Below are 61,641 nucleotides of genomic sequence, written 5' to 3'. Positions count from 1 at the left end.
CTGAGTATGTCATTGTTCTTTTCGAGTTCAAAAAGTACACAAGAGTACATAAGGAAAAAACCTGTGTGTATTTTGGTGTTTAACTCTTCGTGCACTAATTATGATAAGAGGCTGAGCCAAAATACTTCACAGGCTGCACTTGTGCCAGGCATGTGCTCAAGTACAGCCTTGTGCACATGTCTGCAATTAGCATGAGCATATTGCTCCCCAAAACATATGACAACACTGAGCCTCAGTCAGCATCTGGAATAATCATAATTCATGTTTTTAAAAGCAAATACCGGTATTGCATTTTGGGTCATAGTGACTCATGCTGATGATTTTCTGTAATACAAACTGCTATATACAGTATTATTTCTAGTGAAGACATGGGTTAAAATCGTCTTCTAAACATTGGTTCAGTGTCTCTCCATGTAGTAATCTTGCTAAATCTGTACAAACCAACCAATTCTGAATTTAATTTGATAGGTGTACCACTTTAGAAATGTGTTAACTTTATACTCCATGGACATTGGTACATTCTACTGGATAATCCTTCTGATTTATCTTTGGAAGATTCTTGAAAGTCAGTGCCTGTATCCAATGATGATCCATCTTTGCTTGCTGCTGTCCTACAGTTTCCTCATTGGACCTTTTTACATACAGTAAGTTGAGGTGAACCTAAACAGCCCTCCTTCAATAAAACACCGGGCGCCTGCATTTGTCCCGCTACAGCTGCTGTCGTCCCTCCATGAACAGTCCGCTCCTTAATTGTTTCTGGGAGTGCTGCTGTGTTTTTTAATCAAATTGTCTCATGCTAAGTGTGAAGCGAGCTCACTCACCTATGCAGCGCGCTGACAGCGGACGGCATCACAAGAGCTGGAGTGGGGTCTTCTTCACAGGTGCATTCTGGGTACCTCGCTGTAATGAGAATATTGCCAGGAGGCTTCACTGGGCAGAGTTCAGCATTTCAGTGCTCCCAGGCGCTGCTCTAGGCAGGTTTTACAATAAATAGTTGTATGATAGTGTGTATTGGATTTGTTGGCCTTAAAACAGGAACATCCTATTACAGATTCGGTTTGAAGTAGATGTAATCATTAAACTGTAACATTTCAACTCTGAAGACTGTATTTATTCTTCTATTCCTATACTCTCATCTTGTCTGTTTCTTGAAGTTGCTCAATAATAGCCCGTTGCCTTTGCCACCTCTACCAATCTCTCAAGCCTCTACAAATTGTATACACTCCCACCCCTGCACCGTTTTGTCAGGTTGCTGCAAACTTCCTCCACATCCTTCTCCACTTCTGCAGCAGACATCAGCCTCTTTCTCCTGTAATAGTCCTTACTATCACTATGGTCCAAAAATAAATACAACTCTTCCACACTTCTTATGGCTGACTTTGTACTGATTACAATGACACATCTGACTGTACAGAATGCTACAAAAAAAAGTCTGCACAGCTTGAACATGGTTTGTATGATCTGGGACCAAATAAAGCCGAGGATAAAGGAAGCAAAGAACAAACAAACAATGTACCTTTGTGAACCAGTCTGAAACTGATGCATTGACAGCCGTTCCAAGCCCTTCAGTCTTGTTTTTTTTGCGAGAATGGCTGGTGAATGTATCTGGTAAAAGTATATAGGCATTGCAGGGAAAATGTAAAACCCTCGACATCGCCAGCCTTGATTGTGGCGCCGTACAAAAGGCGGAGAGATGACAGAAGTAAAGTGGAGCCATTTCACAGTGACTTGTTCAGAGCAGTCGCGGCTGACCTTGAGTCTGGAGTGCTCCATTCTACTTTATTACAGCGGCTTACAGAAGTCGGGGCAGGTTTATGATTCATGACTTTGATTTGATAGTTCTTTGCAGCCCATTTGACAGGTCTGAGTACTGTAATGAAAGAACACAATGGAGGAGTGGCTACTGTCATTCGTAATAATGGCTCCATTGTTCTTGCTTCTTATGGGGTCAAGTTAGATGAAACACGAACTGGTATAATCTGTAAACGTAAAAGTAGAACATGTTTTACATTATTAATTAGCTATTTACTACCAAACATGCATGCCAACTTTCAGTCTCCTATATTCTACCTATCCATGCCCTTTTATGGACCTGCTGTACTTTCTCTTACAGCAAAAGTTGGATCTATTAAGCTATCCCTGGCCTGGGTGTATTCAAGAGAAGGTCAGTGGATGTGGAGCCATCACACAAGCTAAAATGTCACTGGATTTAATACCAACCTTTCCACCTTAAACAAAAATGTAGATTGAAAAAGTAGGACAATCTGGCTTGCACACGTAGACCACAAAGAAGACAGTGCTTCTTGTAACAAATGGGCAATACATCACTGTCAGCCGAGCCACCATTTTGAAATCACCTCTCTCTTCTCATATGCATGGATATTCTGGTTATGCATGTGAGATTTTGGAAAAGAAATGGTCTGGTTGTTGTGTTTTCATTCTTGCTACATTTAAGAATTGCTTTCGCTATATGTAAATCTCACCGTGTTATAATGTCCCGGTCAATAGTTTGTAAGACAATGAGGTGCACCTGAGTCTGAAGCTACATGTCCTCTCTTTCAACAAGAGAGGACAACACAGGCTCGTGCTACAGTATGTGAAAGCAGCGCGCTGGTTTCTGAAGGGCTGGCGGGCATGTGCGAGACTGATTCGAGTGCATTGCCAGTGCAGAGTGAAGTATCTAGCTCATTAGCCTAAGTGCATGTGATTTTGTTTAGACCAGCATTTCACACGGCATCATTTGCGCCACTCCTTATATCTTTGAATTTATAAGCGGGGGGCTAGATCTATCATATTGGGTTAGAAAATTGGATCATTAATCAGCGCTATCCAGCCCACTGCTTAATAGACTCCTACCACTGATGTCATAATGCAATACACCAAACTTCTCTCATGTTCCCCAATTAGAGGTGATGGCAATGGGAGCATCTTGTGATTGTGGGGGTTTAGCATACGACTTAAAATCAGCCAAAACACCGGCTTCACTGTGGCACATGTTGGTATAGCTCTGATATCTGATATGCAACTTTATTATCATATTTATATAATATTGTTGTTGTGATATTATTGGCGGATTTTAGATATTGGTTGTTTGAACATGCTCAAAGCTGATTATACTGAGACCAGCTTTACTCAATATCCATTCATATCCGATCATTTGAAAAACTTAGCAGAGTGTAAAGTGCACGCGGCTTTACTCATATGAGCGATGAATGGGCTTGTGCGGTGTTTTTCTCTTAGCTTATTGTATTTGCCATCACTATGAAGGGTTTGTGCATATTGTACATGAGTCTCCATTCAACTGAGCTGCTCGAACGGTTGAATGGCTAATATTTCTTTTGATATCCATGATAACGCAGAGACCAGAGTCGTTCATGGCTGGTCACAATGCTCCACTAATGCATCTTATTCATTTCGCCAGTGATCCAAAGAGCGTCACTTTCTTTTTATATGAAAAAACATAGCTTAATTTTATTTAGTTTATGTTTGGGCCCTTCTTCACAACATATGCTGGTGCAAAGTAGAATCTGAACATTTGATATGACAAAACCAACTAATGAGTGTGTATTAAAGGCATTGTACCGGATATTTTTTTTCTTAGGGGAGGGATGACATTTGTTTTGTCCTCAAAGGAACAGGCCACCGTTTTTAAAAACTGAGATATGCTCTTACCTTAGCTTAGATGAGTTGATGTGTAGCTGTCTGGTCTTTACGCGTGTGCTCAGTCACGCAGATAGAGCACAGATGGCGTTGGCATATATCCGCGCAGAAAATTGGCATGTTTAATTTTGTGTAACTATAATTGGATCCTGTAAAGGCTCATGTAACCGTATTTAAATAGGGAAAATGTGGAAGAGCTTGGTTGCTTCTAACTTTACCTCCGTTTGGAGCCATAGATGAGAAGAGGAGAGGCTACTAACACCGTCTGTGCATCGTTTACGTGACTGAGGGCACACGTAAAGACCAGACAGCTACATATCAACTCGTCTAAGCTAAGGTCAGAACAAATCTCAGTATTTAAAAACGGTGGCCTTTTCCTTTATTAAAAACATTGCAAAAGCAGAAATTTATGGAAAAAAAAAGAAAATGTCTAAATAAAATGAATTTTTGTCTATCGTGAACAAGATGACTAGTTGTTGTGAGCATTGCCATGACAGTATAAAGCTCTACTTTGCTTCCTGGTTGTTGTGAAATTGTGAAAACTCATCACTGGGAAGAATTGCGACGTTAGAAATGTGCTTTTAAAAAGTTTGGAATGAATGAGTATTGACCTAACTAAGTTTAAAGTGCAGTCACTTTCTTTCATTACGTATTTGTAAACATAATAGAAATACATCTTTTAGCTTTAATACAGCTTGTATTGTAGTCATCAAATTGCTATGACCTTTAGCCAGATGCAACAAAAAATGGAATTGAAAATCTGAACCATAAAGAAACCCACTTCGGACTTTTGACTTTTTAACCTACAGGGACTTTGCAATGACTTTCTCTTCTGGTTAAGTAGCCAACTCTTCTACAATACAATCTTCTGCTTTGAATTGCAATATAAAATAGATTCCAAAGACCACTGAAAATAGGAGGCAGTAAATTCCCCCGGCCATCGTCTCACCAAGAACATAGAGCGTGATGAACAGTGCGTACCAAAGCGCATGACCTTCGGCTGTGTCACGTGACGTGTATCACAGAGAAATTTACACTGCACTCTCCTCATTCTCAAATGCCATCCACGCCGCCGAGCTGTAATGGTTCACATATCAGCAGCCTGTCAAAGACTATAGCCACCACCACAAAACATGCACTATTTCTCTGCTGAGACTGTTGGCTTGTACAGAATAAGTCAAGCAGACACCAACCACCCCCAAGGTAGAAGAAGAAAAAAACATCCGTGCAACTGCGTGGCTCCACAGGACGCAGTGTCCATGGTATAACACTGAAGAGGTGGTAATATGGGTTTGTCAGCAGGGAAACAATATTGTTATGCAGCGCTAAATGAAGAGGAAATGTGCAAATTGATTTTATTTGTCACATCTGTTTGATCCTCGATAAACCACATTAGATTCATGAGAACACTTCTCTCAGGTGCGCCCAGAGTTTCTGAACAAAATTCAAAATCCATGACGTCATTGCACTAGTGGTGTGCCTCTGCCATGAGTGCATAAGATGAGAGTAAATGTCTCTTTTGTCAGGGCTCACCAGTCGCAGCCATGGATGCCCCTTCTATCATGAAACCAAAAGCTTACCCACTGGGCAGTATGCGCCACTTGCAGATGCCAAACCAGGAACCTTTTGCTCTGAAGGCCAACACTTTCCAACAAAGACAAGGAAAACCATCAAGAGTAAACTGATTTCAGCATGTCAGATCTCTGCATGAAGAAATTGACTGTGTTAAAACGGTGGTATTCACAACAATTAAAGATTTCAATAATCATAAATAGAATATAATTCCATGTCATCCAACAGGCTTTGGAGGTCTTTTGCTTTCTCTTCCATTTGCCCGGATGATTGGGTCTTCTCAGACAACGTGATTATTTTATCATTATTTTTTGGAGGCACTCTGAGCAAGACTGGAAAGACATATTCTTGAGGAAAATGTGCACGGTTCAAGAAAATTCCTCTCACCTCTTCGACGTTTCTGTCTGAAAACAACACATTGTCCCATTCATTCCCCCGACTCCCCAGTGTGAGCAGCACACATCACATTTGTAACCCTCATGAATTATTTCATAATCTTCATGGTTCCCTTCCCAAATCTCTCTCATTATACAGCCGTGAATGATCAGCAGCTTACACTCTGACGTGCTGCCACGCCACTTTACTTGATGTAAAGTCAACCACCCAGCGCTATCCCACCTCGCGGTCTTTGATGGAGAGCTATAAAATATTAATTCCTCAACAGCTGTCTGGATCTCTGTGTTTTCTGATGTGGGTCGTCATTCTTCTAATAATCTTCCCCAGTTTGGTCTCATTTGTGAGTCCCAGTTGAGATGCCTGTAATCTCCTTCATTATTAATCTCGCCAGCTCAAATGTCATGGTGCTAGACTCAGAGCACACCAGGCATCATTTAATTCTTGTTTACTCGTCCTCTCCTATCTGCTCAGAGAAGACCCTCGCTCCACATTCCCCCTGAAGAATCGTCCTTTCATTTTGTCAGGAGAAAAGGAGAATTTGCATTACGATCTGCACAGGGAGCCGCGCACTCGCAAGCTTATCACTAACCGAATGGATCCCAGCAGCTACTGGGCCTGAGTGTGGAGCGATGCTTTGTGTTTTCTGAAGCAAATACATCAAAACCTTCCAAACCCATTAAATTGAATTACAACTACTGGACACAGGTTGGATGAGAGCACATGCACCAGCCTCCAATTCTCTCTTTAAAATCCATGCTCGGAGTGGTCAATAATCATAATGTGCTGCTTGGCAATATGTTCAAATTGTCATCTAGAGATTAGAACATTAGAAGTCCATTTACATGTACACGGGCTTATGCTGATTCTACCCTCCTTTCCCTGTGTCCTTGTTCCTACTCCCTTGTCTCTGCAGCTCCCCTCACTGGTGCTGCTTTCATGTGCCATCACAGGGCTGTGTATCTGGCCTGGGACCTCAGTTGGAGAGAATACAGATGGAGACAGTCTGTTTGTCTGCCGTCTTTGTCATTCATCTGGGAACAGTAACATGCAGATAACAAAAAAAAACGGGCGCAAAGGGTAGTGTTTAAACTCCATGAATATGAATTCAGAGATGTGGATGTTTAAATCTGATTTGTGTTGGAATTGCATGACTCCACGCAAGCAAATGTTCTTCTGTGTCAGTCAAATCTTGGCAGTAGCAAAGAGGGCGTATTGTTTAGATGACAATGATCGAATGCTTGTTGTGCCGTTTTTTACTCAGTGCACCATAAGGTTGTTTTAGTGCAATAATAAGTCATCTAACATGTTCCTTTGGCATAATTCAGGGCTGGGGTTGGTATTGGGCTTCAGAAAGATTAAATCCGTTTGACCTGTGCTTGAGAGAGAGAGCATACTGGAGGCAAAAAAAAAACCCAAAAAAAAAAAAATTCTTATGAACATTATCAAACTAATCACGAGTACTGTATTTTCCGGACTAAGCTGCTCCGGAGTATAAGTAAAAAATGCATAATGAAGAAGAAAAGAAAAACATGTATAAGTCGCTCTTGAGTGTAAATCGCACCAGCCAAAAAATGCATATTGAAGAATATAAGAAAAACATATATAAGTCGCTCCGGAGTATACATTTCACCAGCCTTGGCAACTATCTGGGCCTGGAGCCGGAGCAGGTAACTGCACCGTTGACAAGCCTCTCCCGGCAGCACGTTTTACAAGCGAACTCCTCAAGCGAGTTCCTCTCGCTGTGGCCATCTAGCTCACAATTGGCCTTTTTTGGTTTTCTTCATTGCAGTAAGTCGAGGGCACCCTCTGGTGGCTGTCAGTGTGAGAATGACAAACATTGTGGGGTTATATATTTTGATATCAATAGGCACCTGGGTATAAGTCGCACCCCCAGCCAAACTATGAAAAAAAGTGTGATTTATAGTCCGGAAAATACCGTGTGCACGTATATATTTCTAAACAGAACATTGCAAACTTCAAAACAAATAATAACTGACATTTGGCTTCTGTTGCCATGCTGGTACTATGCTGTGACATCACCTGCATACCCCACTACTATAATAAGTGGATCAACCTAAGAATAAGTAAAACACACCAAGTAAACCTAACCTGTTTTTGACCTCCACTCCCATATTTGTCAAAAAAAAGTACTCAATCCAATCACTGCTGCAGCTACAACTTCCCAATCCAGAGCTGTATTTCTACTTCCATCTTCATTTGGAAGTACCATAGGTCTAGGGGCGGGTGTAGAGCCCAGATTTGGGATTAAGTCGTCAGAGTGTGTGTGGAGGTCTCGGCTCCATATCGGAATTGCGGAGGTCCTGGCACTTCACTGGGGATACATCTCAGCCCAACGCCAGCTGTGGGCTCTCATACGCCAGCTCCTGCTTTGTTTGCACACTGATCCACTGGCAGCTGAGTGTGGGGAGGGAAGGAGGGAGGGGGCACCTGTCAGAATTACACACAAGGTCTCCAAAGCTCCACAAACAACCGCACAGCAGATGGGAAAGGCAACAGAATGTGGCCCATGTGTAGTTAGGAGGACTCATTTTTACCACTCATCCTCCTGACCTATTTACATAAGATACTGATGAGGAGACTAAAAATACTGGGCTGTTTCAATGGCACCAAACGTCAAAGATGTGAACACTGGAAAGGTATAATTTTTTTTATTTCAGGACAGGACTACACAATCCACCAAATTAAAGTTTTGAATTAGCATTTCCGTTTGTAGGATATATACGCTAATTCACAATATGCAACTTAAATGTATTGGATATTTTTCATACTCATTTCTTTTGCATATATTTTTTTCTAACAAGGACAGAGACACTTCTTTATTTTCTTTATTTTACTTAATTTACTGCTCAGATTCATATAAAAATCTAACTGACTGCAACTTCAATGCTGTTCAGCCCATTTTGAAGTGACAGCTACAGACACGCATGACTCTAATGTATGTGCCCTAAATTTTATAAAGCCGAGTCCTGTTATCTGTTGTGAATATCGATTAGACAAAGCAGGTCTTTTTGGTTGAGATGTTAGGAATATGTGTTCATAATGTAAATTCAACCTGAAAAGACTCATAAAAACAGAGGGGTGAAAAGATTTATTGGACATGAATCGAATCAGACCCCGGCAGAAGATTGCATTAACAATGTGAACTACATGGTGATGACAGAATCGTCCCCCGGAGCCTGGACACTAGTGGTGGTATAGGATGAGACCCGTGGCAGACAAGCAGAGCCGAAGAGAGGCCAGGCGGAGGAGGGGCTGAGGAGGGTCGCAGCACAGCTGGGAGACGACCGAGTGATCAATGAGGAAGCTTATGAAGGGGATCCTGGGCAGTGAATGGCTGAAGCAGGAATGAGCAGCTGTGGTGATTGGCTGTTGCAAAGGTGCGGCTTAGGATGGGACTGTGATTGGTTGATTGGTGAGGGGCTGCCAGTGATGAGGCAATGAATGAACATTCAAGGATATTCACGCAACAACTTTTTTACAATGCTTCAAGATAGACTACAGTTTACATTGTGGCTCATATACCTCCTGGCCAGGTCACACTTGTAAAAGAGATTGTACACCTCAATGAGTTTTTAACCTGATTAAATAAAGGTCACATAAATAAAAATGCTTTACTGTACCAGTGATAGAATGTGAGTTTGCCTCCTGACAATTTGCTGAATGGAAAAAAAAATAAAAATAATAATTGCAATGTGATATGAAATTATCTCGCGTACTGGAATATTTAACAAAAAATACATTTAGAACATTTGATAACACAAACACCGTAGATCAGCTAAAGGGAGGACCATCCAAATAGGATTCTTGCCGACCGAATAAAAACATTAATAATATCCATATCTTAATATTCCCCTCCTACATGTTTAGGCTGCCTTCCCAAATGCAGGCTAGAACCCCATATCACTTTTGTACTTTATTTGACAAGTCGCTGAAACACTGCACATTTTCATACAATATTATCATTCATCTGTGTTGACACAATGAATACAGTATTAGCATAAACAGACTTGAATTGATCAATCACTATTTCACTCCCCACTTTTTATAAGACATACATTGTGAGGCAAAAGAAAGGCCAGACTTGATAATGCACTGAAATGGTCCACTATAATGAGTCTTATGATGGGGGTGATATAGTCTATCATTTGTTGCGACTTGCGGCGCGCTGAATGAGCTTCTAGTGTCAGATACAATCACTTCATTCAACCTGTCTATTCAAAAGACCTGGAAACACAAGCCTGAGATGGAATAGGCAGCCGAGCTATTATATCTCAAAATCTTTTTTTCCATTCTATGTCAAAATGGCTGTTATGAAAATGAAATGAGACAGATAGTGGCGTAATAAAGCTTTGACAATGGCATGTGACACTTAGGGCCTTGGATTTGAGTAAATATGGTAATATGTAATATGGTTTATATTCTGAGATTCGCACAAGAAACCCGCGCTTTGTTGATGTCGGCGCGGCGGCAGACATCAGAAATCAAAATGAAAATGAGCTGTCGAGCAGAGTTGAAATCCCTCAAAATGGTGGTACTTTATTTTGTGCACTGCTCACAGATGGTGCACTCCCCTCTGTCGTCGTGAAGTCTGGAGGAACACCAGACACTAATGAAAATGAATGGCAAGGTCCGTACAACCTGATTGCTGGAGCTACTTTCATCAATACTTCCAATAACGGAGGCAGGCTTACTGTCACAACACGAAATGAACCAATACAGCGCCATTGGATTGGGGTTTCTTGCCTGTGCAGTTTTTGTCTTTTGATTTAGCAAAGCAGTCCATGGAGTTCAGCAAGTTTTTTTTTGTAGTTTCCCAAACATCAGACAGACTTTCTCCTCCCAACAGCTTCAGATATTCTTTTTTAATCCTAAATCGTCATGGCTGTTAGTAAATGTTCATCATCTGTCCTTGGAATGAGGTGCACCCTTCAGTTTCACAGTTTGCGAGGCCCTCCCTTCAGAAAGGCCTACACTTCACAGCTCTACAAAGATCTCACGAAGACTAAAACAAAGTATAAGGATTATCTCTTTCTGTCGCAAACTCATTCTGCCTTAGCATACAGGCACAATCTAAATGCAAATGCTTCTCTTCTGCCTCTGTCCTTGGGCGTCGGTGGCAGATTTAATGAGTAAAAAGGGTGGCTTGTTGCTCAGGAGTAATTGGAGTTCTATACCTGTTTTATTGTAAATGTCAGAGAGTAGCTAATCTGACCTGTGGCTGGTCATACACCAATATTTATGTTTTTTGTGTCTGCTTAGATAGAGTATATGAGAAATTACAACCGGGAGCATTACTCTGGGCTAAAGGGTGTAATCTGATGGACCGCCTGAGAAGCCACCCCACACACATGGGCCCAGGCAATGTAGTGGAGATCAATAACTTATCATTCACTTCACAATTCACTTATCATCAAACATTTACAAAGATTGGGGAAATTGCCATTACTCCTTGCATACGTGCAGGTTTACCCACCAGAATGCTGAGATTTGAGTAAATTCTCCTTTCAAATTTTTACAGGTAATAACTAAGTGCCATCCCTGGGTCCCCGAATTGTAAAAGAAAAAGGTCTAGACATGTCCATTAGAACTATTTTAAGTCATAGTTTAGGCCCATTTTAACCACTTAACCCCCACCTGAACAAGCACAATTTCTCCAGTATTTCTGTACACAAATCTAAAAGCTTCTTGAAAAAAAGTGTCAAAATTGCAAAAATGAGACGAGAACAAGGATGAAAATGCAACAAAAGAGCGACAAAAACGTGACAAGAAAAAAACGATGAAAAAGTGAAAAAAATGTGCAAAAAAGAGCAACAGAAAAGTGACGAAAGGCGATAAAATGTTTCAAAAATGTGATGAGAAATCCATCAAACCAATCCAACAGTGGCGCCGACGTGAGGAAAAAGATCAGTTTAGATGAGTCTTGTAGGTCTTTGCTATCAAATAACACTGGCCTGTAGGCTGTGACCTTATGGATTTGGGTAAACTGGGGCACTTAGTTAAGGCCGGGGTTAAAGGGATATTTCTGGATTTTTGACATAGGGCCTCATTTCCTAGTTATCCAGAGTGTTGTTGATTTTCTGGAAATATCTGTATTTTTAAATTCATGCAGTCCTTATATTTGAAGAGTTTAGTGGTGCTAAGCTAGTACTAGGCTAGCGCATGTCTATGGTAACTAGTAGCCTGCATTAAAAACCTCTTCAAAATCATCGGGTAGTCCTACAAACGTTGCCATATCTGATTTATAGAAAGCTCCTTTGTGAATTCCATGTGTAGTAATGCCGGCCGCAAGTAAACAAACTACTGTAGATCCGGTAACCTAGCACATTGTTTCCCAACCAGGGATACGAGGACCCCTTGGGGTACTTGAGCAGTTAGTTTTAATTATGATTTTGAGTAAAAGGCTTGACTTTGAGAGTATTTTTGCTGTATTTTGAATATTACACTCTACTAAATACTGAATAATCCATGTTTAGTTTAGTGTTAGCTTAATTTGGCAGGATCTTTGAGTTAGGGGGTACTCTGAGTAAATTAATGCCTCAAGGGGTACATGGGACAAAAAAGGTTGGGAACCACTGACCTAACAGATCACTCCGCCACTGCTTAGCTTACAACCAGGAAGCTGATGCTGCTCAAATATAAGTTCTTTAGAATGCAAAATTGTTATATTTAAAAAAAATATTCAGTCAACACGGACATTTATATCTGTAGTCTGGTGTTTTAAGTGATTTGCCTCATGTGCACTGTGCTTGGGTCGCACGGTTTTTATTGCAGGCTACTAGTTACCATAGACATGCACTAGCCTAGCACTAGCGTAGCAACACTAAACTCTTCAAATATAAGGACTGCATGAATTAAAAAAAGAAAAAATATATATCCAGAAATCAACAACAGTCTGGATAACTAGGAAATGAGTCCCTATGTCAAAAATCCTGAAATATCCCTTTAAGAGGTTAAACCTGATCCTGATTCTGAGTGTATTTATCCTATAGAAATCATTAAAGATTTAGAATATGCCTTGTATGTCACACCCTGATTATAGCTATTTTAGTCTGTCACACATTCTCTAAAGACCCAGAGTGTGCGAAAGGAAATTGTGGTGAATTAATGTAAGTGTCATGACAGACGTGCACTTCACTAATTAGCTCATCATTGTGTTTATTTCATTAGACGAGAGCATGTTACTATTGCAAGCTTCCAGTTCGACTAAATACGTTTAGTGTTGTCACATAAGCCATATTAATTTGTACTTACATAAACAAAAAAAACTCTGTAGCACACACACAAAATACTCTGTTTTCTTAGAGTTCCCTTGTCTTTTTCAGCTTATCTCCTATTGAAATAGTATTCACCATGCATCGCCATTCCTTCTCAACTCTGAGAAAGTAACATGAAAACCTCAACAACAACTAAAAGATTGATGGCTTGGGGGCATGTACACTCAGAGGCTTGAACTACACCTGTACAATGAATGTTTGTGTGCTGTACGTGAATGACAATGCATTCACAAATTGTCATAATTATTCAGATATCGTGTTTTGAGTTAAGTTTTTTTTTGCCCGATTTGAGGTGAAATAAGGTTGTAGTTTGACCAAAAATGAGTAGGCTGCACATGACTCTACAATGCTGCCAATAAAATAGAGCTTAGGGGAATGTCAGTGCTTCCCGGGTCAAGCAGTTGTCAAGGAAAAAAAAGAAGTGGTCTAACTTTGGAGAAATGCTTAGATTAATGAATTCTGTTCCTATTATATTCCTAAATTATGGTATTGCTACAATTGTGAGATATGGAAATCTATGCACTCTTTGCTTGTTTGTCCAATGTAAGAGATTATTGTAACTTAAAGCAGTACTGAGTAACTCGTTTACCTTAATAAATCCTTTCCGTAGTCCCTCTGGAGGTAATACAAGCGTTAATGGGATGATGGGAGGGTAGAATGGGGTTGCAGAGAACCCCATTCTAAAGAGCACCTGTCCAATAACTTTACATGTACTACTACACTAATACCCACACAGCGCTACTCCAGAAATGGTTTTATGTGAAGGTATTTTCATTGTTTTAAAAATGTACTGGATGAAACAATTGGAGAAAGTCTAGCTGAACAAAACACTGACATTTTCATACGTTTTAACACCAAGACTAACGGCATAAGAACATGTCTGTGAAGGCTCATACAGGAGTTGTCCATCTTAGATAAAAACAAAAGAACTGGTTAAACATAAAGAGCAAACATACTTGGATAATACTGTATGTAGGAAAAAGTCAGATGGATTGAGATGCCGCTGTGGCCACACTGGTGTAGAACTATACTCACAGACGAAAATGTATTCTCCTCCTGTCAAAATCTGCTGCTTCACTTTAATAAAGAGCAGCGTTTCTATTGAGCATCTGTGTGTGCTGTCACACATGGGCAGAACCAGGAGTGGCCCCAGACAACAGAGGCAGATAGCGTGTGTTATTCACTGAGTAATGGATCAGAATATGGAGAAAACAGGGCTGTGGCGTCTCTCCTTTGGGAAGATTCCTCCGGGGGAAACGGCACCTGAATAATAATGACGCAGGCTGACAACACAGAGGAGATGGGGTGGTTTTTGTAACCAGCTCAGTCACTACACAAGCAAAACAATGGGGTTTTAACTCAGAGATAACAGTTTTCAGCCACTGGGCCAGATTACTACACTCCCACAAGACGCATGCTGCCAATTGAGCCATACCAAGAAGCAGACAGTCATTTTTAGCAGACGCTTGGAGTCTGGAAGGAAAGAAAATGTATATGTCATAACTTTGAGATGGTGCTGACATAAAGTCTCCAGTTGTGAGTCACCAGGTCAGTTATGTAATACCCTTATGTGTACAGACGGTTGATGGAGAAAATGCAAGAAATGATTGTGTTAAAGGTAAAAATTGCAATTTACTGACACCTTACGGTTGTTGTTAGTATTAACTCTGCATCATGTTGTTTTGATTGCCTGAAATCTCCCACATTTTAGCCATAATTAACATTCCTTGCTAAGTTCTTGAAAGCCTATCATCAATTAAAAATATCTTACCATCTGACTAACAAATACATAATAGCTTTTGTGGTGCTAATCATCTTATTAAAACTTGAAAAGTGATGAATTAATTATACAATTCCCACGTTAACCATTCAGGAAGCCATGTTGACAGGCAAGAAATGAAAGGCGTATAAATGCCTGCCTGTATAAATGCCACGGAAATCATAATTAAAAAGATGGCATCTCCAAATGTTAATGGAATTAGAAACGGGATAGAGCCATGTACTTTACAGTCGAGGCACAGTTGTGTGCCTTCTGAGTAGCAGAAGCCCACATGCTGATTTTAATTTGATCAAAAGCATAGAAGTGGTTACAAAGATAGTTCTTCATCATCTAAACACATTAAAGAGAGGGGTGTTGGGATGAAAGATGGGCACAAATGGCTTAACATGAACCAAATGATGCTTTCATGACTTTCAGCTCCGGTGCCCATAAGAGCTGCGGAGTTCACAGTGGAGGAGAAGTACACAAAACAAATGAATCGTGTATTAGGAGGGCCACTGAGCAGATTCCTACTAGAAGCGCATCATGAACAGGAGAACTTGAAACAGCTCTACTCATCTAAGTGATTCACCTATTCCCGTGAGTTTAAATAAGCCAGCTTATTTTTATCATTTAGGTGTCATTTATTTTGTTCAGTTGTTTATGATTATGTGTTATTATGTATGCTAGTATAATTTCAGTATGAGTACACCTATTTTAGAATCATTGCACACGCCGTTTAGAGTCTGAACAGGTAAAAGGTAAAGTATTTTATTTGTCAACCTATAATCGTATACAAAGAAATTATATTTTTACATACACTTCATAAAAAGACACATTTGCATTTTTTTTCCTCACTCTCTGACATGAAACCACAATTTACTTTCTACACGGTTTTATATTACTTTTTACAAAACCAAAAGTTTACATACATTTCATTATTATTTGGTAGCATTGCCTTTAAACTGTATATTTTGGGTTAAACGTTTTGGATATCCTTCCACAAGATTCTCACAATAGTTGGCAGGAATTTTGGTCCGTTCCTAAAAACAGTAAACAATATTTCCACATCTTCTTTCTTCATAATGTCACCTATTTTGTGAAGTGCACCAGTCCCTCCCGCAGCAAAACAACCCCACAGCATGATGCTGCCACCCCCGTATAGCCAACCTGATCAGCATGTTTTGCTGTAGGGGAAACTGCAGCACCAAGAAGAAACCAGACATGGGGAGAACATGCAAACTCCACACAAGAAGGCCCCTGCCTGGTTCAGGATTCGAACCCAGGACCTTCTCATTGCAAGGCAACGGTGCTCAGGTGATGATTTGACCAACTGTATACTGTATATATAGACCTAATATACAGCAGTGGGTGGATCTATTTTCAAACTATTTTAGTTTAAAATGTGTTTTATATTGAGGTACAATTTGTAGCACTGAAATAAGAATGAAACATCTTATTACACCCTGCAGCTATAGACTATAATAACACAACTCGAAACAGCCATCACAAAAGTTATAGACTGTCACTTCCCCTGTCACGTCAACCAAGAGGTAATGCAAGACAGAGAAATTGGCTTTATTTAAAAAGTGTCTATCAAAAGTGCGGAGGATATCCAGATTTCAATTAAAGGGGAGGTGCGTATTGCCAGGGGAGCAGCGCTGTGACTGCTGTATGCCTCAGGGATCAGACCACACCGAGTTTCATTATCTGCCTCCCGCATGCATGGATTTCCTCTTACCTGCACCTCAAAGCCATTCGCCTCTCGCTCACTCAATATTGCACCAGCCAATGGAGATCAATAATGCGAGTCATTCAAAACTGATATGTTGAAGTGAAAATTACAATTAGTTTATGGCTTACTTTTCTTTAGATATTGCTCAGTTTTGACTTCAGGACAGTATGAGTCAATCAGTTAAAAAAAAAAGAGAAATAAGTTGATTGTCGACATTTGTACCAATTAACAAGTCATTTTTGGTCAAATATTCTCAGAAACCTACACTCACAATCTGTCAGTGGGCTGTTGCATGCCCTAATTTTCTGGAAATGCATAAGTAATGATAATGACTTACAAGAGCTTTGATGAGGAACCATCTCTATGTTTTGGTGGTCAAAGTGCCCTTGAAAATAAGAAGCGAGACTGAAAAATGGCTCACTAGAAGCAATTTGTGCTGTAATTCCTCCACTGAACCCATTACACATTTTGCAGCTTGGCCTGGCCCTAAATTGCAATGTTGCTGTAATTTGCCTGATTAATCTATTTCACTGTTATAAACGCCTGAAAGAAATCGCATGTTAAATCAGCTTGAGATTGGATTTTTATAATAGGTTTCACGTGAAGGGTACGTGTAAGTTTTCTGGCAAATATTTCAGCTCATTTATCACGTGGCAAAGTTCATGAAGTGGAGCGAGACTTTGTGTCATTTGAGGAGTTGGTAAATCGCCAATCTAACCCAACAATCTTTTTGCTTGTTTTGCTTTAAGTGTACTTAAATAAAAGGTGGTTCTGCAGATATCAAATCAGTCACAAGTGTTTACTGCACTGTTAACCTCTACAACATGGTACTGACTTATGCAAAAAAACTATTCTTTTGCCCCTTTTAAATTTCTCAATGCATGTCATTAAAAGTGGTCTGGGACTAAAGATAGGTGGTGTTAATCTGACTTTAAGTTTGGGGTGGGGACCTTCTTTTGAGGAACAACATTTTGAGGATCTCTAAATTTACGTTTGTCTTGTAGCGCCTGATCCTAATAAGATTCTTCCTTGACCTGAAGAGTTTTTCATAATATTCAGAGTATTCCAATATTCCATGTCACAGAAAAATGTTCAGGCAAATACATCATGTCGCCGCTTGTTAAGGATAGAGAAAAAAACAATTAAAGGTTCCCCCGCACAGGTCGACACGCTCCGATAGTCAATGAGGAACCAGAGTGTAGGTGTGCATATGTGTGGGGGGAGATTGGAAGATTCATTAGGAAATGCCAGTGAAGTACGGCATGGAGAGGAGAGACAATTACGCGACCTTCAGTATATGAGGTCGAGGACTCGGGGGACTGGCAAATGTAAAGTAAGAATAGAGCTGCAATAAAACAGCGACAGAGCAAACTTTGGTCAAGTGTAATTATGAAGCAATTAAAGAGTGGAGTAAACAAAGTGACAGAGACTGATGGGCACATTAAAAAAATCCTTCAAAGGCTCTTCACAGGTGTTTAATTGTGAACAAGTCCACACCAATCAGACATACAACCACCTTCAATTTAAGCATGGGTCATGTTACATGTTATGCATGTCTCAACGCCAGCAATTTGAACATGATCGGTGACCATGAAGGCCAGCTTTGACTCGTGCATCGCCTGTCATCTTTCATGAACCTTGTTTGATACAGAAGCCATAACACTGCCAGTCCAAGGACACAAATGCTACAGTTTTAGAGATCCTCTGACACAGTGGCCAAGCAATCACAAACTGAAATCCTTTTACACAAACACACTAACATATTGCAATATATAAGTGATGAATTCTGTGGTATGCACAAACCCAATCTGCGATTGTTATCCAATCTTACTTTTTGGCCAAGATAGCAGGTAGGGCAGCGAAGAAGCAACAGGAAATTGTCGGGAGAAAAGGTACACAGGCAGTTTTAGTATGGATCAGTTTACCCATACCAAATCCACAGGCAACACATTACTCACAGCATGTTGGCATTATGTACATGAGAAAAAGCAGTTGTTATTGCACTGGTTTATCACAATGACACCTACCGGTACTTTTTATTTTTTTGATTACTGACAGGGTAAAATCTCAAGCATTAACTTAGAGAAGAGCAGATATTGGTTCATGTAATTAAAATACCATAGGCTACCTTTTGTTTTAACATAACTGTTGAATTATTTATATAGATAGTGCTCACTTCCATCACCTGAAGGTCAGTAACTATGGCAACACAGATAGGTTTTTAGATGCTTTACAACTGGGGGTCACTGTAGTGCAGTGATTGAGGAGGTCCCGGGATCAAGCCCCAGCCGGACAGGAGCCTCTGTGTGGAGTTTGCATGTTCTTCCTGTGTCTGAGGAGGGTTCCTCTGGGTACCCTCAACACTAAAAATATTCAAATTCAGAGAACTTTATTGATCCCAAAGGGCAATTCATTTGTAGCACACCTCATTACATTTCACAAACACTCACTGTGTGTCAGTCCCAGCAGTTCAGACAAGAATAAAAGCACAAAGATCAGCAACAATAGTTCTATAACAAAAATAAGACAGAACATGCTTCAGATTGTCTGCTTTACTCGAGGAATACACATTGCATTATTAATTCACACCATACTCAGTGGCTGTAGCCACAGCTGCCCTGGGGTAGACTGACGGAGGCAACCAACATAAAAGGTGAGTGTGCCAAAAGAGCAGAGGTACTGTAAATTATTTCAGAGGTGCTTCATACAAATTAACTCACTGAAGTGAGTTTATATGAGAACTGCCACTGACAAATCATATTACTGTGCATGTGAAAACTTTAGACCAATCAACTGTGGACTGATGTGTGTGACAGAGATACAAGTTAAATATATATGCTCTATAAAAATGCCTGTTTTCTGAAAGTAAATGGGAAAGCCCCAAAGTCATTGTAAAAGATGTTGGCTTAATCTAAATAGACATTGCGACCCGGGTAGATATCAAGTATGTGTTGAAACAAGTTTGCACATGTTTGTTCTAAGGCACTTTGACATTTATCTTGCTCACCTCATGTTCCTTAGAGCTAAATTTAAGCATTTTTTGCTAATACCACCTGTAAGGCAAAAAAAGTTGGCAATTATGGAGGAGAAACAACATAATGTTTGAACTGGTGGTTATGGGATGAAATAAACATAAAAGATAATTCACATTCAGGTTAGAGCTACAGCCATGGTCATCTTTGTTAGTGTCCCCGGCCAGGTTAAATGACAATTACCATGTAGTTATGTTATCCAGTAAAACGCATGCCAAATCACTGGTCCATTGTAAATAACTTCCTTCGGCAGACGCTCATGTGGATGAGTTGGTTTCTGCTTGCTCCATCTCACTTTTACTAAACTTGTTAATCACATTGACAAGATACCATGTGTTAATATTCTATTTAGCAGCATTGACATAATAGGAGCAATCCAATCTTACACTGGCAGAATATTTTAATTGGGTGTTCATATTTAAAGCAAAACTGAGAAAATGCTCAAGCAGGGTTTCTACAGGTCAAATTTAATGCTTTTTAATGCCATTTGATACCAACATACTATATTTCTAATGCCACAAAAATGCTTCAAAGCTTGGCATATTTAATATTGTAAGATTTGTAAACAGGGGAAATGTTTATGTTCAAAACACAGTAACTTTCCAACAAAAGATTGTGTGGATTTTTTTCTTTTAGATCATGTGTTTTTGACAAATGTATACAGTAAAATGAATTACAAAAAATGTATCCAATGCCAGATTGAATCTTATTTAATGGCTTAATTTTGGCATAACTCATTTAAGAGATAGTTTATCATGCCACCAGAATCCTCAATAACTCATGAATTTAAAAGACAATTCAACATATTAGGCTATAATACATATTTCTGCCTGATTACTTGGTCCGTAAGTCTTTTTTTTTTTTAAACATTTAACTTGTTTTCCAATCTCTCTTAACAAAAGTGGTGCATCTAGCATGAATAAACCATTGGGAGTAAAAGAGAGAGAGAGCCCTATTACCATTAAACTAAAAGGGGAAAACAATCCAGCAGCGTTAGCTTCTACAAGAAACTGGATGTTAGCATTTCAAAGCTGTAAACATGGGCCTCTGAAGTGAGCTCGGAGGTATTTAGTCAGTAAGTCAAGATTTCTTAGCAAATGTAGAATTGCTTCAAAAAGCAAAAAAATCATATTGTCTATGAGCCTTTTGCTGTATATTTTTCATAAGAGCTCCATACTCCATGAAGGGCAAACATGAGCCAGCAGCAGCAACATTTGACAGAACCTTATTAATTTGTGGTGTAATTAATTAATATTCATACAAAGATACAGTCACTTTGGAATGTAAATTCACACATCACGCTTAATCCTGAAATAAAAGTATTTATTCTCTTTTACACATATATATTTAATTTCCATTGAACACATTCTGAAACAGGAGCAACAATTAGCACAATCCGTAATCCCAAAGTAAAAGTGCAAATGAACGGACAGATGACACCTCCAGCCCTCATTGAGCAACTACAGTTATAAAGTAATAAACAACACAGTGGCATCAGTATTAGACTAGTGATCAACCAGTTTATGCAATCTCTGTAAAACTTTCAAGGAGTGGCTACTGAATATGTTTGTCACCATAGATAAATACTGCAAAACGTAAAAAAGTTGGATAATCTCAATTGAGAAACATTTAGTACCTCAGAACCAACAATTCATGTTAAATACTATTAAAATTAGAAGCCCATATAGAATAATGCATTCTGTCTCAGGCTAAATAAAACTTTGTCAACACTTCTGGCAGTAAAAAGTGATTATTTGGAAGCTCGGAGTGTCACAGTGGAAAGATCAAGTCTGTGCAGTTTTAAAACAGAGCTAACACATTACATTCATTTTAAATTAAAAAAGTTACCCTGTCCAAAGTCCAATAACAGTAACAGCCAAGTCAACGCCTCTGCTTTGTGGAGAGCTGAGCTCATCTCCACAGGAGTGTCTTTAATAGAATATGGCTCCCACTGTGGCCTAAAAACACTAATCCTAAAAGGTATTAGAGATGTGACCCTGTCATCTCCCGTGTGGAACCTCCTGTTGAACTGACAGAATACTCTGTCTCAGCCTCTGGGTGAAGAGGTGGCTGCTCCGCCCACAGTACGTGTGAGTGGTGCTTCTCAGAGATTCTTCCAGTGGCTCCAGGAGTGACTCCTCCAAGTCTTCGCCAAATCGGTACTACCAAAAAAAGCATTCATTAGACTTAGACTTGAGGTTCTACATTGTTTCGTGCTGACTTACTGTCTTTCCATTAATTTTCACAAAAGTGATCTATACACTCAATCTTTAACAATAGTCTTAAATAATACATTATTTCTTTACAACTTCTCATTTGACCAGGAATTAAACCACTCAAAGCACACTTTCTTTATTGTCTTTCATATAGTACAGCGGGGCATAAAGCACTATTAACAGCCTCCTATTGATTTTATGTGGATGCTGCTTGAATGCCGTCCACACAGCCATCATGATGTCTCAAACTAACACGAGCACTAAAATTTTACAGCTCATGTGGGCTTGGCTGGATAATGGTGCTGCCCTTTATACTGTACACTCATGGCTGGCCTGCTGAGCCTGTCTTGGGAATGCACTGTCTAAGAGGTTAGCTGAGTGTGTCTTCTGTTTAATATCTTACTGGACCCAAAGTAATGATTTTTTTGTAATGTTCGAATATTTTTGAGAGATTTGAAACAAAGGGCAGGTTAGTACTCCACGCTATTGGTCCAATATGGGGATTTTCATGCATAGTGCCTGTTACATAATCACAGGCTTATTAATCTCTAGGCCTATTGAAATAAAATCAGTACAAGAGTAAGAAGTAAAGCAATGTTATTATTTTTCACTACACGCCTTTTTGCTGTTCATTTCCAGCACGCCCATCAGACACAGTGCACCTGCCTGAAACCAGGTGGACTCTGCTGTGTGTATCTGCGCTGCCTGAGAGACTGATGAAGGCATGAGGGCCCAGTGCCCCATAATGAAAGCAGCTCGTTTACCTAATGGCTGGGAACATTGGCCGCACTGACAGAGGCTCAGCTCAGGCCTGTGGCGATAATGGATGGAGACTGGCTAATGAAGCTTCTCCTGCTTCACCAGTCTGCTGCTTAAGTGTTGACCGCAGCGCTGGACTCAACACGTCAGATCGAAGGAGGGCAGAACAAGGGACCATCCACTGCCTCGGCCATAACACACTTTTTAGTCAGTCGATTTAGTTTTTGTTCTAAATATTGTGTGCTTTTTAGTATCTGACTCTTTTGGTGGTGGGCAATGGTATTAAACATATTTTTTGTATGGTTTTGTGGCATAAAAAGAGCGACTGAAATGGGACAGCAGATATGTCTAAAATGAACTGGTCTTGAGTGGTTTTGAATGTCAGTCCAAAATGTATGATTCTTTTACAACTGTTCACAAAGGAAACTTGGTCTCCATCTGTCCCCAGTATTATGTGGCGTCACAAGAGAGAGGGAAGAGGAGAGAAATAGAAAATAAGTAGCCTATAGTCGTACCTTGTGTATGGCGTTATAAACAGCTCGGAAAGCTGGCTGCTTGTCATCATGGAAGACTCCCCTATTTCCGTGGAGAATGGAGACACCTTGTTGCTCGGCTGTTTGACAGTTGCTGCCATAAATACAGTGGTCTGGACGGTAGTTCCACTGACACGGGAACACAAACAAGTTTTCTGCCAAAAGCAAAGCATGTGTAAATAATGACATTGATGCTCACTGTTCAAAACACTATGTATGCAGAAACTCAAACCTGGATTAAAATGAAATATGACATTAAGAAGGTCCTGATCTCCCCAGGTGATATTGAGTTTATACTTTTGCAAAAGGGGCATGAGGATTTCTTCCCAGCTTAAAGGAACTGCTGTCATATCATTCTGTATAAAAGCAAAAAACATGTCAAATCTCACATTACAAAATGCAGTTAATAACTTCACAACAAAATATAGAAAACAAAACACCACTGGCATTATTCTTATACAACACTGACCTCTACTGGTGACACTTGTTACACTAGAGCAGGGGTGGCCAACCAGTCAGAGACCAAGAGCCGAAATGTTCAACCTTGATCCTGTGAAGAGCCACAAAGGCACCGACCATTAGCGAGATTCCGGGGCGGTAGTTTATTGTGATTAAATAGAATGTGACCGTTTTATTTAATCACAATAAACTATAACTTTATGCCTTTTTATTTCTTATTTTTTATAATTGTGTTAGATTGAATGGTTTTACTCCTCAACAAGATTGAAATACATGTATATTAAATGACATTTTGTGTTTCCTGTTCTGACTGAGACAGAATTAGATTAAAATTATTATTATTATTTTTTTAATGCTGGGGTGTGTTTGTATGTGGGGCCCTGCCCACTGAGCCCCCTTCTCTGATTCGCCCCTGGCCTGTGCGCTCAGTGCCTGCAGCTACGCCCTGACTGGACTGTGCAGAGAACGCACTCTCGGCTGCACAAAGTTCATGAACTTTAACCACGAGCCTCTGGAGGATCTGAGAGTCTGTTTTAAGTTGCATCTGTTACAGTTACAGCACGTGTGAAAGAAAAGTCATGACTTTGCGTATTTCCGCGTTACGATGTCGCGCTTCGCATCATACGCTTAATAAGAGCTCCGCTTTTTTTCCATTTCCTAATTTTGATCTTTTTCTGTGAATATGTGGCCAAATTACATCAAATAAAGAGTAGCTGATCAGGAACCTGAAACGCACAGAAGCTAATCCTAGTGCCACGATCTGCCTGCCTGTTGTTCTACCTACATCCTGCTTTGAGTGAGGCTGCCGCACGGGCACCTTTTACACGCCGCCTCGAAAAGGAGAGAGATACGGACTCTCATTCATGTAGAGATGGAAACAGGGTCTGTAGGACGATGGTTGGATTTTTGGTCAAAGACTGTTACAGTTTATGGGAAATATTTACCAATTATTTTGCAAAGAGCCGCATTGTATTAAACATATCCAATCATGCAAAGAGCCGCACTCTGATTGGCCAAGAGCCGCATGCGGCTCGAGAGCCGCGGGTTGGCCACCCCTGCACTAGAGGCAGTCACTAAGGACTACCAACTTGACCAGACTTTTTTACCTTGAAGTATTTGGCCCTGATGCGTGTCATGTTCATCAGCATGACCCCTGAGTTGATGCCCGTCCTGCCGTAGTAAGGATGTCGGGCAAAACGGTTGTACCAGCCGATGCGGGGCTCCTCGTGCTCTGGAGCCATCGCAGCTAACTGGCTGGAGTTAAAACGAGACAGCAGTGCCCAGATGTCCTCCACGGGCTGAAGGAACAAGATATCTGTGTCTACATAGAGCAATGAGTCCACCTCCTGCAGAATCAGCTGACAACACAAACACACATGTTAGGAGGCAGTTACAACATGATCGATAAGACAAAAGGATGTGTGGACTCACAGGCAGAAAAAGTCTCTGAGATGCACAAGGTTTGAAGAGCTTCTTCCACTCTCTCTCATTGTCTTTAGGAAAAGTGATGGGAAAGATGGTGAAGTTAAATTTCCTCCTGACAATATGTGGCCAGGAGTTCAGCTTTAGAAAAAGAAATAATCATTAACAAAACACATTGAAGTAAATTTTTTCAATATCGTACCAGAAGAAAAAAAGTGCACTTACAGCTTTTTTGAAGCTTCCTTGTAATTCATTATCTGCAAATATATAAAAATGCAAAGGCTTTTTGCTGAAGAGGACTGCAGATTTTAACATAGTGAGTGTTTCTTCTAGCCTGGGACCACAGGCCACCACAGCTAGATGATTCCTCTCATCATGAGGTTCCTTGACTGGTCCTTCTCTACAAAAAGATGTATAAGGAAAATGACATGAAAACAATCTCAGTTACAAATCAAACAAACATAATTTAAACTATTGCAGTGGGAAAAAAGGATTAAGATAAAAAAAACGGACTTGTTATTTGGGCTATCTTATGAAAAAACAAACAAACCCTGAGCTTCTACCTAACAGCAAAACCTACGGAAACATAATGTTGAGCTCAGTTAAAGCCTTAAACAGAATTTGGACAACCTTTAAAAAAGTCTATAGTAGGTTTGACTAACACAAAAAAAAACACAGTCATATAAACAAGCCACAGTGGAACACGACAAAGCATTGTCTATAAACATGGAGCAAAGATGTCAGTGTCAGGGAGAAATTCAAAGGCACTTTCTTGAACAGAGATGCACAAAATCAGTCATACCCATCAGACGTTTCCAAAAAGCAGTTCACTCCACACACATCTGCAGGCAGTCTCCAATATGGACTCCAGTAAGAAACTGACTTACACCTAACAGAATGAAAACTTTCCTGAATTAACCCATTTACATTTTCTTAGAGCAGAGATGTGTAAGCAAACTACTATATTATGTATTTGGTTGGAACAGGATATGTATGCAGCTTCTTTCCCTCCAGTTAACAAGGCAGTGAAAATGTTTTTATTCTATTAAACCAATATAAATATTTACAATGTTTAGCTGAAATTTTGTTTAAAAATAAATGATAATATTAATAATGTCTCCCCGTATTAAACTATTACAACATTTGCATCATAATGTCTGACACAATGTAATGATAAACTTGACTGAATTCGAAAAATAAACTATAGTAACTTTACAACAATACAATACTTTAGTATTGTTGTTAACGATCTTATGTTTTCATTATTTTTTATTTTAAATGTGCACACATACCTATGCAGTCTTTCGTAAGGGCCTGCGGGACCACGCGTTTTCCTGAGAGGCTGCCCGGAGTCGAGGCCTCTGTGGGCGGCTCCACGCAGCTCTCTCCATCGGTCTCGAACTTCCAGCGTGTAGGCTAGCTGACTGAACACGTACACCAGTGAAAACAACGTTAAAACAATACATAGAAATAAAACATGACGGAAACATCGCATTTTGCATTTTAAACGTTGGATTTAGCTGCCCATCTCAATGCTAACTAAGCTCAAAGCAGATAATGTTTACATTTTTACGCTCCTCCCACTTCCTGGTATGGTTTAACTACATCCCTTAATAAATCATTTAAACGTGTTTTCTCTTCATCTTAGTTAACATGCTATACATCAAGGGTGAGAGCAAGTGTTTTGTTTACAAGGAATGAGAATATGACGTTTAGAAAAACAAAATAAACACAAAAAAAACTTTATTGAAATATGTGCTCTTATCATCTTAAATTATTTTTATTTAAATACAAGGCAAACCCTTTAAACATAAACTCTACTTATATTTTACAAAAGTATATTACAGATCAATCTTGAATGAGTTCATCCATAGGAAGCCGGAAGCCAGAAGATGGGCTTACAAAATTAGAAATAAAATACACTTAATGCTCATGTGCTAATATATTCAAAACAAACTAAAAATGGTCACACAACTTCACATTTTTGTACTTAAACTATGGTATTGTCCTTAACAAACACATCATTATTAATCTCGCTATAACAGAAAGTAACATGAAACGTAATGTCATCCAGAAAAGGCAGCGGAGAACTTACATTTATTTATAATTGAATGACCATAGTATAACAGTAACTTGACTTGAGGTACAGAAGAGACCACAGCAGCCTGAGAGAGCTACAGAGTGTCTCCGTTCACTGAAGAGTTCTCCCTATGCGGAGAGGAGCATCGTGAAGCGTCCCGCTCAGTGTTGTCAGAGCTGAAGCCGCTGGGGCTGAGCTGTTCAGCAGAAGCGGCACTTGCAGAGGCCGATGTGGGTCCAACTTTCTCCTTAAAGTCTGTGATTATTACAGTCAGGTCTCCTACGGTGACCTCAAGATGTTGGGCACTGCTCCTGTCAATGTTTTTTAACCTTGGTCTAAAAATAAAAACACAAATTATCAAAACTGATTGATGATTTATTTATTGATAAGTTTCAACTGTAACATACCTTGTATTTCTGGAGTTCTTTCTTTTTAGTGATGCTTCTTTTTCACTTCTATCTTTCTCTGACCTCTCTCTCCTTTTGTGATGTATGGGCAAAGCAAACTGCTGACTTGCTTGTTGAGCAACAAGTGTTGAGACAGGCCGTGGTTTTCTGTGTAAAACAAAACACCATAACTCTGATGATATAGCCATCATTTAAAATCCACAAATCCTCAAAGGATTGACATGGGGTATTCTAAACCAGGGGTTCTCAAACTTTTGGAGACTAGGGATTCTTTACTGAACAGACAAACAGTTTGTGAACTTTGAAATAGTTTTTGCTAACGACAGTAAGGACAGAGTAACGACAGAGATATTCCCCAAAAACTAAGACAAAATAAATGATCAGCAGTTCAGCATAATGCATACAAAGACAGTGATACAAAACATATTTTATGATTTAGAAACAATAATTCGATTCCATATACTTTTGATTCATGGGGTGGTCTAGCTGGTACAGCATTTGCTTATTTATCCAAAAGCCAGAGGATCAATCCCAGCTACAGTGATTTGTTGTGTCTTTGGGCAACCTTACCCATCTCGCCTCTAGTGTTTGGGAACACTGATGTATAATAAGTGCCCCAGCATTTCGACATCACATTTTAGGGTCTTGTCAAGACCACACGAAACATTAATTTGTTGATAAACAGCTATGACCCACTCACCTGGTGGACGTGCCTTTTCTGACATCACACATCAAGCATTTAAACGCCTCAGCGCTGTTCCTGAACGTGCACACGCTGCAGTCCCAGTAGCCAGAGCAGTCGTCTACGCTGGACTTGGACTGACGCTTTGGCCTTTCAAACATACAAAACAAACCGAGAGGAACATGCAAGTGAGACAAGAAACACCTCAGACACTATCTCTGACAAGCAAGAAGCGTCAGCCTTTTTACAATAATCGAACTTCCCGTCAACTACACCAGAAGCTGCCATGAAAAGCCCCAGTTCGGTAAAACCACTATCTAACTATGAAGAGATTTTGAAAAAAATGAAATACGGCGTTACCTCGTGGGACTTCTCTTATCTCCCATTGTACGGACTTGGTCGTTGTTGAGCTAGATTCATCCAAGAGATCACATTTTTGGATGCTTTTCAGCTGTGATGAAACATGGCTAAAACTCCTGCAGGTCACGATGGTCACGTGATACGCACTTAACCAATCGTTTTTAATTTGATCACAAATGTCTCGCTCATATGAAAGTATGCAGTGCGAGCTTTAGCCACAAGAGGCCAGTAGACCATTTGTTTTGTAGTCGCGCGAGCGTCGAAGTAGATTCTTAACAGGAAGTAGATTCCGCGTTGCATTTGTTGCAGTGAGTGTACGGTCTACGTAATATGTATCTTTGCAGTATTTTTCAGCAAAATAAAGTAATGCCAGTGAAAGCGGTTGTTGTTCCTGGAATAGTGAGAGAAAAGCTTTAGGCGTACGGTGTCACTGAGCTCGTAAAACAGTTATAAAGTGAGTATTTTATTAACCATGGGATGCATTAGGCGCACTAGTGCTAATGCTACTTTGCTTTTCTTAACGAGACTAAATCTAAAGAGGGACTTTGTTGCGAATCTGTTCACAGTTTGGTAGAAGCATTGCTAAAGTCTGACTGAGCACAAATTCCTCACATTTGTTGTTGTTGTTGTTTTTTGTTGTTGAGTCTATAGCAGTTGAGGCGTCCCCCCCATCAGTAAGTAAACAGAGGCCATCTTGCTCTCTTGAAACTAACATCAAACCATGGCTTTACCTCATAGTGTCACATTTACCCATAATAACCATTGGCTTTTATTTCTCCTCACATTACTTGTCATCTAAATGGGTGCTTTCTGTGTGCTTGTCTTGCCAATGCCCCCCATTCTTCTCAAAATATATGTGTTCCTTGCTCGTATAGGTCTGATCTGTTTCAAACCTCACGTAATGCATATTTATAATGCAGTTTTTATAAATGTGCAATACAGATGAATTTCCTGTTTTGTAGTGTTTCAGCGTGGCCGACCAACCATCAGAGAGGCTTATGATGAGCAATTCATGAGGAATCCTGGAAATGGCAGAGAGGTAGGTCAGAAAAAATATTTTGAGAACCACTGGCACTGGTGCTAGTGTACTCGTTTTATGTTTCTGTAATATGTAATGTTGGACCTTGCGGGTTTTTTTTTAAAACAGGTAACATTTCATAGAGTTGTAAATGTTGTTGAAAGAAGAAGCCCAATGATGGGTGGAGACTTCGACAGAAGAGGACTTGATGGCCCAATGTACAATGAAACCATGCCCTACCATAATCCAAGAGATTGTCAAGGGAACAACAATTTCCCACAGAACGACATGCCTTTTTATGAAAATGAAGATAGATTTGGAAATTTTCGCAGAAATCCACCAATGAGAAATGTAAGTGTCACTGATCGTTACTATTTCAACATAATAATAATAATCAAATAAATAAGAAAAGCTACATTTTAATGAAAATGTTGTCTGTAGGATGGACAGCCTCCTCACTTAAGCCACAACAGAGATGATCTGAGACATCATTTAGATTCAAGGTATCTATACATTTTACTGTGACCGATTCATGTCATATCAGTTAAAGGAGTTTGTGCATGTTATTATACACATCCATCTTTAATTGACTTTAATTGTTGCAATACCAAAATTCTCTCACTAGATGGAGATAGAATTTCAAATAGACTTGACAGTGGTTACAGAAACATCCCATATCTTTAATGATGTCATTATGTTTTATTATCATCAGGGAGTGTTGCAACTGCATTTCTGCATATATAAAAGTACATTGTTAATGAATGAATGAATGGCAAGCCATTTTTTAAAATTTATTTTACACTACCGCCAATCTTATGTATGAAACCTGTCATTTAGAAATCTACAAACGGTTCATCCATATATTGTATAGTATTGCTGCAATACATAAAAATAAATAATGCACCTGGACATGTTTAAAATATGTCCAGGAAACGGAATTTGAATTTAATTACATTTTTTATATAATGGTAATTTTAACAAGGGAGTTCTGGCTAAGAAACAATTGACAACACAATGCAAGACAATTCAAACAATAGATTTTTGAACAAGCTGGAATACATGCAAAACCAGGACAATTTATAGTCATTTTAACTACATTTAAAAACAGCAACAGGCTAATAATTGAATTCCAGGTTCCTCAGAAAGGTGCAATATTGAGCCAAGTATACAAGCAAGCATTCTAAACATAAATTGCATTTGTAATTGCAATCATAATACCAAAATCCTGCGGGTCTTGTGCCACTGCTGAAAGGGTTCAGTGATCAAACTATCATGAATTATGGTTTATAGGTATTACAAACCTATATTTGAGTCATTTTTTGTAAGCTTTTACTTTTTGATTTGAAGTCATTAGTAATTCAATAAGGCATCTTTCTATGATGTATAGCTGTTTGATGTTTTAAGACATCTAGTCAATGTTTGGCAAATGTCAGGCTGAGTCCTGGCTACTTCAAATAGGTCCAGAGTCGTAAAATTTGGAGGGTTGTTAGACCTGCTCTGTTTGAGAAGTAGCTGGAGTTCAGCCCCAGGTCAGGACTACCAGGTGCCTCCAGCTCATTCATACCTTAAGACCTTAAAGATTGTTTTGTGGGCAAACAATTACCGTAGTGAAGGTTAACATGCAGCATAAATAACTAAAGCCTGTTTGGTCTTGATCCAGTCAATGAGCATTAGGCTATAAAGAGTTAATGTATTTCTCCACTTTGAGATCTATTAAGTTCCATCTTCTCTTATTGCGATAAATGTATTACACAGTTTTAGTTGGAGAGGATAATGTATCAATCAGACAGTGAAGTTTGTCTACATTATAATTATAGGTATTACTTCAAACAATGTATTTTTCTGTCTTATACTTCCAAAATGTAATTATTTTTGTATTTTCTTTCGCAGAAACAACGGCAGAGGGGGGAACTTTTATCGTAATAGGGGTCGAGATTCAGTGAGGTAATGGAGTGAGATGTAGCTCTTCTATTGCTGGTCAAAGTCATAGTAAAAAGATTGCCTTGATTGAAAAACATCTATGCAGTTAAATGGTATTTGCATTTGGCGTTTTGTAGGGAAGATACTGACTACAGACGTAGGAGTGCTCGGGATCGTTCTCCAACTAGACGAAGCCATTCCTCCAGCTCTGGCCCAAGACCTTCTGACAAGAACTCCTCCAGTCAACAAAAATGTAAGTAATACAATATGATTCAAACCACCCTGGGTTTTAGGAGTATTGATGCATTCATATGACACTCTGGAAGATACCTATGTTGTAAATTGTACTTATAAGACATGCATGTGCGTCAGCTTCTCCATTTTGCCGGACCAGAATGGTTGCATAATTTCCACATTGCATCTCCACCTTTCGAAACAGCGAGCTAGCTTTGTCCTGCAGAAGCAGACGAGCGCTGCACCGCCTCACAGCACACCCCTCACCATGTAAACACATACACGTGTAGGGATCACAAATGTTTGAAGCCGCAGCTACAGTTAGAGGCTAACACAGTCAGTTTAGCATTATGACAGAAGTTCACAAAAGATCGTGAACTGATAAACATCTGACCGACCTGCTCTGCTGAAATCCTGATGAAATGTCTGTTTGTTTAATAATCCAGTATCTACAGGGAGCTGTCAGGTCTTTTTCCTCCTGATGATTACAAAGGAGCCACCGGGAGGCTGTGAGGCAGAGCAGGGTTCACTACTCCACCTACTGACAACAAAAAATCATAGACATAGCTGAGGGCAGCTTTAAGAGATGTTTGTTAATGTATTTTGTTTATATTTGGACATGATGAGTTCAGCTAGGAGCTTACTATGCAGTACATCGTGTATTTTCATATTAATTGTAAATCATAATATTGCTTTAATATTGACCGCTTTGTATCGTACGTTATAGTGAACATAGTCACTGCTAATTTTCTAATATTGCCAAACATTAAATCATGAGTTGAGTATGAATCAATGTTTTTAAAATGCCAATTTTCACCCCTACCTGATAACATGCTACACAAATTTACCACACATGAAAACACCGCATGTATGTATCGCTCTTTTTATCTAAGATTATAGTACTAAACTTGAAGACTAGAAATTGTACCTATGCATGGGTTAATGCTTGTGAGAACGACTATTTTTCCAGTTTCACAGCAAAGCATCTGTTTCAGTGGCAACGTGCATGTGTAGGGTCAAGGTGCTCCAGAACATGTTAATTATACTTACACAATGCTCACATTTTAGCGCCTGGGAAAAGGGATACCCTGGTTTTACTGGGTGCTTTTGCTTTGAATTATTATCCTGGCTTAGTTCAGTGTAATGCTGTATTTTATACAAGGAGTTGAAACATCAGTTTAGGCCAGTGATTCATGCTTTCCGTAGCTTCAAAGTTATTTTTCCACTGATCTGGATAGTTCTTTTTCAAGAACTAGAGGAAAAAGCACTACAGTGTAAGCCACCTGAGAAACCGATTAGTAAAACTGAGCAAAGAGCAAACTAAAGTTCTATTAACAAAGTTTGTTTGTGTGTTGTAATTTTCTCTTTCTTTTTTCTATAGCAAAGCCTGCTGCTCCTGCAAGTCCACCACCACCTGGAAGTCCTAAAGAGGAGCCTCCACACACCACCACAACATCAAAGGTAAATCATTACATGCAACCACTTAATATTCTTTACAAAACAAAATATAGGGATTCAGCCCTGTTTTTATTACAAGACTAACTATTAGTCTATGATACTAAATTTGATTCAAAAACACAATGTCAGTGCTTGTTGAAGGCCAAAGTTGTTTCCATTTAAATCACTTTGAAATGAGAACTGGTTTCTAAACAGAGTGACCTCAGCACTCACCTTTCACCTCTGGCCTTCCAGGAAAGCCCTCCTGCGTCTGTAGCTGAGCCGGAGGAGGAGGAGCAGGAGCAGCAGGAGGAGGTGGAGGTGGTGGTGGAGGTGGCTGCTGCTGCTGCTGCTGCCGCTGCCGCTGCTGCTGCTGCTGCCACCACTGTGGAGCCAGAGCCGACACCAGAGCTAGACCTGAAGGCCCGCCGGTTGGAGGCCATTAAGGAAAAGGCTTTGGAAATTGAGAAGGTAGTAACTGCTCTGACTGGTCATGGCCTCTACATCACCTTTGTGCAACATAATTATATCACTTTGTCAGAGAAAAGCACTGCCATGAAAAATATATTTTTTTTATTAATTCTTTCATTTTTAACACAGCCCTAAAACATTGGCATCAGATTAAAACAATTACATCTCCTAAATAAAAAGCACAAGTTCTGCCACACTTGTTGAAGCAGTCAGTTTAAAAGTTGCAGAATACCCCAAATAAATAAATAGATAAGTACAGTGGGAGGAAAAAGTATGTGAACCATCTGGAATTTCTTACATTACACTTCTGGCTTAATTGGTCATAAAATTTGGTCTGATCTTTATTGAAATCACAAGAATGATTAACAGTGTCTGCTTAAACTAATACCACCCAAATAACGATAGGTTGACATATTTTTATTGGCCATAACAGTAAACTTTAACAGTAGAAAAAAGGGTTCACATACTTGTTGTATATATGTTTAGATATGTTATGTGTGTATATGTATAAGAATATGTATATGTATATATATATGTATTTACAGTCCCATTAAGAAATATTGGCACCTCTCTTAAATATGAGAAACAATGCAGTGAAGAATCCTATTTTCTGTTTAACCTTTTAACATTTTACTCAAAATATTTACTAAACCCTCCAGTCTCTGCAAAAGAAATATTAGTTCCAGACAAAAACAAAGAAGTTCCTGTGTCACAATTATTGGCACGCCTTTAGTCAGTACTTTGTGTTGACTCCTTTGGCCAAGAAAGTGCAGTGAATCCTCGCCTGTAACTGCTGATGGGACTGGTCACCTCACATTTTCAATAGCATTTAGGTCCAAAGATGACCTGAGCCCTCAAAAATGGCCTCAAACCATTCCAGTCCCACCCCCATTGATAAATGTAGTGTAGAGGTCTTTTCCATACGGCTATCTTTGTTCATACTTTGTTTTTGGCCTAACGTGTAACACACACATACACATACACATACACATACACATACACATACACATACACATACACATACACATACACATACACACACACACATACACATACACACATACACATACACATACACATACACATACACACACACACACACACACACACACACACACACACACATACATGTTTTCACGAGATTATATGTCCAGAAGCATTACCATTTCAAAGAAGACCGAATTACTGCTAATATTTATAGTAAACTAAATACTATAAATATTGTATGCATTCACCACATGTTTTTATACATCTAATCGGCAGGTTTATATAATAAGACACATGGATACAGGGTATGTTGTTGTTTGCAAAGGATATTTATTGCATTATTAAGCATTTAAATAATTGCATTCTTTGCGAGTTGTAAATTTAAACCATTGAAGCGGAGTCGTACAGGCGTTGTCCATCTTCTGTACTCTGTACATGCAATTTCTCCATCTGTGAGATCAATAAAGTACCATCTTATCTTATCTTATCTTATCTGTAGTTGAAGTGTAGGATGTCCTACACTTCAACTACAGAGTACAGAAGATGACTCAAGAACCTTATGATTGCAACAGTCTTTCCAACTCAAAATTCTCTAACAACTTTCTTCATAACATGCACTTCTAGCTAAATATTTTGGAGAGCAATTTGTTCTGAGCATGGGTTGAATCCATACTTTTGTTTATTTCTTCATAAATCATTTTGAACTGCCAAGTGAATCAGAAATCTTGGTGCTCTTTGTTCCTGATGTTCAAAGGTGCAGCACAGTGCCACTTATCTGTTCTGGTAAATCGGGACAGAAATGTTCCTGCAGGGCGCTGGCGGCCCACCCATTGTGGCACATCTCTGGATATTACGCATCACCAGCTCTCCCTGCCAATTGAGACTATTTTAACACATGTGCTGAGTGTAAACTCTTCACTGTGTACTGAACAATCATTTTCCACAACAAAACTTAAACTACTTTGTGTCTCTGGCTTCTCGCCAAAGAGGCACATGTCAGCTTATATGAAAATTTAATTACTTTAAAAGCTGAATGCCTCGCTGCACTGACTGTGGCCCCACATCAGGTATACACTTCGAAATGCAGCCCCTGATGAAAAAAAGTTTGGATACTCCTGCTCTACAAACACATGTTCATCAAGTCCAAACTGTAAAACTTCATTACTCTCTTCTTCCAACTGCTTTCATTATTTTCCGAATGCCAGTTGTTAGTAATTCCCCACAATTTATTTTTGTGCATGTTGCTCATCACAACTGGACAGGACAGTTCAGATTTGAAAGGGGGTGTAGAGTGGGGCGAGACATTGAGGTTGAAATAGATAAAAGAAGAAAATAGAACTCACAAAATGACTACTCTCAGTAGTGAAAATGAAACCTATCCTTTTCCACTGCTCAAGGAGGTCCTGTTTGTGGCTGGAGTGATTAGAATGGCTTTTAATATCCTCTAATGTGTACCAGCCCTCAAGTCATTAGCCTACTTCCCTTATTATACGGGACCCCTGCCTGCCTCAGCGCTCATGAGCATAACCTCTCTAAACATGTTGTGAAAGCTGTGTGCTCTACAGAGCCCACTCTCATTTTCTTCTGTACATGCTCACATTTTGGACCGTCACAAGCATCTGTTTTAAACAATAGTTCACATTTAAGGCTTTCTTCCAGGCCCCAAGTTCCTCCTCTTGGGGCTGTGGTCCATCCTGTGTGACCCCCAAATATCAGGCCTAAAGATTAGTTTGTCCTGCAACCTTTTTCTTTCAATATGGAACAAGAAATCTCATACATACACTTAAATAAAATTGGGCTAGATTCAGATTCATGAAAATAAGGGGATCATAGTACAAATATCTGAGCCATTTAACGCCAGCACTTTGTCTCGGATAGACTTATATAAAGAATAATTTACAGAATCATAAAATGTATCATTTTTAAAGATGAGTGATCATTGTCACTGCTATACAGAAAATGTTCAGAGTTGCGTTGTTGGATGGTGTGTGAAAATGGCCACACGTGTCGTGAGTCTTCTTGTGGTTTGGTCTGAAGACTATCATTATGTGGGACCTTGAATTTGCTTGACATGATCTGCTGACATTAAGCCACAGCTCCCACAGTCTGGGGCATTTCTGTCTCCTTCAGACTGTAGTCCTTGTAGTAGTCCCACTCATAAAACTAGTTTTAACTAAAGATTTGGCATGCTGAAGTAAACTAAAGATTTGGCATGCTGAAGTAAACTAAAGATTTGGCATGCTGAAGTAACTGGGTCAGAGTCTTAAGTTATAATAGAGACCAGGTCTTCCTTGAATGTGTGTAAAGCAATGTACTAAAAGATCCATAATCACCATATAATCTAAAACTCTGTCTATAGTAAGTCAAAATTAGCCTTTCTAAGTCAGTGCACGGACACAGACCTTATTTAACCACTGAATGCTTGCTGAACCCTAAAGCTTCATGTGGGTCGAGTTCAGACTGCCGCACTTAGCCCGTTTCTCTCCAGGTGATAAAGATTAGGTTTTCACCTCTGTCACCAATAAAAAGTTACCAGCCGTTTTGTGTTGGCAGTAAAATCTAAGAAGGATGTGAAAGCAGGTTACATTGTGGTGTGAAAGAATGCTGCAGCACCACTAACATACCCCGACACTTACTTTTCTTTTGTTTCAGCCGGCATGGACTTGAATAGGGCTTCACACGGCTGTTTTGGGGAAAGCCTCTTACAATTAAGTTCACAACTGGGTCGTTTAAAGGTCTGAACAATTACATATGAATTTCATGAGGAATTGCTTTGGCTTCTGAAAATCACAGCATCAAATTGCGTCAGAGCCGTATAAAATGATCAGACCTACAACCAAAAGGTGGAAACATGAACATATAAAAGTTATAAAGTTTCTCTACACTAAATTGATATTTGTAGTTTTGTATAAAACTATGAACATGTGGATTACTTAACAAAGTTAAGAAATTGATACAATACAAGCACTTCAACCACAATTACTTTGTCAACGTTTAAGTGATGGTGCCAGTTCTTGTGAGATGTGGAAGAGCTTTTGGGGATGCATGGACTCTGTTGAGTGTGTCTGGTTTGGATTATTTGTCTGTTGTTTTTTTTTTCACCTTACCTAGATCACAGCTTTCCTTTTGCGTGTTTTGTTTTAATCGCAAACAATAGAAGTGACATTCCTGGTGTGATTGTTCTGTTTCCAGGACTACAGACAGGACTGTGAGACATTTCGCACAGTGGTGAAGATGCTGGTGGAGAAAGAGCCCAGTCTGGATTATCTGCTGCAGGCTCCACTGGAGAAGAACCTGGAGGAGATAAAGGGGCGCTGCCTGGATTCACTGAAACAGTTTATGAAAGAGCTAGACGAGGCCATAGAGCAGCCGAACTCGACAGACCTGCCCATGGAGGGCGAGACATGAACATACAACTGTCCTGTTCTGCTGTTCTTAGCTAAAGTGTATTTTAACAACTTTATGAAGTATTGAAATAGACAGATCTGCTCCAAGAACCACATTTGACAAAGTGGTTTTACCAATCATTGGACAGTGGTCGCACATTCTATCATTTGTGTGTGTTCAGTGTTATCCACATGAAGTTACAAAGGGGATCATGTACTGCTCAGTCTTTTTCAAGTATTGATTTTTTTGTATTTTTATACTCTTAACTGCTGCTGCTAATTCAAAGATGTGCTGTTTGATTTTTAATGCAGTTGTATGTTTTATGTAAAAAAGAAAAAGGAGAAGAATAATGATCTTGACGGATGAGCAATTTTACGTACAAATGCTCTGTAAGATGTATAGATGTTTTTATTACAAGTATCAGTCTTATATTCCAGTTTTTACATTTATACAGATTACATTGCTTTGCATATAATACAGCGTGGCCCATAAATAAACCATTCGAGCCCTCAGTCGGCCTTTCAATGGACTCAGTGTTAAGCTGTGCAGAAGCCTAGAAAAAGCTCCTCAGAGCCTTTTTAACAGTCTCCATACAGTTTGACATTTTTAACATGTCCCCAAATGCATATAGTATCCACATCATTCAGTACAAAATGTCTCTCTCTAGGATACAAAAATAGGCATTTCGTTTTAACTCTACAGAATATACATAATTGCACTGTTAAATAACTTGTCTTTTAAATATGTTATGCTAAAGAGGCAGTACAGATGTGTGTCTCACAAACATCTTGATGTTGAGTGCCATGAAGCCGCTAATAGCAGGCAGCAGCATTTAAAACAATGTGACTAAGACATGATTGTGCGTGGCAAAAAGGCTCTTACTGGAGTTGTGAATATAAGATCTATAAAACTAAGATATGATACAGTTCTTTCCCTTGTGTCCTTTCTTCTTTTTGGATTTAGTCCTTTGGCTGTAGGATGGAGAGCTCATGCCTGCCACAGAGCAGGGCAGGTCCTCCATGTAATAGTGTCTTTGGGGCCTGGGCTGAGGCTGAGGGATGGGCTGCCCCAGAAAGAAACCCTCTTCCTCAGAGTCTGAGGAAGAAGAGGAACAGGTGGAGCACCAGTCGTCCTCTTCGTCTCCATACAGTCCCGTGAAGCGGTTCATGGATGGGCCCTGTAAGCCATACTGGGACATAGTGTTGGGCTGTCCGTGGTGTCTGTGTAATCCAAGAGCGTTCCCTCGGGGATCCTGCTGAAAGCCTTTTAAGGCTCTCTCTTTAGGGAGCAGGTTCAGAGCATTATCAGAGCGGGATTTGCGACTGCGGCGCCTCCGATGGTGATGGTGGTGTTTTGACTGAGGATCCTGTTCCTGGCCGTCGAAGTGAAATGCCCTGCGGCGTGTCCGCTCACTCATGGGTGGCTGGCGCAAGGGCAGCTCATACTGACTGTTGTCCACCACATCATCTGAGAACTTGACCTGCTGAGGTTTAGCCTGTGAGCGTGCCCTTCGCAGAGCAGGGATGTTAGATTTAGGCCTGCTATCTGGTAAAGACACATCCTGTAATTTTGGGCTGACACTGATTTCCTGTTCAGACGCCAGACTCTTAAGCGAGTTTGCACTTCTGTGCAACATGGAGGAGTTTAGTGTCCCCATATTACTGTTCTTTTCACAGTCCTCTGTCTGCAGCTCTGGAAACCCTTGTAAAGAATATGTTAGTCCTCTGTCTTTGCAGTCTCCATCCACTGAGGCTCCTGTGGAAAACAGGAAACATTTCACATCAATGAAAAGACAGGACTGCAGAATTAAAACCAAACCATGTTCCTGTTCTTACCAGTAATGTTGGAAAGTGCCAGTGAGTCCATGGAGTCTCGGACATTTGGGTCTCTCTTCTTGAACTCATCAGAGATGCTCTCCAAAGTCAAGGAGTCATTGTACCACTGACTGTTCTCTTCAGCCCTATGGTCCTGTTCCAGTTCCTGAATCTTTCTGCTGCTGGCAGGACCAGGGTGGCTCCCATAGGCCGAGTCCCCCAGTCCATCCTGAGACTGCACCCAGTATCTGTCCGCCTGGTACTTTTTACTGGCCAGACTAACCCTTCCACCTGCCCCACTGGCCTGTCCTGCTTTAGCACAGTCCTGCCCCAACTGTGTTTCTGTTTCTGCCGTCCAAAAATCTGTAGGTTTGGAGTCATTTTCCTGTTGCAGTCCTCCGTGTTGACCGAATTTCAGTAGTAGCTGTGTCATGTAGTCTTCATGCTCTGCCCATTCCTCCTGATCCTCTGGGGCTTCCGCTTCTTCGCCACGGCCCCTCCAGAAATGCTCATTAGTCAAGTTCATATGGGACAGCTTATTGGTGAGGGTGTCCTCGGCATTGCCACTAAATCCAGGGAACTTGTAGTTGGCAGAAGGGGAGAAGAGAAGGGACTGGCGACACTGGTCAGCTGATCGACTACTCTTCCCCATGCGCACACTTCTCCTGGACTCCCGTGAGCGGGCCGACTGGAAGGCGGAGTCAGAGGAGTCAGAAGCGTGCACGTCTTCGCCCAGACTGCATGTCTTAGAGCAGAAGATTCGGCCCTGGTGCGGCAGGAAGGGGCAGCCCAGGAGCGAGGTCTTACACTGGGTACAACTGAAGCAGCTCTCTGAGGCGTGCCAATGAAGGCCATCGTAGGTCATCTGAGCATGGTCTACACCTGAAAGTACAAACTTATGAGCTTTCCTCTCCACTTTCAAAGATAAAGTTGGATTTCTATCAAACCCAATAATTCATAACTTTGAAAACTTTGCGTTGGTTTGTCTAGCAATGTCTAGGTTCTGGCTTGTACAATATTTCAAGTCTCCACATTTTTAATATACTGATAGACTGCTTGTATATAATGTATCATTATATTATCGTGTCATCATTAGATTAGTCTTGGTACTATAGAGCATTTGTTCGCGCTCTCCAACAGTTTTGTTTTTGTGTAATCCTCCAGAGTCATGAAATAAATGATTGATCTTACCTATATGATCCCCACAGGCTTCACAGTATTCCGCATAGAGAGATTCGAAGCATCCACAACAGTAAGGCCTGCCATCCTTCATGATATAACGCTGACCCCCCAAAACTGTCTCACATTCGAAACAAGAGAAGTGCTTCATGTGCCAGTGACGGCCCTCCGCTTCAGTGCACTCGTCGGCAAAGATAATCTGTGGATGGGTGGGGGGGGTTATCTACCAAACCTTCAATGCATTATTATTTTGCGTTTTCAGACCTACCTCATCACAGGCCGAACAGCGTGGTTTGAGCAGCTCAGCATGGTGTCGTCCACAGTGGATCTTTCCTTCGTGATAGAAGTAAATTAAATCCACAAGTAGCTCGCTGCAGGTGGAACACGCAAAGCATGCTGGGTGCCAAAACACCCCAGGCCCCATTCTAGATGCGGACACTGCCATCTCTCCACCATTGATGCGTTCACCACACTACAACAAACACAGACATTATTAGTTACATTCTATAATTGCTTCAAGGTCTTTTGTTTTGTGCCTTTGATTTGATTCCCACAAAAGGCCCAAATCATTCAAGGCATCTTCTTACCACAACTTCCTTTCTACCATGCATTTAATTAGGTAAGTAATTATAGTTTAAATGAGTACTTACATGCTCACAAACACTGTTTAGGAGATTACGAGGCAGCGTTTTCACTATTCCCCTCCCGAGTGCTTCTTTCTTCCTCTGAGCACTGAACATCTGCAGTTCCTTCTTTTCCTCTTCACTGAGAGACTGGCAATAACGGATCTAAAAAGATAGAACAGTTATGACCATGTTGTTTAATGTGAAGGTCTGCAATGGAAAAATGGAGGTATTGACACAAGGCTGGCATAAAACACAGCTTTGGGGTAATTTTTCATAGCTACGTCGATTAACAAGCCCCAGTACATAAGAGATCGACCATAGTTGAGATTCAGTTTAAATAAAATTGCACAGCTTTACACATCAGAATAAAAGTGATTCCAAAATAGGAGCTATTTACAATTGGAACCATCCCCAGCCAGTATGGGCGTTAGGCGGCATACACCATGAACTGCAGACAGTAGAGAAAATAAAACACTTGACCTCTCCATGGCCTTCTATGGCCCCTCCTAAATTTTGTTGCCCACTGATTGAGAACCCTCATTTTTTACAACAAGCCATTTCGATGTTTCCCGCCACGGTAACAAGAGGCAGAGCAGACGTTTACACAAACAGCGCCTGTGTTTGGAGTGAAATCAAGTGTGCGGGCAACAAAAGACCAGAGACACAGCCTGTTGGAACTGGTGCCACTGCGGTGGTGGCATCACATAAAGCCTCATTCTCTCTCCCGCTGAGCGCCCCCTCGTAAAGTAACCGCTGCTATGACAGGAATCTGACTGGTGGGGGCTCCAGGCAAACACCATAAACTCATCAAGTCAAGAGTTGCATTGTGCCCACATTACACGCCTACTAGATTGCTGAACAGAAATCCCCTGGCGTGATGCTGACACAGATGCCAAGTGTTAACATTAGAAGAGAAGCTGCAGCTGATAATGTAAATTCATAATGTTCTCTCACCTCGTTGTCGTGGGGTGGGAGCTGATACAGGAGTTGCTTGATTCTGAATTTCTCGCCGGGGCTGTTCACATAGGGGACCTTATCCTCGGGGAGACACGAGAAAAATAACTGTACCTGCAAAAGAACAATGGATTATTGAGGCGCTGAATAGTTTAGTAATCCTAGTACAAAACCAATTGATTATTTCCTCACCCCTGTTTAAGGACACATTCCTTTCCAAAGACGGAACCAAAACATTAATTTGTGATGACAAGACACATTCTGGGACAGCGCTGTGTGTCTTTCTGGAAGACTGAGTTTATGGAATTGCTGCTTGGAGCTGAACCGGACCTCACAAAGGCTGCACGTCCAACAGTGAGCTACGTGAGCTTAGTTTGCATGATATAGGAGTGCTATGCTGTACAGGCCCAGTTAAGTTAACTTCAAGTCATATGTCTATCTCTATAGGAACAGGACAAAGCTGCATTTCCCTGTGGCACTTTGACCCCTTGGGCTGACCAATGAAAACCTGAACTTTATGAGGAGGGACCATTACAGCTGCTGAGATAAAAAGGAGGGATGTGCTTGTCTTGTAGGTTTCGGGCCGACTTCCTGCAGCTCGGGCCGTCTGAAATGGATGGGCTAAAGCAATTTAGCCTGACAATCACCGTCAAGAGATGGCCCCCTGCCATAAATTATTCACATTTCCATACCGCAATTAGCTCCTTAGGGGCTTGAGGGGGACAGTCAACTTGCACCATGGCCCTGTGTGTTTCTTCACTGTAATAATGGGGCCATAATACAAAGCCAATTCAAGCCAATAGATGCAGTAAAGGCATTACAGTTAACACAAGCATCTATAGCAAACAAAAGCATGTTTAGCCTTTAGCAAACCCAGAACCCCCTTCATTGCATCCATGTGTGCTCTTTAACAAAGGAAACACTCCAAACTTGTGCAAAGTAGTGGCTAAATTAGGAGAAGTGCCACATCACACTAGTTGCCCTGAAGACACAACTAAGGCCTTGATTGCAGACCTTCCCAAGATGGCCGTCGTGACCCATCAAAGTTCCCTTTCCTAACAGATCCCTGATAATGACTAACAGACTTGCTCGGCCGCAGTTTGTAAATAAAATCGCACACATCCTGTTTTTAAGTGGCTGCCTGCTGGAGCTAAACAGGCCTGGAGAGTTTTTCAGAAATAGCTTTGAATGCTTTTTTCACATTTATCACTGCAAGGTAAGTTATGGTAATGCACACATCTACTCTTCGGAAGCAATGCATAAAAGGGAATATATTAATATTAGACTAATTATTTTCTGAAGATTTCACAGCATCCTGATAAGATTTTTCACAAAATGTTCTTCAGGATGCAACCCCATTCTTGTATTTGGGCTTGGGACCAGCACAAAAACTAGTGCAACATTATAGGTTTGTGCAATAAGTGTATTTACCTGTTCAGGTCTGAGACCCGGTGGCACCCAGGCGTACTCCTCCAGTGCGCAGCCAGAGTCGTCATCAGAGGTGGAGCTGCGCTGGAAGCCGAAGTTGAGTTTACTGACTTTATGCTCCATGATAAAGTCCTGTTGCCGTGCCCCGCCCGGGAGGCTGACCGATGACGCGCCGCTGCTGAGGCTCATTGCACACTTCGCTCACTAAACACACAAAAGTAGACAGTTCTTAGTACATTTAAGTGACTTCTTTTGTCCTGACTTGGGTGGAAGACTTCACTTGTCCCTATAAGTCCTGCTACAACTGACTCCAACAACCTCCTAAAGCAGTGGTTCTCAAAGTGTGGTATATGTACCACTGATGATAGTTATGCTTCTACAGGTGGTACACAGGGTCATCTGAAAATGTACACTTTATCAAGGTAAATATTGTTTTCTTCTTCTGTCTTTACCCCTCACCTATTTTTATTCAAATCGAAAGAGGCTATCCCATGCCTTCTCATTCCTTGTTTCAACTTCTCTCTACTAACATTATACTTATTACAATGAATGAAAGCCTCCTTCCTCTTAGATATAAGGTCCAGCTCTTCCCAGAATACCCCTTAATCTTGTCATAACTATACATTCCGCTTTATACATGGTTAATACCCAATTTAGACATAATTTAGTCCACATTAGGGCTATTTTAGACCCTTTTGAGACCCAGTTCAGTCCTAATTTGATCTTTATCTACGCCTGGTGGTACAGTATGGAGTAGTACTTGGTGTGAAAAGTCTGAGAACCACTGCCTTACATGAAAACCAATAATTAAAAAAGCAAATCGAGTACCAAACCAGCCGTGTAACTGGGCAAGAGATTGGAACATGTGAAACAATGTAATAAAACAGGAATAAAGAAAATCAGAACTTGACAATAACTACACAACAGAGAGACATTTCCAGTGTTACCCAGTGAATACCCATACCACATTTTGAGAGCCCCAAAACGAAGTACTATAGCTTCCCTGGCTGGCATTTAAACATGTGCCCTCCTCATGTGGCTTTTGTGGACAGGGAGATCATTAGGAAATTCCCCTGAAGCTTCATGAGGTGACGTCCATTCTCATTATGGTGACAATAACAAGCAGTTAGCTATTCATAAATGCATGACTGTAAATGCCAAATTACTTGTATAAACAACCAGTCTTGGGAAGCGCCGCGCAGGGCCAACATTCCCCGGCAATAGGGTAATTCAGTTTGCCATCATCTCTTAAGGAGGAATAATACCTCACGTTAGCAGCTTCAAAGATTGGCCCTTATCTGTGAAACTTCTTGTGAGTAATGGCTCGAGCTATGTCGTATGTCTAAAGGGGAGGGCGCCCCGTCCGATATGATGCAGGACTGAATAAATACGCGACAGGCCCGGCGCCATATGGGGAATGTCCACGGTGTCCCTTTTTCTTTGTAGTGCTTGTTTTTGGAACCTGCTGCACTGACCGGCTCGCTGTCCTTTCATCTTTTACACGCGCAGGCTTCGTCAAACAGGTGAAGCTCGAAGAGTGGTTCAAGACGGAGACAAGTGAGGCTCAGCTGGACACTGACAGTTTCAAGAGAGACACAAGGAGACAAGATCAAAGAGGGGTGATTGATGAGCATCGTGTTGGATCACTAATGGATTCCCCTGTACTATGGCATGTTGTGAAATAAATAGTATAATCATATACATGGTAACTTAAAGGAAGATCTAGCACAATGAGCCCTTGATTTGTGCTAGTGTATTAACGAAGATAACGTATAAGCTGAGTGACTCTTGATTCCTGGCAGGTATCATCGCGTGAAAATCTTACTGATCATAGAAAAATAACCACCTCATAGTGCCAGATTGGGCAGACGGAACACTTGAATTCTCTCTGTGTAACTGAGATCAAATAGGAGCTTTGACCAATGTCCATGCCCTGCTAAACTCCCCCCTTCTGCTCCCCTATGCCCTTACCCCCTACGGCCAGTGAGGGCACACGAGGCCACAGGGAGACAGCTGAGAAAACCAGACACTGTTGGGTGTGTGTTCTTTGAACAGTGGACAGCCACCATGAGAAAGAGCCATCCGAATCGGCTCTCTCTTCTCCCGTGATATATGTGCCGACTGCCTCCAGGAGTGTGCAGGCCCTGTGCACATTTAAAGAAGTAATGCACATGTTTACACTGACGCCAAAGTGGGCAAATGTGGGAGGCCAAGAAAACTAGCCTCTTCCAGAATCTTGTCAGTACATAAGACATATCTGCATTCTCAGATAGTGCTGCATGAGCTAAATAAACCATAATATGTCAGAAAACATATAATATCCCCCGATTAGTAGAGCAAAGTTCTGAGTTTTGTTTGTTTTAGTTTTAGTCTTTACACAGGACGTTGTGAGGCCTATGTGGCTTATTAGAACAAGACTCACTCCTGAACCAGAATACATCTTGAAGTTTTGTCTGGCCATTGTTTTTATTTCAGTTATATTGTGTCATTACAAGTATTGACTCATGATACGGCCCATTACCCATTACAACGTTGTTGACAAAGAAGCCTTTGTGAAAGCTAGCACTGTTTATCTTGCCTTACACATTAGGATGTCTTCTGTTATCTTGATACATAAAAGCCTTCAAACCAAAGAAAATCTCACTGTGGTCTCCGAACACAGAGGCGGGGAATCAGACACTATCTGTTCTGTTCACATCTATTGACTTGCAAATGAGACTAAAATATCCAGCAAAAATGTGGCCTTGTTTGAGTGTGGCTTGGGTTTCACATAGGAGATGGCTAACTATAGGCAGGTCTAGTCAGGAGCCAGGAGATGTTGGCTTTTTCATGTCTCATGCTTGATTTGGCTGACTCATAGACAAAGAACAGAACAAGATGTAAGTCTGCTGAGTGACCTTCGGTACTAGTCACAATGCCATCATTTCAACGTTCCCCTTTGCCTCTCCTTTCCAACTTTCTTGCCTCACTGCTTTTTTTACAGTTTCCCCTAACAAGGAGACTGTAGTTTGAAGGGGTATTTTCTAAGCCCCCTGGTCCCCTACTGGCCTTGCCCTCCTCCCACACTATACCAAGACCCCTGTAGTCCCGAATGTTTAACAGCCTGTGGTCCCTTTGTAAAGGTACTTGTTAACATGGCTTTGGGAGCTGCAGGCCCTGCATCTGACTGATCTACCCACTGAGGGCCATAGGCTGGTAGTGTGTGGGGGGAGGGCCACTGACATGAGGCTAAAATGAAGATGTTAATGAGGCTTGTTTGACAAAAACTTGCTGTTGGGAATGAAGAGTGATTGGGCACGATTTAGACGTTTCAATGTTTTTTGTTTGGCCACTTCCATTGTAGTCAATGGCACCTTGAGTAACACCTGTTTGCATGGTTTGGTTTTAATATGCCTTTTTAACAGCTAAAAATGTAGTCTAAAATATTCACAAATTACACACAACAATTTCAAGCAGTTCATTTATTCAGTCATTAATTATTGAAGTTACTAGAACTACTTTTTATGAGTGATAACTTTATAAGGATGTCCTACGCACCTCATCTAAAGGCATGACTTAAGCCTTGACTGCACTGCACTGTGGGTATTTTTCAGTAAAGCTTCATGTCTGGAAGTGAATAAAACACACAAATGTTACAACTTTATATTCTGTAGCTAAACTTTCCCATAAAGTCAGGCTTTGGAGCCTTAGATTAACAGGCCTTGAGAGAGTGGAGGGGAAAGTCAGCAAGCAGAAAGCTCAATTACTGTCTGTGTTCCAGTAGGAAGTGGACATACACAGAGTGCTACACAGGGCCCTCTGTCAGCTCAGACCGGACTGACATGTTTGACTTGGCTCTAGCTAACTCAGCAATACAGTCTCACCTCTGGTGGAGGGAAAACAAGAATTGGGTTCATGGAGACTGTTTTACTTAAGATTTAGCAAAGATTCCTGTTGTCCTCACAGGTCCTCCCATTTGTGCCACTTGTAATAATTATTAATCAGTCTCATATATCGCTTTCCAGTCATTACTCATTCACTCCTAGCTCAGCATCTAAATTCAACAAATTACAGGATACATCCACTAAACAGTTCACTTTTTAAATGGACAGAAGGTTAATAATGGCCAAATGGAAGGGAGTGGCATCTTCATTGTAGATTTATGCTAAGCATAAACACAATGCACATGCTACAGTCAAATAATGCATTAACATTAGTTTAGACAAGCATTTCGGCATTATTACAATTTCTTGCAGTCCTTGAACCAAAACTATTCCTTACCTTAGCTGACAGCCTTCAGGACTCAAATCTCAAAGCCAATATATCCAGTTACACTCATCCATAGTACAGGATCTTCACAAGTCTAAATCCAGCAGTTATCTATCATTTCTAAACAAGCTGTCAAAGTCCATCTCAAAACTTTTCTGAAACTTAAAGAGGTGTCTCTGTGAGCAAGAGTAAGTTTAAATGCATGCATGAAGTAGCTCAGCCAGATGGTCACTCAAGCATCCCAATCCTCCTTGCCCATACATTGAAAACCCCGCCCTTTTACAGCCCCACAGCCAATCACAGCTCCGTATGGAAACCTGAGGCGTCTCTGAATTTTTAGCACTAATGCGAACCTCCAGCAGAGAGTTGACTTAACAGGAACTGTGCTTTATAAGTCAGTAACAGCAGACCCACAACTATTACTCATAATTTACTCCAGCCAGTGGTAAGGCTTTGGTTAAGGCAGTGGTTTGTGTCTTGTGGGTCTGACTTGAGAGATCTCTTCACTAACTGCAGTTGACGATAGTGGGAAAAAAAAGTATTCTTTTACAGAAACAGCCTATTACAGACCTGGCTTCTTCATTCAAGCAATTCCCACTGAACATGCCAGCGAAGACTAGACATGACTTATGGCAGGTCTTTGGTAAACCTCATTTACAAAGCAGAGTGTTTAACCTCAACCATGTATTATAGGCTTATCATAATCCAAACATGGCTTAAAAATGTCCAAGATCATTTGTAGACGTCAAATCTGCACGATACATAATTTAATCAAACCCAAGAGACCAGCTTCAATAAAGGCCCTATATCTGATTTCTTTTTCTTTCTTTTTTTTGAACAATAAATTGTTTTTACAATATAATGAAGGAACTAATTCTATTCCACTACTAGAAAAATAAGGTATAGGGATACTAATTAGATCCTAAATCATTTGTGGTTGGGGTAAATGGTTAGGTCAGGTAACTTAACTTCAGCTTAATCCAGTGCTAAACTGTGGTCCACTTTAGACCTCTTTTAATTATAGTTTATTCTTGGTTTCTATCTAGTTAAGTCCAAATCATTGGTTTAAACCTGGGTTAGCTACATTTAAGGCTTATGTCTGTAAAAGCCAGGAGATGGTGTGAAAAGCTTGCGAACCACAGCTTCGGTTTAAGGCAAGCTCATTTCGGCTTTACTGTGGTGCTAGTAGCTTATTAACAGTGCACTTTATGAACAATGAAACCCAAATGGTGACTCCCCGGGCAGGATGCTGTTGACCTCTGCCTCTCCTTCAACTCTTGAGGAATGTCAGCAGCCTGAGTCCTTCCTGTTACCTCAATAAACCGAGAGTGTGCATATTCAGGTCAAACTCTGGACAGTTGCACCCTCAGCATCCTCCTGCAATTGTAAAGCTTTCAAGTGTGACTTTCTCCAGTGTTCAAAGGAGATATTAATCTGTAACATTCCCGGAAATTAATTGACTTAAATTTGGTTCAGCGAGGGATGTTTGGCTATGTACATATTGGTTCATGTCAATCATTGTTTTAAAATAGATGAATGATGATGTTAATCAAGCTACTGTTTAATACAATGAAAAAAATACTGATCTAAAACTGCACAAACTGGACTGATTATTTCTGTTTTGCTTGCACCTGACTGACAAGTCCTTTCCTTTCCAACAGTTACATCTGCGCACAGTCACCTTCTCTCTGTGTGTAAATGCAAAGTGAACATGCTGATTTGAAAGCTCTAACTTTCAGTCTGTGGAGTATATACTATAGCTCTATACTGGACAAAGCCATTGTGGCAGCCAAGGCCAGAAACCGGGAGACGGTCTTTCACTGCAGAACTACAGGCTTTTGTGTGGCTCCCTAAAGAGTCAGCAGCCTGCTCCATTAGCAAGTCTGAGAGGGGAGGACCTGCACAGCATCCTGCCTTTGTGGATGGGGCATTCATGAAATGCAAGGCTAAGATGTTACACTAATGCAGACAAAAGTTTGAGTTTTTATCAAGTGTTTGTGCGAGATTTTCCAAACTTCAGTGAAGTTGGAAAGTTCTTTCTGAAATGTGCTGATTTGGCAAAAACAGAAAAAATAAGTGTGTATATGTATGTGCACTGCTCACACAGCTTCTGATGAAGTTCATGCTAGGACATGGGAAAGTACCTACAGGAATTGACCATCATTTGCAAATGAGGTATTCAGAGCAAACTTTACAAAATATAAACAACACAACAATGAAACCTCCACCAAGCCACACGCGATAAAGATACACTGAAGTGCCAGTCAGAGTCTCTACAGTTCAAGGATAAATGCTCCTTTCTTTGTGCCACAATATAAAGTGAAATACAATTAACTTTCATAAACATTTATTCCACAACATCATTTGAAGATCATGCGAGGACAATGTATAACCCTGCAGTCCTACAGAGTCAACTACAAACCTTAATGCATTCTGTATGTGAACCTGACACTGTACAAGGGCTAAAGTTAGCATTAGCCCCCAGTTCAGTTCAAGGTTCACCTGAAACATGTCTCCAATATAAAGACGGTCATGTCGTGCATCCCTGACCTGTGACCATTGGAGGGGAGGGTGAGCAGATGACCCATAAATCCATGTCCCCGGGGCTTTATGGCTCATTCTTGGGTCATATGCCTGAACGACCTGAAACAGCACCTCACACCTGGTCTGCACCTTCTGAACAGTAAAAAGCCCACCCCTCACTATCAGCAACAGCAGCAGCAGCAGCATGCCCCAACAATGACAGGACACAAGCCATTATGATCCCAAGCAAGCGACGCCCCGCGATAAAGTCACATTCTTCCCCTGGTTCAAACACGTCTTATGGCAGCGCTCCTGTAAAGCCAAGCATCTTCACTTAAACATTACAGTATATATGTGAAGGTAAATTACAATTACAAAGGTGGATTCATGTTGTATGTATGGGAGAGTGTTGAGTGTGTTGCCACTTCAAAATGATATTTCTCAAGCAAGTTTAACTACAATTTCTTCAAGAACTTTCCCAAACAAACGCAAACGGCTCCCCTACTCTGCTCGTGGGACAGTTAGTCAGAAAAACGTTGTAAACCCAAAGTTCCCAAAAGGGGCACAAGGAAGGTCAGTCTCTAACTTAATGCCGATGACCATTGTTCAGGTCAGCTCCCATTGGACTGAGGGCCGCCTTATAAAACGTAGGTCCATTCTGCTGTTCTTGAAATGACTTGCCGACGGGTATTAGCACGACACTGGCCCCACAAAAGCCTCAGTTATAAAGGCCAATAAAACCCTATCGCTGTACTGTAACAACAATCCCTTTTACGCCTTGAAAGAGTGGGGGGGGGAAAGGTCAACTGTTGGGGCAGGCAGTGCAGTGATATTGACTTAGCGAGATTGGCGCTGACATATACCCAGGTCAGACTGTGTGCTTGTTTGGCCCGTAACCCCCACGTAACCCCCTTTTCTTTTCTTTTTAAAACCTATTCCCCAACACGCTAAAGGCTAAACTATACGACTTCACAGTGCATTAAACACAAACTATTACAGACATATACATATTACCTGGACACTGGACACTACCCTTCCTTTTTTTTGTCTAATTAGGACAGTTGGGACAGTACAAATTCTGGAGAGAACTGGCTGTGGTGCCATTACTGACAATGTATAGTTATTTCATTGTATAGTGCTTTAAGAAACCTTCATGAACAAAGCGTTATTTGTGTTCTGCCTTTCTGGATTTATCTAATACATGACCACCATGACAGGTCCATGACGCAAATCTTCATAACAGTAAGAAGAGATGAATGAGTCTATGGTTCTCAAGGTCATGAATTTGGCCTTGGGTTAATGGCCATAGAAATAAACTGACTTATTCACATCACATGCAGACCTCAATGTACAGAAAGTTTGATGATAAACAAAGTAATATTGGCGCCACATTGACGTCGCCATGTCACCTGTGTACAGTACATCGCCCATTAACACACTGTTGCCGATCTACATCAACTCATAGCAGACGCGTTTGTTTCGACACGGGCCATAATTTAACTTCACGTTGACCTTCTCTCACCTAGTTGTTAAGCCTGGAGCTCATTGGGGACAATAGTGAGCGCTGCGACAGGGCTCCCGGTGCAGTTAAAGGCAGGAAGCCCCTTTATTTGTGGACACTATAACTCAACAAAAGCCTGTGGCCAGTCTGCACACACACACACACAAGAGGTGATCGGCATGAATGGGGCACTTATGGTACGCACTTGCACTGAAAACGGATCCGCACTGAACAAATCTTTTCAGTGTGGTCGTCCCTGGACAAACAGAAAATACAAATATACAGTACTTACGGTTTAATCAAGTGTGAAACTGTTATTTTACACCAGGCGCTCTTCCTGGGTTTTAAGTGTCACAACAAGGGACAGTGACAGTAAGTGCTCAGACCAGTGTGGCCCTTCACTCTTGCCTATGCACGCACAAAAAAATGCCTTTATTAAGATGATAATGTAAGGGTGTGTAATTGTTTTGTTTTATTATTTTATTTAAAAAAACACACACACACCCAATACTGTATATTTTTTCAACACAACACTAACATTTATTAGCATGCCATTTTCTGTTTTCTTTTTCAATTAAACCGAGCAGCTGTCAGGTGAACAGAACCTGCAGTGTTCCGAGTTGGCAAATCTCCTAAGTTTTTTATTCGTGACCTCACACTTTAAACTGGTCCCACACAACTCTTAAACTTCAAACACATGTGGACATTTCTCCCCTTTCTCCTTATTCAACATTTCATATGCTGAGAAACTATTTCCTGAGTTGTTTCCCTGCTCCGGGCGAAACCGACACACGAATGAGGCCGCCTTTGACCAAACGCGCCGAAAGACCGCCTTAAATATGAGTTGGGAGAGTGCTACAAGTTGGAATGACTGTTAAGTACAACGCAGAAAAGAAGCCGGTCGTTTCTGCACGTGGAAGCGTTTTCCCCGAGCTTCAAAAGAAAACAGACGAATCCAGCGATATTCCGAAACGGTTAAGAGCTGCACCGTCAGGATCCCACTAATGATTAACATTCCTGCACTGTTACACTGTTACAGTCAAATTAAACACATGCTACACTGATGGTGTGGAGTGGCCATGCCTCTCCTCGGCTCAACCTAATAGGCCTCAATTTAAGTCATTAAGCGGGCAGTAAAAACAGTAAAAGCCATGCAGAGGTCTTCAGTCATCTCCCTCGCTGTGATGATGCTGAGGTCGACCCCTTCACCTCCTCATGTGATTCACATTCAAATGCACAGCAGCCGTTAAGACACCGCTCTGTTAGCAGCCGTTAAGACACCACTCTGTTAGTTCTGTCAAAATGTGTCTGACAACAGGGCTGCATAAACAGTGGATACAGGAAGTATTCTATTTCTTTGTTATAGTCGGGATTATGTAATAATAATAATAAAAAGTATCAATACAAGCATTGGATGGAGACAGCAACCTCCCTCTCTCTTGGTACAGCTACATTTGTTTTCCTTTTTCTGCAAGCTGCATTTGTGGTTTCTGTGTCCTAAATTGTTTTACTGGATACTTTTGTACGTCTTTGCCGTGTTTTTGTGAGGTTCTGTGGATTTTTACTGCAAAAAGTCCATAATGGTCCTATCCTGAAAAAAGCAGCTTTTTAAAAGTAAACAAACAGCTAGCTGATCAGCATCCCATTTGAGACCTACAATTTTCTTCTTCTGAGACACTGAAGAGGCACAAGAGCCCCCTACACCTGCAGTGGAGGCGTCACAAGAGGAGCTACGGGAAACAAAAAAGAGACAAACAAGGAGGTATCCAGGCAAGACTCCCAGCGAAGCCACGCATGCCTTCTATCCCTAATAGACGTTCACTGGAGAATACAACAGATTCATCACGCTCTGAAACAGGGGCGAACCCAGGAGGCGGTGCACCGTTTCAGAGGATCAGAAGAGACTGAAGGCAGCCAGCTGGGTGCTACGATTTCCCCAACCTCCAGGTCAGGTTGGCCCACGATGTCTCAGTTGCAGCGTCTCAGGACTATTTAACAAATAATCCATCTGTTAAATGTGACATCCGTAGGTGCAGAGTATCTCATTGCGTAACATAAACTACACAGTAAATGGGTTCGAGGTTTTTACTGTCCAACATAATCTAAATCCTCCTCTTATACTTATATATACAAACCAGAGATAATGAGCAAGACTTCACGACTCATATAAGAGCAGGTAAAAAAAAGACACTTGGTGGAAGTAGTCGCATAAATCAGTAACATCAAAACTAGTTGTGTCACCAATAGAAACTTGCACTTTAACTTTGATTTTTTTTATCTCAATTTGTACTTTTTGAAATGATACATCTCATTGACATTTCCACCTCTACTGCTGTACTCCTCCGTCGTAATTGCTGGAGTGTTGCCATTCAGGAAAAGTTATTTTTGGAGCTGTCCAAACTGAGGTCACTTAACAGGGATATTTTCAGCCTGGCTCTGTTGCCGGGGCCTTAACAAACATGTGACAGAAAGATAACACCCAGACTGTTTACAACATCACCCATCATTCAATACAACCCACTGACAGACATGTTCTTGTTAATGAGTCAGGAGGAAAAAAAAACAACAATACAAACTACAAAATTTCATTGAGTCGAGCTATTTCTGCATCTCCCATCTTCATTTATCTGTGTCAGCTCTGTCATCCAGGCAAGTTCAAATCGTTTCATTGGGATAAGCCTTTACCAAAGACAATGAAATAAAAGAGGTCAAATCAAAGTATTTTGTGTTTATTCCAAATGAATAGGTATTATGTACACTGAAAAGAAGTCATAAACAGTGATATAGTGCATAGGAAAACTGTACACGGAAACGCCGGGTACTTTATGACACTTCTGCCCCACTACACTAGTTTATTCTCCAGACATGACCATCACATGGGAGTGACTGCAGTTTGAGACATAAGCACATCTGGTGAGCTGGAGCTGTGTTTTCTTATGCAGCCCAGCCCTGAAGGGAGTACTGTGTGAATACAGCAAACATCAGCGTGGCTTTGAATTGGCCTCTCACTTGGAGCTGAGCCGCCATATGAGGCAGAAAGCTGCGGGTCTTTCTATAGACATGTCCTTGGAAGCACTTTGTCAACACTGACCCAGGTGTTAGCCTATGTTGTTATTATACACATACCTCACAGTCTAAGCTCATGTAATTGTCACTGAGGTCATGCCAGCGCCCTTTAGATCGTGTGTGATTCATAGAAGAAGTGAAGTGAACTGGAGATATGTCTTAGCACAGTATACTTCTATTGTCTTAACTTCTTAACCCCCACCCGAACCGAGCACATTCTACAGTCTGGCCTTACCCAAATCTAAAAACGTTTTGGTAAAAAACTGTCAAAATGAGAAAGTGAGGATGAAAACGCAACAAAAGAGCGACATAAACGTGACGAAAAAGTGACAAAAATGTGTGTCGAATATGCAACAAAAAAGCCAAAAACGAGCAACAGAAAAGTGATGAAAAAGTGACAAAAACAGCGATGGAAAAGCCACAAAAGAGCAAAAAAAAAGTGACAAGAGGCGTTGAAAATGTGGCAAAAATGGGACGGAAAATCCAAAAAAGTGGCGACAACACAAGGAAAGGAAAGGAAAAAGCTCCATTAGGATGATTTTTGTAGGTCTTAGCTTTCAAATGAGCCGTTACACTGACATACAGGCTGTGATCTGTTAGATTTGGTTAAAGCTGAACTAGAGAAAATGCAGTCGGTAAAGGTGGGGGGTAAGAGGTGAAATAATTATGTCGGATTCCTACAGAGATCCAAAAGTCACAGGCAAAGATACATTTAGCCAGTCCTAAGCATTGATAAGTGAAATGAGGTCAGAAAGGACACATGCCATCTGAATGTGCAATGTTTAGGATAACCTCATGTGATAACAGAATACTGACAGATAGGCAACCTCAAAACACACAATGCAGATCTTTGTTCTGCATAAACAAGAAAAAGCCCTTGCCTAGACACAACAATATAATACTGTATTCTTTAAGGACTGGGGTAAGCACACAGGTTTGTACACGGGGTGGGCTGATGTCTGACTTGTTACCCTTAGGCTAATTGATTGAATATTACCAAGGGTAACTATGAAAAACAGTAACCCACCACACCAGCCTTTAAAGGGATAGAACTCATATTCTGCCTGACAACCTGCTAACCAATTGAAATGATTCAGCAAAGCCATCTTTAAACCCCAGTGACCTCTTCCCCTCCATCTCCACCTCTGCCTGTGTCACAATGTCAACAGCAGAACAAGAGCGCAGGAAGGAGCGTGTGATTTTTGCAGACTTCCAGCCGGGGGTCCGGAAAGCTCTGAGCCAATCCCCTGTTGTGTGCCGGGGAAATTAGGAAGGCCTTTTAATGGTTATCTCAGAGTAAAATGTTTTCTTTTGCTATCCTGTGATGCTATGATGGAAACAGACAGATAAGATACAGCAGTGGGCAGTACATGGAATATGGGATGGATAATGGAATCTTATTTTAGCCTTTCACCAAGTGCTTCACACAGCATACCCAAACACTTCTGGGAGCAGTTGCATCTTGAGTAGATACATGCATACGATACATATTAAATAATCTTTTTTCGCGAACTTGTACTTGAGTACCATTGTTTTGGAGTGACAATATAAGATAAGATAAGATAAGATAAGATGATACTTTATTGATCTCACAGATGGAGAAATTGCATTCGATGAGAGAGCATCCGGCAGCAGCACCCATTCAGTGCGCACCACTCTTTTTTTTTTCTTTGGTGAAAGATCGTTCTACTATTCTACTTGTTGCAATTTTTAAACATAGTGATTTATAGAGTTGAAGTTCATCAAACTGTGAACAAACTGAACTCTTTTCCTCTCAGCTGATCTCTCTTTGTTGGGTCACCACAGTCAATAACTTGTCTCCATCTTACCCCTACCATGAATCTTTTTCATGTTTACCTCATGCTTAGTTATTCTATAACATCTAAAACATATATTCTATCACATCCTTTATCCAATCACTCCACCTACTCAGCACATGTTCAAGCCATCTCATTGCGGCTTATCCATCTTTGAGACTCTAAAAAAGACCTTCAACATCTTCATCTTCAACATCACTGCACTCACTCAATTTTATAATCCATCATTAGGAAATAAGGCATACTTTTACTATTTACTGCGCTAGACGTTTTCTCTCAATGATTAAATTGAGTACAACTGGCTGACATAGCTGCACTCCTTATCTAAAACAGAGCATCTATAAAAAGCTGTGGTGACCTGCGTAGTTTACAGGCAGTCAGCATCGTGTCTGTACAGGGCACAGATAATGAAACATGTGTGCCAAAGCCTGTCTTTCATCATCCTGGTGGTCTGAGGGCTTCTCCCACAATTATACAGTGTGGCTCAGGCGCAGAGCAGCAGACTCGGAGCCAAACCAGCGTCTTCCTCTACAACTCGATCCTCTAACTCCTAATAAACAGCGCCGTGCCTGGAAGCGCTAAATTACTAACTACCTCTAATCACTTTACATTAATGTTTAGCATGTGGATCCAGTGTGTGCCCCTTCTGTTAAGGGTAAATCCCATTCAAACTCTCAAAGGCATGTTTTTTCCTTCAATATCTATATTGTAGGGGGGGGGAAAATCCAAGATATTTATCATACATCCATGAACATTAGGAAACAAATATGAAGGAAAATAATAGAAAAGCTTTAAAACAAAAATGAGCATGGTTAGATCAGCCAAATTGTCCTAAAGTGGAGGATCGTAAGTCATTGAGTGAATAAGGATGATGTTATCAGATATGTTGAGCTAATATGTAACAGAATAAATTTAACCCACTCCTGCGTCCATACTTTTTCCACTATAAAGCCTCAAAGCAAAACGGACCTATAAGTCTGACCATGCAGGCCCTGTCCACAGTGCCAAGCCCAATGACCACAGAGCAGCGGACCACCGGCGTTTAAACAAGCCATACTTCATCCAGCCTGCTGCCAACCTCCCACAAACAGTTTACAGCAGCAGACCGGGGCCCTGAGCTCTCTGCTGTTTGTCTGTGGCAGCACTGCACTGTGCCACTTCTCATCCTCATGCTGAACCACTAAGGTTGGCCTCCTCTGATAGCCACACTGTTGGTTCACAGGCAGGTTTAGCTGCATGCTGGATTTGAACAAACAGAGCTCTGTGTGTACTTCACTGGGCCTGAGCTTTTAAACAAGCAACTAAATATACAGGCGGGATTTAATACTTACGCCTTACTAGAGTATGCACCATTCATTGGGTTTAAGAGGAAAACATACATACAACCAAAGACAACATGAAGCTTGTAATGGACATGCTATGGACAACATGGATAATCACGCCACAACAAGATGAAATAAATAAACCCAAGAGCACAAGTGCAGAGAGACTTCTGCTGGCATTGAGCAGCCTATAAACAGTTCCCATTGTGGTCACTAGGGGACGCCGTTACCTTGGCTCTGTGAGTTTTGGCTTTATGGTTTCACGTTTGGGCCATAATAAAACACGCATACGTAGGCCTATTTGTTCCATGCATTGTATTTTGAAAATGAATGAATCAATAATAGCAGACGTCAGATGAGATACACAGAAATAATAGGCCTAAACGAGACAATTGTTTTCATGATTTTCTTTTTGCAATCGAACTCATTCATGTTATTTGAGACAGACTGCAGTTGGGCCAAGTCCCCTCTCCGCACAGGACTTTCAGGGCTCTTTCAAAATATTATGATAGATGGCTTTGGTTTAACATAACAGTGCGTGCTCCCCAGTGTCCCGCAGGTTGAGCCCTTTAAATCACAGCTGAGAATGGAAATGTTTGAGACGCGAGGGTGTGTCATTGTGCAGTAAAGGGAAACATTTTATGGCATGTTTAGCTTCTGTGAGGTCCACACAGAGAGATGGATTCACTCAGGCTACTTTGAAACTATGCGTACGTAGGTCACCTCAGATTGAATGCCCGCCGCACAAGAGTGGAGGAATAGCCTACGTTTGCCAGTGAGTTCAGGCACACTCACAAACTCGATCATTTTAAAACGAGAAAGAAAGGTGGGCAAAGTAATCGTCTTGTCAATGATAAACTATAAACTATGTGGCTGTGTATGAGCGAGCACATTCCTCCTCACTCAACAGCATTCTTGACAGCTATAGAGACCCACTGCGAAAGACAGACAGCGGTCATAGAGCGCCGACCAGTTGTCACCAAAGTGACAGGCGACAGCTGAGTCCATACATCTGGAGGCTCCAGGGACCCGGCACTAAGCATACACACAAACCTCCCCGATGAAGACTTTTCTGAGTCAGGGAAATGAGGTGAGTGTGACTTTATGCGCAAGACAATCCTCCTTGCCACTGATGCGTAAAAGCGCATCCAAATGGCTAAGTTGCAGAAAGTAATAAACATAGTATTTGCAGAGTGTTTATTTTACTTGGCGCTACTAGTTACATCCACAGTTTGTTTGAGCTAAACGGGCAATTAAGTCTCACAAACTGCAGTTATCTCTTATAAATTCAACCCTTCAAATAGCGCAAACTAGCGCTGATATCTATCAAGTAACGCTCGACAACAGCTCAAAGGTACCGACCTTCAAAGTGTCTTCTCCACAGTGTGCGAAGTCCGCAACGCTTCTCCGAAAGTTCACCAAATTCTCGCTCCGTCTCATTGGCAGAGGGAAAGTCCGAACACAGCGCCGCCAAACTGAACCAACAGCAGCAACAACAAAAAAAGTGAAGCGACGAGTCCAAAGGAAGCCCAGGTAATGGATGCGAGTGTCGTGGAAGAGAGAGTGAGCGTGCTCTGACTTCCCCCCACTGCCACCACGTCTCCAGTCCAGTCCACAATGCGCAATGGTCCCCTGTTGACGGGCACGCTGAAATGACATTAGCGCTGCGCACTCTCCATTGGCTCAAACCAGCAGCCCCCACCAGCAGCTGAAGCAACCTCCGTCTACACTAGGGATTGAGGAAACAGATCAGAACTAAAGGGAGGTAGGTAGGTAGGTTACCCCATCTATCTATCTATCTATCTATCTATCTATCTATCTATCTATCTATCTATCTATCTATCTATCTATCTATCTATCTATCTATCTATCTATCTATCTATCTATCTATCTATCTATCTATCTATCTATCTATCTCTATCTATCTATCTATCTATCTATCTATCTATCTATCTATCTATCTATCTATCTATCTATCTATCTATCTATCTATCTATCTATCTATCTATCTCGTTCTGCTCTCCCGATGACCCCATGTAACTTTACTCCTGCAACAATGAAAAGTTAGTCACAATTTGAAAGACTAGCCGTCTCTCTCTGGCGCTGTCTTTACAAGTTACAGGTTCTGTGGTGATCAAGGATTTGTTGAGAACAGTCGACTCCCATAAACTCCCAGTCCTCTGTCGTACAGCCATAACAGGGATAAGACGAAACACTCCAGCTCACTATTTTGTGTTATACATAATTACATTTCTCAGTGACTAACACAATCCAGAGCAGGTTAATAACAACTTCCTGGTCCTTTGAAAAGCGTTTTGACCTGCTCCGACCCAGACGACTCCACACCATGACATCAGCCTGACAGAGCAGCTCCAAACAGCTCACTTAGAGGCAGTGTCTTTAACAAATGCATGGTCCGAACAGTCTTTTGAAGGGATACACAAGCAGACAGCTGGAATGGAAAACATAAAGAATGAAATAGATTTCATTACATTTTTATTTGACCGTGAAGGGGTCACTATAATGCAATCATACCGGACTGTGGCAAGCAAAAACAGACTAAGCTCAACTTGCAGCAACCAAAAATGTTATGCTATGCCAACAGCAGGCATTATGGATTTAGTCATTCTACATTAGGATTTGGGTTACAGATATTTCCCTATACATGTCATGGCTTTCATTTTTGAGGGTTCGTGGAAACCTCTTGGTATGAATTTGGTCTCAACGAGCCTTTTGTACAGGTTTACTGTACACGGTGACCGGTTCAACCTGAATGCATGTCCTTCACTCAATAATGGCTTATCTATTGTCAGTCTTATCTAACTGATATTTATGGCTGCGCTACTTAAGCGGAAGAATACAAAGCAACATCTTCAGCCTCTTAACCCCCACCTGAACGCAGTTTGGCTATACCCGAATCTAAAAGCATCTTGAAAAAAGTGTCAATGAATGGCAACAAAAATGAGATGAAACGAGGAGAAAAAGGGAGACAGAGTTGACCAAAAAAAGCGATGAAAAAGTGACAAAAAAGTGTGATAAAACCCAACAAAAGAGAGAAGAAAGTGACATCAGCGTGTGCATAGATGAGTTTTGTTGGTCTTAGCTTTCAAATGAGGCATTATACTGGCCTATAGGCTGTAACCTTATGGATTTAGGTAAAGCTAAACTAGAGAAAATGTGCTCAGTTCAGGCGGGGGTTAAGAGGTTAAATAAGGACCATAAAAATTCTCCAAATACTTTCTACGGTAATGTATATTGTGGGATTTCTCTTTTCACTGGTGCGTGTCGACATTTGTCATTCGTGAATAATCTAATATTTGTAAACAAAAACAATACATATAT

General features: G+C 40.9%; 4 protein-coding genes across 7 annotated transcripts; 1 reads left to right on the top strand and 3 right to left on the bottom strand.

The window, feature by feature from the left end:
* Positions 1 to 21,158: 21,158 nt before the first annotated feature.
* Positions 21,159 to 26,405, bottom strand: gxylt1a (glucoside xylosyltransferase 1a). Its single transcript, XM_079567461.1, has 8 exons — positions 26,131 to 26,405; positions 25,641 to 25,727; positions 25,064 to 25,238; positions 24,848 to 24,979; positions 24,523 to 24,774; positions 23,190 to 23,313; positions 22,940 to 23,112; positions 21,159 to 21,611 (listed from the first exon to the last, which is right to left on the bottom strand). Exons 1-8 carry the CDS (start codon positions 26,331 to 26,333, stop codon positions 21,450 to 21,452), a joined length of 1,308 nt encoding a protein of 435 aa, XP_079423587.1. The 5' UTR covers positions 26,334 to 26,405; the 3' UTR covers positions 21,159 to 21,449.
* A 433-nt stretch (positions 26,406 to 26,838) lies between these two features.
* Positions 26,839 to 28,500, bottom strand: LOC306971658 (YY1-associated factor 2-like). 2 transcript variants are annotated; one of them, XM_079568001.1, is made up of 4 exons: positions 28,368 to 28,500; positions 28,026 to 28,157; positions 27,326 to 27,472; positions 26,839 to 27,253 (listed from the first exon to the last, which is right to left on the bottom strand). In XM_079568001.1, the coding sequence occupies exons 1-4, from the start codon at positions 28,391 to 28,393 to the stop codon at positions 27,013 to 27,015; spliced, it is 546 nt and encodes a 181-aa protein (XP_079424127.1). In that variant the 5' UTR covers positions 28,394 to 28,500; the 3' UTR covers positions 26,839 to 27,012. The 2 variants fall into 2 exon arrangements, with proteins under 2 accessions (XP_079424127.1, XP_079424128.1); XM_079568002.1 differs by having other exon boundaries at positions 26,839 to 27,247.
* Positions 28,501 to 28,689: 189 nt separating this feature from the next.
* LOC306971247 (uncharacterized protein) lies at positions 28,690 to 38,006 on the top strand. Of its 3 annotated transcripts, none has more exons than XM_079567463.1 (10): positions 28,690 to 28,821; positions 29,012 to 29,041; positions 29,330 to 29,406; positions 29,515 to 29,736; positions 29,827 to 29,888; positions 31,276 to 31,329; positions 31,443 to 31,558; positions 32,921 to 33,000; positions 33,232 to 33,447; positions 37,627 to 38,006. In XM_079567463.1, coding segments are annotated over exons 2-10 (1,044 nt in total). In that variant the 5' UTR covers positions 28,690 to 28,821; positions 29,012 to 29,040; the 3' UTR covers positions 37,843 to 38,006. The 3 variants fall into 3 exon arrangements, with proteins under 3 accessions (XP_079423589.1, XP_079423588.1, XP_079423590.1); XM_079567462.1 differs by having other exon boundaries at positions 29,019 to 29,041; positions 37,627 to 38,005; XM_079567464.1 differs by lacking the exon at positions 29,012 to 29,041.
* A 651-nt stretch (positions 38,007 to 38,657) lies between these two features.
* Positions 38,658 to 59,907, bottom strand: prickle1a (prickle homolog 1a). Its single transcript, XM_079567459.1, has 8 exons — positions 59,662 to 59,907; positions 43,826 to 44,026; positions 42,395 to 42,508; positions 41,465 to 41,602; positions 41,083 to 41,286; positions 40,827 to 41,013; positions 39,657 to 40,517; positions 38,658 to 39,576 (listed from the first exon to the last, which is right to left on the bottom strand). The coding sequence occupies exons 2-8, from the start codon at positions 44,009 to 44,011 to the stop codon at positions 38,732 to 38,734; spliced, it is 2,535 nt and encodes an 844-aa protein (XP_079423585.1). The 5' UTR covers positions 44,012 to 44,026; positions 59,662 to 59,907; the 3' UTR covers positions 38,658 to 38,731.
* Between the last annotated feature and the right edge of the window lie 1,734 nt (positions 59,908 to 61,641).

Source organism: Gobius niger (assembly GCF_951799975.1).
Source record: "Gobius niger genome assembly, chromosome: 12".
In the NCBI taxonomy this organism is placed as follows: Eukaryota; Metazoa; Chordata; class Actinopteri; order Gobiiformes; family Gobiidae; genus Gobius; species Gobius niger.
This window is presented reverse-complemented; position numbering and strand designations above follow the sequence as displayed.

What these genes read in the sequence shown, in the direction of transcription:
- prickle1a (XM_079567459.1), bottom strand. Translation starts at nt 44,011, where the DNA reads ATGAGCCTCAGCAGCGGCGCGTCATCGGTCAGCCTCCCGGGCGGGGCA. An exon ending in TCCCACCCCACGACAACGAG is followed by an intron (nt 41,603 to 42,394) that starts GTGAGAGAACAT and finishes CTATCTTTTTAG; the next exon opens with ATCCGTTATTGCCAGTCTCT. An exon ending in AGCCTGTGGGGATCATATAG is followed by an intron (nt 40,518 to 40,826) that starts GTAAGATCAATC and finishes TTGTACTTTCAG; the next exon opens with GTGTAGACCATGCTCAGATG.
- gxylt1a (XM_079567461.1), bottom strand. Translation starts at nt 26,333, where the DNA reads ATGCGATGTTTCCGTCATGTTTTATTTCTATGTATTGTTTTAACGTTG. An exon ending in TTTTTGGAAACGTCTGATGG is followed by an intron (nt 25,239 to 25,640) that starts GTATGACTGATT and finishes ATCTTTTTGTAG; the next exon opens with AGAAGGACCAGTCAAGGAAC. An exon ending in CATATTTCATTTTAATCCAG is followed by an intron (nt 23,113 to 23,189) that starts GTTTGAGTTTCT and finishes TGCTTTTGGCAG; the next exon opens with AAAACTTGTTTGTGTTCCCG.
- LOC306971247 (XM_079567464.1), top strand. An exon ending in AGACATCATTTAGATTCAAG is followed by an intron (nt 29,889 to 31,275) that starts GTATCTATACAT and finishes TTTCTTTCGCAG; the next exon opens with AAACAACGGCAGAGGGGGGA. An exon ending in ACACCACCACAACATCAAAG is followed by an intron (nt 33,001 to 33,231) that starts GTAAATCATTAC and finishes CTGGCCTTCCAG; the next exon opens with GAAAGCCCTCCTGCGTCTGT.
- LOC306971658 (XM_079568001.1), bottom strand. Translation starts at nt 28,393, where the DNA reads ATGGGAGATAAGAGAAGTCCCACGAG. An exon ending in AGAAAAGGCACGTCCACCAG is followed by an intron (nt 27,473 to 28,025) that starts GTGAGTGGGTCA and finishes TGTTTTACACAG; the next exon opens with AAAACCACGGCCTGTCTCAA. An exon ending in AAGAACTCCAGAAATACAAG is followed by an intron (nt 27,254 to 27,325) that starts GTATGTTACAGT and finishes TTTTATTTTTAG; the next exon opens with ACCAAGGTTAAAAAACATTG.